Raw genomic sequence first — 53,472 nt, forward strand, 5'->3', positions numbered from 1 at the left:
AGATGGACAAGAGGAAAAGAAGTAAAGAGACTGTTTGCAGTCCCATGACCTGAATGGAAGAAGATCCCATCTCAAGCAGGAAGCTGTGCCGCGGAAGACAGGAGAACCACCAACTAAACCACACTAATGTTCCCGAGTGTCTGGACCTACCAGAAAGCTCTTGGTCCATTCCCTCTGGTGGCAGCACTGGATAAATACTCTTTGATATCTGTGTCCTGGGTATTGGTCATTGAGGAAGAAGTGCAGGGAGTAGACTACTATAATCCATTAAAGTTCATTCAAAAATTGTTTTTTTTATGCTCACCTAAAATGAGCAGGACCCTTAAAACTTGAAAATGATAAAAGCAACTTTTCATTTTATCCAATGTTCTTACTACCCCGCTCAAAACATCTTTGAAAAATCCCCTTCCCCTATCAACATTGTGAAAATGACTATATAACCCAAAGCAATCTACAGATTCAATGCAATCCCTATCAAACTACCAATGACATTTTTCACAGAACTAGAACAAAAAATTTCATAATTTGTATGGAAACATAAAAGACCCCGAACAGCCAAAGCAATCTTGAGACAGAAAAACAGAGGTGGAGGAATCAGGCTCCCTGACTTCAGACTATACTACAAAGCTACAGTATTCAATACAATATGGTACTGGCACAAAAACAGAAATATAGATCAATGGAACAGGATAGAAAGCCCAGAGATAAACCCACGCACATATGGTCACCTTATTTTTGATAAAGGAGGAAAGAATATACAATGGAGAAAAGACAGCCTCTTCAATAAGTGGTGCTGGAAAAATTAGATAGCTACATGTAAAGGAATGAAATTAGAACACTCCCTAACACCATACACAAAAATAAACTCAAAATGGATTAAAGACCTAAATGTAAGCCCAGACACTATAAAACTTAGAAGAAAACATACGCACAACACTCTATGACATAAATCACAGCAAGATCCTTTTTGACTCACCTCCTAGAGAAATGGAAATAAAAATAAAAGTAAACAAATGGGACAATGAAACTTAAAAGCTTTTGCACAGCAAAGGAAACCATAAACAAGATGAAAAGACAACCCTCAGAATGGGAGAAAATATTTGCAAATGAAGCAACTGACAAAGGATTAATCTCCAAAATATACAAGCAGCTCACAGCAGCTCAATATCAAAAAAACAAACAACCCAATCCAAAAATGGGCAGAAGACCTAAATAGACATTTTTCCAAAGAAGATATAGATTGCCAACTAACACATGAAAGGATGCTCAACATCACTAATCATTAGAGAAATGCAAATTAAAACTACAGTGAGGTATCACCTCACACTGGTCAGCATGGCCATCATCAAAAAATCTACAAACAATAAATGCTGCAGAGGGTGTGGAGAAAAGGGAACCCTCTTGCACTGTTGGTGGGAATGTAAATTGATACAGCCACTATGGAGAACAGTATGGAGGTTCCTTAAAAAACTAAAAATAGAACTACCATACGACCCAGCAATCCTACTACTGGGCATAGACCCTATGAAAACCATAATTCAAAAAGAGTCATGTACCACAATGTTCATTGCAACACTATTTACAACAGCCAGGACATGGATGCAACCTAAGTGTCCGTTGACAGATGAATGGATAAAGAAGATGTGGCACATATATACAATGGAATATTACTCAGCCATAAAAAGGAGCAAAACTGAGTTATTTGTAGTGAAGTGGATGGACCTAGAGACTGTCATACAGAGTGAAGTAAGTCAGAAAGAGAAAAACAAATACCGTATGCTAACACATATATATGGAATCTAAGAAAAAAAAATGGTTCTGAAGAACCTAGGGGTAGGACAGGAATAAAGATGCAGATGTAAAGAATGGACTTGAGGACCTGGGGAGGGGGAAGGGTAAGCTGGGACGAAGTGAGAGAGTGGCATGGACATATATACACTACCAAACATAAAATAGCTAGTGGGAAGCAGCCGCATAGCACAGGGAGAGCAGCTCAGTGCTTTGTGACCACCTAGAGGGGTGGGATAGGGAGGGTGGGAGGGAGACGCAAGAGGGAGGGGATATGGAGATATATGTATATGTATAGCTGATTCACTTTGTTATACAGCAGAAACCAACAGAACATTGTAAAGCAATTATGTTACCAAAAAAAATCCCCTTCCTCAGATTGGCGGTGGGGGGTTTGGGGGGAGCAGGGGCTAAGAAGCAAAACCAAAAAAACTGCAAACTAGAAACAAGATTAGAACACCTGGTTTATTGGGAAAAATTCATAATGAAAACTGCAACTGCTTATTTTTACAACTTACAAAATAATAATTTGATACATAAAATGAATTGGTTTTCATTACATAAGTACAAATATTTTTTTAAAATCCATATGATATATCATATTTGCCGTTCAGAGAAATCCTACATCCCTGAATTCTCCTGTTGCATGTTTTACCTCAGATATTTTTCATCTGTTTACCAAGGGACACCAGGTTTTTAACCATATTTGAGTTTTTGCTTACAGCTGCAATCTATCAGAAGCTGTGTCTACATGATTAGAGCCTGGTCAAGCCTAAGATGAAAAAGTCAAGGCATTTCTTCTCTTTAGGCTGTTTTAATGTTACTTTTGGGATGGGAATGGCCCTCCTAATGGTTTACTGAACAACCTAATCCTACCTAGATGTTAGGACGAGTTAGACCAGTCCATCTTTTAATCCAGTCTACCCTAGTCTAGAACATACAGACACCAAGCAGCGCAGAATTATTAGTAGCACTTTACCACACCCCAACCCTACAAACCACTTTAAAAGAAAAAATTTCATCTTAAGATTTCACTACTTAAGGAGGTCTTACTACTGCAACAGGTTTTGGCCATGAAAGAATACTTTCCTAGATGCCATATCAAGTTACTGGGAAGCTTAGCCCCAAATCAATTATTCATGATGTTAATTAGAAATTCTCACAAATGATATGCATTTAGGAAACGATTTTGCTTCTTTAAATAGCTGAAGGCTTCAAAAAATTTTTATTTTTTGCATTTCTTTTAGAATATTTGGTCACTGGCAATTTTTACCAACATCTTCCTCTCTCCTTAGTCCTTAATAGGCCCAGTTCATTCCATCTGGGAAAAATAGAAACCTGATCAGATTACTCAAATCTTTGAAGCCTTCTCATTTTTACCTTATAAATTATGTGGTTAGTTTCATTCTCATATTCTTTTACAAATGCAATATAAATGGCATGGCTAGATAAAAGGGAACACTGGCATATTAGTAATTTGGTCATTAGTTAAAAGAAGTAAGTCTTGTTTAACTCTACAAATCATAGATAAAAGATGAATATGAAATTCTAAAACTATTTAAGAAATATTCTCTCCCAAAGTATTTTAGCACTTTGACTATAGTTTAATGATATGAACGCTGCCCCAACCATAGGTTCAGAGTGTTCCGGGGGAAACAGTTTCTTTCTCTGGAATCCATCTCAGCAGCAGTGACGTTCTTCAGCTCATTCCCCACCTTAGGGAGATGTGTAGAAGTACCTGGGTTTGGCATTGCCCAGCAGGTCATCTACATAGTTGGGGAGGCAACAGAAGAAGAAGCTACAGCCAATCAGGATAATCGTGGCCGCCCACCCAAAGCCGTAGGCCCAGCTATAGATGTAAGTGACATCAGACTTGCTATTAAAGATAAACTCCTGGTTGTACTTCACAGGGTAAATTACCAGGCAGATGATCTGGAACACAGCTAAAAGGAAGGAAAATAAAATACAAAGTGTGAATGTATGAATTAATGAATGCATGGTAACAACAGATTATTTCTGCTTCCACAACATTTTTGCCTTAAAATAAGTATTAAATCCACCTAAATAATGCTGATAAAAGGGGCTGGGGGAGTCTAGTTAATCATAAGCCAAAAAAGATGACTGAATATTGTGTGTCAGAGATACCTGGCACTGAGTAGCATACTGAGTATATGAAATACAGACAGAAAATTAGAGATTCATGTACCTATTTAAGCATATATATACTAAATATACTAAAGTAAAACATGCTGAATTGTGGTGTGCAATAGAAAGCAAGAGGGTAGAGGAGAGCCTACTTTTTCATCTTTGCTTTTCCTGTGCCAAACATAAGTTAATATTATCAGTGTTAGCAAAATAAAACATATATGTACATATGCATATGTCTGTGTGTATGCACACACAGACACAGACAGAGGAATATTCATTCAATAAATAAATGACTAAATAAAACAATGAATCAATGATGCAAATGATCAATGGGAGAATCAGCAGAAAAGCCTGCAGAGGAAGGGAGAATCTGAAGAATAAATAGAAATGAAGAGATGGAGGGCAGGAAGAAGAGCGTTCCAGCCTGGGGGAATAGAAGTAAAAGAGGGGAATAACCACAGTGCTTTAAAAAGTGAAAGGGAAGATACGGGAAGGAAAACATGTCAAAAAAATTTCTAAACTCTTTGATATGAGTCACATTATTACAATTATGATTAATCATGTATTAACAATTTACATCGCTTAAAAAGAAAAGGAATGTATTAAATCTACTTTGTAGTCTTTTTCAATGAACATGCATAATTCTATAAAGCTCTAATGAGTATACACATGCTATGCTATGCTACGCATTTTTTACCTAGTATTTAGTATGTGCATTGCCATGACTTTGAGTAGAAGCAGATTTTAGCTCTGTGACACTCAGACGCTACTCTTCACAAAGAGGGATCAGCTGGCTGTGCTCCCATGAGTATGTCAGGGAGTGAATAGTCCTCACCACCACTTTTCTTTCACCTGAATTTTTTTCTACTAGCTCCACAGATATACCCTTAACTAGTTTTCTTTTTCTTTTTTTTTTAATTACTAGAGAGGCTGTAGATGTTTCCACATCTTGATTTGTTGCTTCTATTTCCCAACTTAAAATGTTCTTCTTTGGCAACTTATGAAGGGCAATCTTGGTGCAGATCTTAAATATTTCTCTGGTTCCTGTCTACTTTATTTATTTATTTTTAAATATTTATTTATTTATTTATTTAGGCTGCACCACGTCTTAGTTGTGGCATGCAGAATCTTTCTTTTTTTTTTCAGTTGTGGCATGCGGACTCTTAGTTGTGGCATGTGGACTTCTTAGTTGCAACATGTGAACTCTTAGTTGCGGCATGCATGTGGGATCTAGTTCCCCCACCAAGGATCAAACCCGGGCCCCCACTGGGAGTGCATAGTCTTACCCACTGGACCACGAGGGAGGTCCCGCTTTCTGTCTAGTTTAAATAACAAACTCTCACTGGTTACGTTTGTCATTTTCTGCAAACCGTTGTGTATTACACAAAAGGAACACTTCTCTGCATTTTTCTCTAATATGCCTAGTAATAAATGTTAAACATTGTTACTTACCCATTTTGGTTCATCACATAAAGTTCTTGTAATGGTTTGGATCAATTTTTACAGAATCTAAATTGTATTGGTGTTCAATTATTCAGATTTTAACCCAATAATATACATCAAGTTAAAAATAATTGTTATGAAATATATCTTAAAAATCAAGTAGGACTTATTCAACGTTATTACCACTAAAAATGTATTGAGATTTCTGGCTTTTTATTTTTCTATTAAACATTTCCCATTCCACTTGTCCAACTCTGAAGGAGAAGAGAATTAAATTGTAAAATGAGAACATGGGATTAAGCAGGACAGCTCAGCTGTTTATCTATCGAAACTGACCAGAACGAGTTTCTTTTACAATAACTCCTGCTAACCCTGTTAGCTAGAGATGGCAATTACTAGATCTTAATGTTTTAATGTTAAGGTGGACAGAAGAGTTTTACTAGGATTTCTTTTAGTTTTGGCAAAATATACTCAACATAATATTTATCATTTTAACCATTTGCTAAGTGTTCGATTCAGTGGCATTAAATACATTCACAATGATGTGTAATCATCACCACTATCCATACCTAAAACATTTTCAACATCCACAGTATGTACCCATTACCCCCTCCCCTCAGCTGCTGGTAACCTCTAATCGACTTTCTGTCTCTGTGAATTTGCCTATTCCAGGTACTTCATACAAGTGAAATCATAAAATATTCATCCTTCTGTATCTACCTTATTTCTTTCAGCATAATGTTTTCAAGGTCCATCCATGTTGTAGCTCACATCAAAATTTCATTCCTTTTTATGGCTGCATGATATTCCATTGTATGTACAGACTACATTTGTTTATATATTTGTCTGCTGATGAACACTTGGGTTGTTTCCACCTTTTGGCTATTGTGAATAATGCTGCTATGAACATGGACGTGCAAGTACCTATTCAAATCCCTGCTTTTGGTTCTTTTGGATATATACCTAGGAGTGGAATTGATGGGTCATAAAGGATTTTTCAATGAATGTTAATGTCATAGTGTTATTTATAATGGTGATTTATATAGGCCTCTACCTAGTCTTCTAAGACATGTGATAGGAAGCTACATCACATTGTTTCTTTGATAAGGTCTTGTACATTTGACCTACAAAACACCAAATAAAAGTGGAGGTGAGATTCAACAAGATTCTTCGTATGTTTTGTGATTCCTAGCCATTTCTGATTCTAAAATATTATTCCAAAAGCAAAGTTTGAAACCTGAGGAACACTCGAGTAAACTTTATTTTGAATCAAGAGACATGTTTAAATGTACAGGGGACGGTTAGACCCGCACTGGATGGTTCTTGGAGGCTACCTCCTTCCTCCCAGCCAGGGCCTTTTTGCTCCTCACTTATCCTGCCCTGGATCCTGCCATCACCTTCTTTGTACTCAGGGAACCCTGCGTACAGAGGTCCCACTCAGGCTCAGGCTTGATCCTATGGACCCCTCTAGTTACAAGGCTTCTGACTTGTTTCCAAAACCATATGCTCACTTTGTATTTATACCCCAGGTCTGTGGCTGGACTTCGGCTTTGGTTCCATGAGCCTAAATTGGTAGCTTGAGAAATGGACTATGGCCACCTCGCTTTGCCCTTATCAGCATCTTCTTCTTCTTTCCCCTCCTCAGAAAAATCCAGATTTGCATCTAAATCCAGCTCTGTGGCTGGGGTCCTGCCTACTGCCAGGTGCCCACCTAAAATTTCAAATAATTCTTGCCTCTAGATTCTTGCTCCTAGATTCCTAGTTCTTAGATTCCCTTAATAAATGTTCTCTCCGAGCCCCACCCAGCTGCATAACTAAGTTTCCCATTGCCCAACCCTGGCTCTAAGCTGCAAAGAGGCAATTCCAGATCTGGCCCTTCCCAGATCCCCCATCCCACTGCAGAAAATCTGTGACCCACCACATCCTAAGACTGCAGAATGCCTTCAACAAGTGCAATGGTTCAGGGACATTCCAGTCCCCTCAGGCATGGGGCTCATGGGAGGCCAGCCTGGGACCACTGTGGAGACACTGCACTTCCAGCCCTGGTCCCTCGGGGCAGCGGTGTCAAGGACATGGGGTCATCTAAGAGAGACAGCAGCAGGTAGAGCGGCAACCTTCCTCAGTTGGGTAGGGGGCATGGAACGCCGTCTCAGGAAGAGGATAAAAGGGATCCAGCTCTTAAAATATATCTCTCCTCTGTTACTTCTGCCTTTGGTGACACATTTCCGAGAACAGATCAGGAACTGTATTGTCAGAGATCTTCTTTGTGGCGTGGACATTATTATATTGATGTCCCCTGCAGATAGGAAGAAAGGATTGCTGGAGCACAGTCTTACCAGCCAGGGCCAGAAGGCCTCCAATCATTTTCAGGAAGACAAGCATTTGGGATCCGCAGAGGGCAAAGAAAGAGAGGATGAAACAGATCACCAGGATGATGAAGCCACAGATGAGCATGGCGGCAGCTGCCCTCCCCCACCCTGTAAGAAAGAAACAGCAATTAGTAAGACAGACAAGCCAAATTTAAAAGTTACTTATCAAAGCATCAATGGGTTTTTTTTTTTTCTTTCTACTAATTGTATTTGGGTAGAAGAACAGTTTTTCTTTAGACAATACTTAAGCATCTCCATATTTTAAGGGAAGAATAGGCAATTCATAGGTACGACATTAACATACTGATATGCAGTAATGCCTTATCCCCTCGATTTGGGGCAAATGTTTATACCTCCGAAATGAAAAGTAAACTACATTAAACTGTATCTCATTTAATAAACTGGCATATAAACAGGTATATTTAAAAGAGTCACTCAAGTTCTACTAGAACATGACCACAGTAAACAACATTTTTACTATGGAACAATCCAAATTACAATCTCTTCAGGAACTGTTTCAAATACCTTTAAAAGGATCTTTGTTCCATATTAAGGTTTGGTCCCATGCAAAAATAATTATTGAAAACTCATAGTACTTATGACTAGGCAGAGATATAAAATAAAACAATTTAATTGTAAAGTAGCTAGCTGTGCTTTGTATAACAAGTTTAGGTGCAAACAACATTTCTAAATTTTTGCCTAAATTTTAACTTGTGAAGTATTCAGAATTTATTGCACAGTAATTCTCAATGATTGACATGGGCCCTAAAAACAATAAGGATGAGGCGACATTGAGCCCTAGGCTTGAAGATCTACATGGGCGGCTCTGGCCCTGGGGCATTCTGCTCTGCCGCTGTGGGAAGAGAAGAGCCATGACTCCCAAGCTAAGGATTCCAGCCAATAATTCTTATTGTTCAAACTGCACCGATCGGTAAAATCTCTGCCCACACAACCTTCTCTCTAGAGGTAGTAACTGACAAGTGAGATTATACTGAGCCTTTGAGAGTCCAGATAACCTGCCTGTAGCCACACAGCTGGCAGCCAAGTTTGATTTCCAGACTGTCTGAATCCAGGACTCTTTTTTTTTTTTTTAAGATATAATTTACATACTAGAAAATTCATCCATTTAAAGTGTACAATGCAGTAGTTTTCACTCTATTCACAGGGTTGTGCAACCACCACCACTTACAATTCCAAAAGTTTCATCACCCCAAAAAGAAACCCCATGTCCGTTAGCAGTCCCCTCCTCCTCCCGCCTTCCTTCAGCTTCTGATCTACTTTCTGTCTCTATAAATGTGCCTATTCTGGACATTTCATATAAACGGAATTATATACTATGTGGCCTTTGTGACTGTCTTACGCTTTCACTTAGCATAATGTTTTCAAGGTTCACCCATGTTGGAGCAGCATGGATTAGGAGTGCATTCCTTTTTATGACCAGTAATTATTCTATTGTCTGGACAGCCCACGTTATGTTTACCCACTCATTCATTAATGGATGAACATGCACCCTTAACCTATTTCTCTTTATTGCATTTGAAAAGGAGAGCTGCGTGTACCTCGGCACTGGTGTTACTCCAGCTTTAACCGAGCTTGGCTGGCAAACATATCCTGACTTAATTTGGGGTCATTGGACTGGTCAATGTTAGACAAAGATAAAGACTAGCAGAAAGAACAAGGGCTTGGGAGCCAGCTTGCCCTCGTTTATACGCTGCCTCTGTTACCTATTAGCCACTCTGTTCATCTGTTAACCAAGGCTAAAATGCCTTCTTTCAAGATTACTGTGAGGAGAGCTCTTGTGTGAAAAGTCATGGAGCTATTAATTCTCCAGCCCTCTCTGTTCAAAACTGTCCTCATGTATTCCTATGCCCTTCTCCAGTACCTCCAGTTTTCACTTTATCCGACGTTCTCAAGGTTCTACGCTGTCACATGAAGACTCTTCCTCAGTTCCCCGCTGCATGTTTACATCTTCAACTGTTAGAGGCAAACCTCGGCTGAGCTCCCCCGTTCCCTTCTCTAGCCTCCATACTCCCTCCAAATCTTCATCTAGATTCAGGGATGACTGGGGTATAATAGGTAATTAAGGAAATGACACGTGCTCAATGTTTTTTACATGCTCAAATACCATGTTTTCACACAAGTTACCCCTTAGTGGCACTGGCCAGGATGGCGGCATGACAGTACCTGAGTGGGCCTAGTTTTATGTTTATAATTTTTATTACTTTCCTCCACGTCTTGCTCTTCCTGCGAGATCAGTAAGACCAAGGTAAAATAGAAATGTTTTATTTTAAAATAGACATGGATAAAGCCAAAATGTGAGATTGAGCAAGTCTCTTTTCTCTTTTGCCTTGTCCTTCGAGTAAGGTAACTTTCCAGAGAAAAGGGACCATGCTTTGGAAAGAACATTAATTGATCTGACCATCTCGAAGCCTAGCCCATAAACCACTGACTCAAAATCATCAGTGGTGCTTATAAAAAGTATGGATTCCTATGCATCCCTCCAGGCATACTGAATCAGAGTTGGAAAGGAATCTGCATTTTACTGGTATTTCTTACATTTATACTAAAGTTTGAGAACAACTAAGAGAGAAAATAGCTGCAACATTGCCAAAAAGGAGCATGTAACTTTCAGTACGTGACCCACTGTCAATTACAGTCTCATGTCTGTAGATTTTTGCATGGCTACTACCAATCATTAAATTCAATTAAATACAATCATTCAATTCCAATAAGCAGGCACTGAGTTTTCCTTTTAAGGTGAGTTCACATGTTTGAAACTGTTCAATGAAAAGTCAACACAGCTGTATAAGCATAGAGAGGAATGCAAACAGTGAAGATCAATTGTATAGCAGAATGTGAGTTTTCAATAAAAACAGGAGAAACATCCTAACAGGGAACATATTTAGAAATCAAACTTTGACCATCACAGACTAAGGTTTTTAAAGTATAGCTAAATAAATTATGCATCATGTTGCTATAAAGAGTAACATCAATCATTTTACCTGTTTGTTTGAGGAAGATTAATACAAAGTTAGATTATTGCTATTACTGCTTCTGCTGACATTACCGCTGAGGTGTAATTTACATTTAGTTTCAGGTACTTGAAAGGAATTAAATAAAAGAAATAGTAAGCCAATTCACCTAACCTAAAACCAACAGGTGAATGTAAATATAAACAGATCATTTTAAGAACTTTTCCTATGTTATGTTAAATCAACTCAATTAGCGTCTTCCTTATTTAAAATGCTGAGTCTAAAGAAAATCAAAATGGAAAGTTAAGCAACAGTCTGGAGAAAGGCTGCCTTGGAAGTAGAACGTGTAAAACCTGCTCCTTGAGAGTGGAAACACCCACATTGATTCACTTAACTATCATTTAAGATACAAATGTTGACATAGTTTTGAAGGTCCTGACTGATGGATAACAAGGAAGGCAATCTGCTGTCTCATGTCAATGGCTATTTTGTTGTAAGATGATGAGATGGATCCTACCAGGTCGGAGCAGGGTCCTCCCAGCCCAATATTCTGCCTGAGAAGGGAACCAACAGCCATGTAGACTAACAACATGGCAATTCTCCATGACGTACATTTTGAAAACTTAAGATAAATCTGTAGGCTAAGTGCCTTTGGTCTCCCTTAATCACCCAGAATGAGTCTAATATCTATAAATTTACCCAACCCTTTGGGAACTATGTATTTATATTTTTATATTATACCTTGGTCTAAATTGTACCCTATTTACCAGCCCCAATGGAAAAACATCAATTTTTAAAAACTTATCTTGAAGCTACTTCTTTCATGATTCAACATCAACAGATGGTCCTCAGTTCTTTGAACAGTCCATCTTCATCTATTCTGAAGACAAGTCTGTCCTTCATTAATATTTTATACACTAAATTTCTGCCTTTCCTAATCCGCATTTTACTGGTATTTCTTACATCCATACTAAAATCTGAGAACAACTAAGATAGATGATTAATCTCCTTATAAAAGCAGATTGCAGCACTGCCAAAAAGGAGCATGTAACTTTCAGTATGTGACCTACTGTCAATTACAGTCTCATTTCTATAGATTTTTTTCATGGTTACTGCCAATCATTAAATTCAATTAAATACTATCATTAAATTCAAATAAGCAGAATGTGTGTGTGTGTGTGTGTGTGTGTGTTTAGGGGATTGGGGAAGGATTCTCATTGTCAATTATCTTTCTCTGAATTGAGACCACAAAAGCATGCTGCACTCCAGGTAAACAGTTTCTGTGCAGGAATGTTGTTTGTTTTGTTTCCTTAAGGGAAGATAAATTTGGTGTTTCATATATATATATAAAATTTATTCTGTCCTAAGTTTATTTTCTAAGTACCACTTGAAGAAATTTATGTTATCAAAGAAACCAGCAACATTATAAATCCACTTTTAGATAAGATTCATTAAAGATCCATTTAGGTAATAAATGGCTTATCAGATTTTGCTATTGCTTGCAAAGATTCAACATTAAGTCAACAACATGGAAACCATTCACTGGTTACTAATGAAATTCTGAGTTTTTTCTAAAAAATGTTTTTAAGTTTTTTGTATTAGGGATAAATGCTATACGTTTTCCCAGAGATTATATACTAAAACATGATGTTACAAGGCAAATACAGCTGGGAAAAGACCAGTCAGATCAACTGATAAGAAAAGAGCAATAAAAGTAAAAATAAATAAATACCTTGAATATCAAGCTAGAAACCATAAATCAAAGTTAAGTTTGTGAAAAGAAAAAAATAAATAAACTTTTATTTTAAGACAAGGAAAGCACTACTGCTATATCGTGGGTGATATTTTGGAGACTGTCATTACGTTTTCACCCCAAATTAGTATTTCTTTTAATGGATTTGCTGCATTCTTCAGTAGTTTTAGCACCAAACATTGTGGGCACCAAACATTGACCAAAACAGTCTGTGGCCTAGCCCCTTACTCACTGCCCTGCAGATTCCAAATTGTCACCCAACTAGAGGATGGTTCCTTTCCAGAGCAAAGGATTCATCTATGAACAATACAGAAAGCCCTACCCAGTGAATACAAGATTTTGTCAGATTCCTTCCTATTGTTTCTATAAAGTTCTTTATGTCATACACAAGCAGAACTGAAAACTGGACAAGACCATAATTGAAAAAATGAGAAAGATGCTATCTTGCGACCACCTAGAGGGTGGAATAGGGAGGGTGGGAGAGAGATGAAAGAGGGAGGAGATATAGGGATATATGTATATGTATAGCTGATTCACTTTGTTATAAAGCAGAAACACACCATTGTAAAGCAATTATACTCCAATAAAAATATATATATATATCCTCCAGGTTCAAAAACCAAAAAAGATGCTATCTACAAATAAATATAAACATGAGTGGATGATATATTAAAAAAAACTGTTGCATATTCAATGAGGAGATCTGCAATAATACAGGCCAGTGCTTCTGAAACTTAAAAGTGCTTACGAATCATCTGGGGACCTTGTTAAAATACGGATTCCAATTCAGTAGGTGGGGCCTGAGATGCTGAGTATCCAGTAACCTCCCAGATAATGCTGATGCTGCTGGTCTGTAACACACGAGTAGCAAAACTCTGGAGGATGACTCAGAAAAGCCTCCCAAAAACTCGACACAGAAAGAATGATTCTGCAGAAGGTTTGGAAGGCAGGAAAGGAATGGCTTAAAGGAAGAATGATGCCGGGTCTCTGGGGAGAAATTCCACAGTAGGTGTGAGATTCTTTACATGCTCTACATTTTCCCCTGAAACTGAGCCAGATGATAACGCTTTCCCATTGGTTTTTATGGAACTTTACCCCTTTATGGCCTTCTTTTAAAGTCTGAGTGGGGAAACCAGCCTACACGGGAAGATGGGAAAATACAGGAAATTCTGTGTTAACTCAGACAAGATAACTAGCAGCAAATTTGGAATCTATCCTCAAATGTTTGAAAATCTGTCCGTTGGAAGAAGGCTGAAAAGAAGAATTTACAGAGAAGCACATTTCACCCTTGTCAGTGTAAGATAGGTACTTTTAAACAAATAGCATCGTGGAGAAAATTGAGTTAAGCTGCTGAACAAAGGGAAGAAGCTCAGATCAGCCACGGGCGATGCTGATAGGTGGGCTCTGGTGAAAGCTTGAGTAAGGCGCACGATTCATCTCTCCTAGTTTTAATAGTCTAGGAGTCTCTGGCCATTTACAAGGAGAAAAGACAGATCAGGAATTGAGGCTCTCTGGTAGTGCTAAGCGCAGCAAATGTGGAGTAAACTGGTCAAGATCACTGGTTCCTAGACGTCCAGATTTTATAAATCAGCATATATATTTTTTTAATTATGAAAATCAATTGAGTGTCCAACTTTTTGTTTTACTATGTACGAATGTGAACACATGCCCGCAAAGATTAATCTATCTACTAATGCCTAATTTCATAAAATAAGAGCATTTGAATACCTGACCCTGCCCCTCTGCAAAAAAGCCACAAGAACATAATCTCAAAATGAAATCCTTTAAGTTGAATTTAGGCTAATGTAAAACTATTAACTTCATACTTATTGATATTTTTCTCATTTCTTGTACATTTAAGAACCATAGGGCTAGATGATCTAAAAATATTTCCTATACTAACCTGATTCTTTGACTTATCAAAGGCTGATTTCATGTAAAAAACATTCAATGTGGTATCTGTGGTAAAAATGAGGCTCTGTGCTTCTGAGTTCAGATCCAAGGCAAAGGCTCTCCAATGCTGCCACACTGACTCCCTGCCATCATTCTTGGAGCATAAATTCATCTCAACTGTCCCTGTAATTTATGCATAAACTTATCTTTATTAGTCTCAGTCTCTACGCTGACAAGTCAGACCTTGCTTAGGACTTGAAATCGACATCTCTGATGCTGAAAATATCCTCCTGATGTACTCTTTCTTAAAACTGTAAAAGAAGGTGCCAGGACTGCAAAAATACTATCTGTGAACATGGATTCAAATTTAATTTAGCATTTTATTTTATTTATTTATTTATTTATTTATGGCTGCGTTGGTCTTCGTTGCTGTGTGCAGGCTTTCTCTCTAGATGCAGTACGCGGGCTTCGCATCGCCATGGCTTCTCTTGTTGCGGAGCATGGGCTCAAGGCACGCAGCCTTCAGTAGTCGTGACCCACGGGCTTAGTTGCTCCGCAGCATGTGGGATCTTCCCAGACCAGGGCTCGAACCCGTGTCCCTTGCATTGGCAGGTGGACTCTTAACCACTGTGCCACCAGGGAAGTCCTAACTTTGCATTTTCTTTATACATGAAATTTGAATGATCATTTCAATGTTTAAATCTAGATTTTTCTTTTCCAATTTTGAGGACTAGAAACCATGACTTTTTAAAAAATTCAAACAAGACTTTGTATTTATTTAGTTGTTGCTGTTATGTAAAAGAAAATATTCAGTGTTTAATTTGATTCATTGATGAGGAAAAATGAGGTGATATGGTAATCTGAAATTCTTTTAAAAAATGTTAATGACAGTGAAGAATATAACATTCTGCTTTTTACATAATTCTATGGAACTATTTACCTTTATTTAAAAAGTCTCTATTATTTAGTATTATTGCTGATACCTGCCAGCAAAATGAACATATTGTTATAAATGTCAGCAAATAAAAGATAGTGAAGCACTGTAATAAACAGGTATACTTTCTTAATACTGTAGTTTATAGTGGTAAATCACAAGGTTTATTTTCTAGCACATAGCAAGAATTTTTTTTAAAGTGGATATACAGGGCTTCCCTGGTGGCGCAGTGGTTGAGAGTCCGCCTGCCGATGCAGGGGACACGGGTTCATGCCCCGGTCCGGGAAGATCCCACATGCCGCGGAGCGGCTGGGTCCGTGAGCCATGGCCACTGAGCCTGCGTGTCCGGAGCCTGTGCTCCGCAACGGGAGAGGCCACAACAGTGAGAGGCCCGCGTACCGGAAAAAAAAAAAAAAAAAAAAAAAAAACTGGGTGTACACATTTAATTCTCAATATTGAGATAGCATTTTAATTAGAGCCATCAACCTTATTCCTTGTTGTGTTTGTACATACGTGGGAGTATGTGTAAACTGCTTACTGTATTTTAGATAAAATATGACCTCATGTGAATATATTGTTTTTGGCAAGGCCTAACTGACGCTATCTGAAAATCTCAAAAGTTCAGAGATGCCTAGGTAATCAACCTATGGGATAGGAATACACAATTTCTACACCTGTGAGGCAAAACTAGCCAACAGTCCATGGCAGGAGACGGAGTGGAAGTATAATAATAATCACTCCAACTCATCTTTGACTTCAATAGCCTGGGATGGACCTCTCCTGGTGAATTCATAGCTGTTTTCTTCTTCCCAAGGTCACCTAATGACAGTGGGTGCTAGATTCATGATTTGATTCTAGGGCTTGAGCAAAAGGCGTGTCTAACACATTCTTGGCACTTGATCATCTTTGCAAAGGTCACCGGAATAACCAAATTGGAATGTGAAAGCCATCGACCACTTATGAAAATCAGTCTTGCTGCATCACAAAGGCAGTACTAGATTCCTCAAGACTCACTTGGAAAACCGCACTTTTCTAAAGACCAATTTCTATATCAAATTGAAACATCAACTGTACACTGGATCCATCTTTTCTCTACAATTAAAAAAAGTTAATGCTTTAGACTCCTGTCTAATTAAAAAATTAGAAAACAGAACCAAAACCTGCTTACTCCCTTCTATATCAAAGCATTCTATCAGCCTGAGGTTAGAAGAGCCACACCCTAGGAAGGTGAGTTCATCCTGCAAATCAAGAAAAATAAAAACTGCATTGTGCGTTTTTCACAAGAGGGCTGTGGTCACAGCCAGAGCTGTGCAGGCCAGATCATGTCCCAGCAATAGTGCTGATCTAGGCTCTGCCTGCACCCTTCTCCCCGCGGCACACTAACCTTCTTAATTCATATGCCCAGGATCGCTGAATATTCTTTGGGTCTGTATTAGTCTTTGCAGTGAGATACGATTCAAAGTCTGTTTAAAAACACACCTGTTTTAAGCAAGTCTATTAAATCCCCTACAAGATACTGAACTCTGTTGCATTTTAACCAGAAGATAGAGACATATTATTTCAAAGAAATTAATTCCCTTCGAAAACCTAAAAGACTTGGGGTAATACAAACCCTGGCAGGTGTGTTGTTTGTGCTTTAAGAGAGGAAAAACACAGACTTTAAGGAAAGTAGGAATTCCAGTGAGTCTTCACGTTTTATTACCTGCTAAGGAGAACCATGCCTCCTTTGAGGGGTACATTTTTGGGAAGAACTTCCAACTAATTCCACAGTAGATAAGATAAAGCACCAAGCCCCTGATACAGGGCCCAGAAATAAACAGAGTTTGGTTTGAAGCCCTGGGCCACTTTGGAGGTGCGGGGCAAGTCAAAGATCCTGACAGAGAATAGGGAAAAAAAGCAGGGTAGCCTTCTTTCTCAGTTTGAAACTATTAAACTCAGTTGGTAAGGCTCCATTCGGTATTAGTTGGCTTTAAGCTTATGATTATTCTCATACTTAAACCCTCCTCTCCCGGACCCCCTCACACAATGCTAATCACTATAGACCCCGGCTGTTCTTCCCATCTACGAGAAAGCAGGGGGTGGTACCGGCCCAGAGCAAGCTCCTCTCCAGTACCGCGTAATAATAACAGGTAGTCCCCGAGGCTTCCTCCATGCTGGAAAAATAAAATACTCTATCTGCAATATATTAAATTGTCAACTCTGCTTCATCTCGCTGGTGCAGAAGATGTGTTTGCTTTTTAGATTTCACATCAGGTTAAAATAAAGTTTTCTAAACAGCAACGCCAGGCCTAAGCCAAAAAGACACTCCCTCTAACAAGAACTAGCTTGAAGCATTAAACACTGCAGTATCTACTGAAATCGTCACTGCTGAAACTTTGATTTAAAGGGCTTCTTTAAAGGAAGAAGAGCTGCTTTCACTTAGTTCAAGTTAAACGAATAATACAGCAACATTAGGGAAGGTACGCATTTTAAATACTTACATTTTAAAATATAAGGCATATTTCATATTTTAAAATATAAAATAGGTGGCGGAATGGGAAGAAATTTCAGTAGGTCTCCAGGAAAATATACTTTGTTCATTACATTTACACATCAAACCCTTTTCAAATGGCTGAAATCATCTTTTGCTGTACCGACAGACCCTACGAATAAACGTAGTTTGAACTAGGGCCATTTTCTTCCAGTGTCGAGCCTGGTTTTGGCCACTGAAAGCTGCTACTGCTTTATTTTGTTCGGGTCGGATGTATGAACCTAGGCTCTAAAGAGATTTTTGTTGAATCACCCATTACCCCCGACGCTGTTCAGTCCCTTCTCGACTCCGTTTAGTCCATTCTCATGGGGCGACTTCCGCACTCATAGGGCGACTTCCGCACTCCCAGGGCGCCAGCACTCGCCCAGCAGCCGCCCGGAGGACTTCGCGGAGGCGGCGGCACTCACCATAGCTCATGAGGCTCTTGCAGTTGTCCGTTGTGGTACACCGCTGCCACAGGGAGGACTCCTCGCTGCCACCGTCCACCTGCAGCCATACGCTGCCGGCCAATGCGATGATGTCAAAAATGATGGCGCTGAGCAAAAGCAGGGGCAGGATCCACCTGCAGCGCTCGCAGGCCAGGCCGCAGGCCAGCATCTTGACGGTGGTGGTGGAGAGGAGAGGAGCGCGTGGGGCTCGGACGCCGGCGGAGAGTGACCCTCGAGCGCCGGCAGCGCGACAAAAGGGAGGGGGCCGCGGAGAGGCGGCTCCTGGAGGACGCGGCTCGGGGCTGGCCGCGGGGGCGAGGCGCCCGCCCCACCTAGATTCCGGTGACTCAGAGCGCACCGCCCTGACCTGCCCGGCCCGCTCGGGAGCGCGCGGGGGAGGAGGGGCCGGGCTCGGGTTACACTGGGTGTGTGTGAGCGTACTCAGCCGGGAGAGACCTGGAGCCGCGGGGACGCACTGCCTCGTTTTCCTCTCACTTGGTCCTCTCGCATCCAGTGCTTTTCTTCTCAGTGCTTCAACGTGTACACATTTTAATCTGCGCATCACCAATTAAATATTTAACCCCTGAAGTCGGATCACGGTCTGATTTTCAACAATACGATATTTAAGTTTCGAGCCATTTGAGATGAGTGTTCACATTGGACAGGGGTCATTGCCGCGCTCTAAGCGCGTGTACCCAACCCAGGAGCCGGTCCCTGAGCCTCCCCGGCAGGGCTGGGCGATTCCTGCTGGGGTCCACCTTTGTACCTTGGACCATGGCTGCTTCAGACTTTTCACTGCTTACATCCCCACCTTCCCCACTCGGGTGCCAACTCCTTGACAGAGAGGCCATGTTTTATTAATCTGTGTATCCCTGGTGCCCAGCACTGTGTCTGGGTCTAAAGGGGGACACAATAAACATTTTATGCGTGAACACAATGAAATTAACAAATGCTCATGTCCGTCCTAGAAGCGCTTCAGCCGGCTTCTCCAGATAAATTCAGGTCTTCTTTGCCATAGTCCGAGTGTCCCTACCACAAATCTCTTACCTATTTAGAACCTGCTGCATCTACCCTTTTCATTTCCTATTTTGAGGTTTCTCCAAATAAAAACCATATGTCATGTCAGCATGCAACCAGCACCTAAAGCCCCACCTCCTGTGTCCTGGCCCTGCTTCTGTCACCACCATGACTCCTCAGGTGTGGATGGGAGGGGGAATGAGGAGAAACAAGTTCTCAGTGTCCACACGGCCATGGCCTTGGGCAAAGCATGAAGAATATCCAATGAGGGTCATATCTTACCTTGTACTTCCAAAGATTTATTCTGAATCACTTTTCCTTTTTATTTAATTGAAGATTTACAATATTCTGTTAGTTTCAGGTGTACAACATAGTGACTCAGTATTTTTATAGATTATATGCCATTTAAAATTATTATAAAATATTGGCTATATTCCCTGTGCCGTACAATATATCCTTGTAGCTTATTTATTTTATACATAGAAGTTTGTACCTCTTAATCCACTACCCGTATCTTGCCCCTCCCCCTTCCCTCTCCCCACTGGTAACCACTAGTTGGTTCTCTATATCTGTGAGTCTTTCTGTTTTGTTTTATTCATTCGTTTTAATTTTTTAGATTCCACATATAAGTTATACAGTCTTTGTCTTTCTCTGACCTATTTCACTAAGCATAATACCCTCCAAGTTCATCCCTGTTGTTACAAATGGCAAAATTTCATTCTTTTTTAATATTCATATATATACACACACACCACATCTTTATTCATTCATCTGTTGATGGACACTACGTTGCTTTCATATCTTGGATATTGTAAATAATGCTGCAATGAACATTGGGGTGCATGTATCTTTTTGAATTAGTGTTTTCCTTTTCTTCAGATATATTCCCAGGAGTGGAATTGCTGGCTCATATGATAGTTCTAGTTTTAGTTTTTTGAGGAACCTCCATACTGTTTTCCGTAGTGGCTGCACCAATTTACTTTTCCACCAACAGTGTAGGAGGGTTCCCTTTTCTGCACATCCTCACAAACATTTGTTATCTGCAGTCTTTTTGTTGATAGCCATTCTGACAGGTATAAGGAAATATCTCACTGTGAGTTTGATTTGCATTTCTCAGATGTGAATCCCTTACTTTTTCCATTAATTTAAAATGAAAGAAGTGGGAAATATTTAGCAGTGTTTAAAATTTAGTCTCCTGTATTTCAGTTTGGTATTCTCAATAGAAACAAAATACTGTATTTTGTGTTATGCAGTTCTCTGGCAATTTTTGAGGACGAATAAAATAAAATTACTGGGAAAGTTAGTTTCTAAAACCACCTGAAATAATTTCCCCAGCCTTCATTTTACATAAAGCAGCTTCACATATTTTCATTAAAGGCAAAAATTTTCACTTTCAAAAGTAGCACAGGGCTTCCCTGGTGGCGCAGTGGTTGAGAGTCCGCCTGCCGATGCAGGGGACACAGGTTCGTGCCCCGGTCCGGGAAGATCCCACATGCCGCGGAGCGGCTGGGCCCGTGAGCCATCGCCGCTGAGCCTGCGCGTCCGGAGCCTGTGCTCCGCAACGGGAGACGCCACAGCAGTGGGAGGCCCGCGTACAGAAAAAAAAAAAAAAAAAGTAGCACAAAGGGGCTTCCCTGGTGGTGTAGTGGTTAGGAATCCGCCTGCCAATGCAGGGGACACGGGTTCAATCACTGGTCCGGGAAGATCCCACATGCTGCGGACCAATTAAGCCCGTGCACCACAACTACTGAGCCTGTGCTCCAGAGCCCGTGAGCCACAACTACTGAGCTCACGTGCTGCAACTACTGAAGCCTGCGTGCCTAGAGCCCATTCTCCGCAACAAGAGAAGCCACCGCAGTGAGAAGCCCATGCACAGCAACAGAAAGTTGCCCCTGCTGCCTGCAACTAGAGAAAGCCCGCGTGCAGCAACGAAGACCCAACGCAGCCCCCAAAATTAATTAATTAATTTTTTTTTTAAAGTAGCACGAGGGGGTATTCTGTCGAGAGTTACATGCATATGGTGTAGACTGTGTGAAGAAAATGCTCTCAGTTTTCAAAAGTAATGAAAATATTTGTTTTATTAGCTGTATAATATATTTGTGATGAAAAATCATATTCTTACAAATCAAATAAAGTACTGATCACGGGCAAAGTGATTTCAAACAAATTGAGAGTTTCACTGGTGTCTTAACATCTTGAGATAATTTTGGACTAGATATGATTTCTTTGTCTTGTTTCAGTAGATTTGAGGAATAGAGCTCATTAATGCTGAAGTGAAAGCAAGGAAAGTAACTCTTCAGAATTTCTGGAAGAGACCCAAACTGACCCTGGTTGGGTTCCAACAATAACGTACCTCACACATGATTCCCAGACTGTGGAACCAGATAGCTCAGGTTCAGATCATTTCGCATACTAGCTGTGTGACGTTGGGCCACTCACCTTCTCTGTGCCTCAGTCTCCTCATCTATAGAATGGATGGTGCCCACCCCACAGCATTGTTATAAGTATCAAAAGAGCTAATGTATGTAAAATGCTCAGGATAATGCCCACACATAGTAAGCTACAACAAAAGTGTTGGTGATGATGATGATGATGATTTTCACATAGGTTTTCCATTTTAATAAGGTTGGAAATGGGGCTTTTCATGTTTGTAAGGGGCAAATTCTATATATGAATATTAACAGTAAATCACTACCATAGACAATGCAATCATTCATCCAGCCATATTCCTGAAATGATGGATTATAGTGGATAGTAGACGGTTAAATAGCGCCCCCTACTGGATAATATATGGATTGCAGAACACTCAACAACGTAAATTGTTCCTGAAAAAAGTTTCTCTTTTTAAAAATCTGGGGGTTTGGGGGGTTTTAACTTTTATAAAATATTTTTTATAAAAGATTATTATAAAAAACTTATAAAAATCTTTATAAAAATCTTGGGGTTTTAACTTTTATAAAAGCAATGAGTGTTATAAACAAAAAATACATAAATATATCTGGTTTTTTTTTTTTTTTTTTTTTTTTTTTGCGGTATGCGGGCCTCTCACTGTTGTAGCCTCTCCCGTTGCAGAGCACAGGCTCCGGACGCGCAGGCTCGGCGGCCATGGCTCACGGGCTCAGCCGCTCCGCGGCATGTGGGATCTTCCCGGACCGGGGCACGAACCCGTGTCCCCTGCATCGGCAGGCGGACTCTCAACCACTGCGCCACCAGGGAAGCCCAATATATCATTTTAAAGTGAAAAATTTTAATTGGTTTACCCTCTTGTCCCGAAAAAGTAACAGTAATAATAATAGCTACCTCACATTTGCTGGGAGTTTGCTATGTGCCAGCAAGTGTTTCACACCCACCCTATGAGGTGTGTACCACTATCGCCTGCATATAGATGAGAAGACTGGGGCACAAAGAAGTTAAGCAGCGGGCTTCCCTGGTGGCGCAGCGGTTGGGAGTCCGCCTGCCGATGCAGGGGACACGGGTTCGTGCCCCGGTCCGGGAAGATCCCACATGCCGCGGAGCGGCTGGGCCCGTGAGCCATGGCCGCTGAGCCTGCGCGTCCGGAGCCTGTGCTCCGCAACGGGAGAGGCCACAGCGGTGAGAGGCCCGCGTACCCCACCCCCCGCCAAAAAAAAAAAAAAAAAAAAAGAGTAAAAAAAAGAAGTTAAGCAGCTTGCTCAAGACCACACAGTCCCTGAGTGGCAAAGCCACACGCCACCCAGTTTGACACCAGAGACAGTACTGTTTATAACAGCCACTCATTAGAGTTTGGGAGATATTCCTCCAGAAGTTTCCTTCTTTCTCTCCTCTCCTTGCCCTCAAAAACATCCAAACCGCTGCCATTTCTCTCCCAAGCTGTAGCGAAATGACCCCCGTGTAAGCTGTCACATTCTCACTAGTAAACCAAGTCGACAGCAGTGCGGTAAAGAGGTGATAGTCAAACAAGCACTGAACAGAAAATCAGATAGTCTGAGTTCTGGTTCTTGCTGACCCTGTATTTCCCCTCTAATCCTCATCCAATCTCTTCTCGCTGGCTTATGCAACCTTTTAATTATCGCTACTTTCTCTCTCTCCATTTTCCTTCCTCAGCCAACTGTAATTTCCCTTCTACTTAGTGATGTGATGGCCAAAGTTTAACCACCAACTCTCTGAAGAAAAAAAAAAAATCATTGATATATAGTATTTGCCAATTTCTATGCGGTAGCTACTCTCCCATGGCTGATTTCCAGCTACCAATTTGATGTCACTGAACACAGTTAGGAAGAATATATATAATCATCTGTCTCAAGCTAGTAAGAGCACACCACTGCATCTACTCCCAATATCCTACTAAAACTGCTCTCCCAAAGGTCACCAGTAAGCTATTTGCCAAATTCTGTGGATATCACTGGCCTCTTGGTGGCACTAGATACTTTAATATCTCCATGAAGCTTTCTACTCTCTTGGCTTCTATAAAGATGTTGAATTCCAGTGCCAAAGACCACCAGGAATACACTGATAGACAAATAAGGTTAGATTTACTGACTCACTGCAGCTAGGGAGGTTATACACCGTGCGCATGTCTCAGTGAGAGGGTGTTGGGGGGCTAGTAATAAGATTTAGGCTTCTATTGGGTGATTTTGAAGAGGATTCAAGGCAGTGGGTGTTTTGTTCTGAGTTACATTATGTCAGGAAGAATTGCATGGTGTTTTTGGTTTTTCTGCATTCAAATCTAATTATGGAGTGGTCTTGTTTTTGTCTTGTTCTACCACAATTACAGAGTAACCTTGTCTGGTGTTAATAGTCTGTGAAATTAGTTATGCTCGGCATTGAATCGGTTGGAAATGGGGCTTTGAACCCCATTGAACCCCACTCCTTTCCTGTCTCCTTAATGTGCTAGCCTTCCTCTGCCCCCTGACTTCATCCAGGGTTGGGTTCTCTGGGCTTCTTTCCTTGCACCACTCTTCTGTTCCTTCTACACATTTGCTTTGAGTTACATCATCCACTTTCATGATTTCAACCCCTACCTGCATACTCATGACTTGAAAACACATATCTCCAGTCCACACTTTTTCTCTGTGCTTCAAACCTTTAGACCAACTTCTAGCAAGATGGTACCACCTGGATTCTCCCTCAGACAATTTAACCTCAACCCGTGTAGAGTTCAAATGGCCCTCTCTTCCCTAAATCATTAGCTTCTTTCTGTAGTAGCTCCATCACCTTGGTCACCAAACTTAAAACTCCAAGATCATCCTTGACTCTTTCTTGTATATCCAATATACATGCAGCATTGAAAGCTTGGTCACCTACTTTACCTCCCCAATATTTCTACAGGGCAGACTCTCTGCTCCATCCCTGTTCCTCCTGCTCTGTTTCATTTGTCTTTCCTGCCATGCTGCCTCCTCACTGCCCTCCCTGTTTCCAGCTCTGGACACCGCCCACCCTCCCTAATCCATCTTCCACAGGACTACCTACATGATGCAGCTAAATGTGAACCTGACCCTGACACTCCTCCAGGCTCCCTTCACTGCTCCTCTGTCACCTCTGTGATCAAGAATGAGATTTCCAAAAGGCACACACAGATTCCTCCACGGTCTGACCCCTGTGAGCCTCTCCAGCTTCATCTGTCACCTCTGCTTAGTTTACACTTTCTGCTCTTTTTAAAAATTTCTCACATACAGTATACTATCTTTGCCTTTCTTTCTGATGTTATTTCTGGAATTCCTCTCTTCCCAGTCCCCACCTGTTCACCCATTTAGTTCCTGCTGATCTTTTAAGATCAGCTTCAGACCACATGTCTTCCAACAAGATGGCCCTGAATCTTGGCATATTCCCTACCTTCCCGCCTCCGATCTAAGGTAACTATGTGTTCCTTCCCTGTGCTCCCAGAAGACTGGAAGCATATGTCATAATCACATTGTTTTATAATCATCTTTTTCTTGTCCCCATTAGGCAGTGAGTCTCTTGAGGAAAGTGACCATTCTCCTATTTGCCTTGTATCCCCAGCACCTTTTCTAATACAGGTGTTAAGTAATTGTTTGATGAATACATGAATGGATGAATGGCTATGTCAATAGCTACCTGTGAGCCTTGGTCTCTCTGAGCCTCAATAAATTCACTTATTTATTGAGATGGTTAAAAAAATGAACTGTAGGGAAACGTATAGCTCTAAAAGGCTATGAAAGTATAGATAAATGAAAAAATTCTAAGAATCAAATTGAAAAAAAAATTATTCAGAACAGTAGATGGCAGAAGGACATTGTTATTCAGTATAGCATTTGCAAGACAAAATCGACTAAATGACCAAAGAGCAACTAATAGTCACATGGTAGGATTTTCAGGATGATTCTATAATTTTAGTTAATACACTCTATCCATATTGATTCATTAAATGTAACAGGCGTACCATAGTGATGTAAAATGTTAATAACAGAGGAAATCGGTAGGGGTTTATGGGAACTCTGTACTGTTGCAATTTTTCTGTAAATCTGAAACTGTTCCAAAAATACTTTAGATTTTTCAGTGCCTCTATATTGCTTGGTAAATAATTTTCCTAATAAGAAAATGAAAATTCCAATATCAATCATTTTCCTCATATAAAATTAAATATGAAAACCCTAAAATCAATAATTTATCTTCCAATTTGAAAAATGTATTTAGGTATCCAGTGTCGACTGAAAAAAATATGCATAACCTAAAAGCTGAGAATTATGTTTTACTTGGGGCATTACTGAGGCCGTAAGCCTGAGGTACAGCCTCTAAGATAGCTCTGAGGGACTGTTACAAAGAGGTAGGGGAGGAGCCACAACAGTAAACAAAGGATGTTGCTGCCATGACCCCATCAGCCACTGAAGCCACCCTCACCCAAAGTGCACCCTGAGAGGATTCAAGATAGAGAAAAACGGGATAGTGGCCCTAGATAGTTAAGGTGAACATCAGAGGAATGATTTCATTAGGCCTAGACTCTCCCCATACACAGAAAAGCACTAAATTCATTAACTTGAGATGTCTGGTTTTCCTTTAATTAGCAGTAATCTTTTGATGTTTAATTACCTGATTGTTTGGTTTTTCTGTTTGTTTGCTTGATTAAAAATTAAAAAATTAAAAAGAAAATAAATAAATTAAAAAGCAAAAAGATTGCTCGGCAGCTTGCTGTTAGAGCTAGGACAAGGCCAGACCAACCTTCTTAGTCTAAGACACCTCAGTACCACTGTGTAAATAATAATAATAGAATCTAACCCTTCTCTAGCACTTACTATGTGCCAGTCCCCGTTTTAAAGACCCATTCATTTCTCTTATCCTCACAATATCATGAGCAATGTACAACTATCACTTCTTCTACAGATGAGGAAACTGAGGCACAGAGAGGTTAATGACTTTCCCCAGATAACACAGTAAGTGGCAGAGCTGGGCATCAAGCCCAGACATTTCGCCGCAGAGCCTGCACAATTAACTCCTGAAACGCAGTTTTCGTGTGCATAGGCATACATTTGAAATCTGTAGAGCTTAGCCAGTTGTCAGTATATTTTTTAAGACTCTAGTTATCTCTCCAAACCAATTCGACTGTATGCTTGCTCTCACGCTCTCTCTCTCTCTCTCCCTCCCTCCCTCCTTCTCCCTCCCCCCGCTTCCCCCACCCCCCCAGTACAAAGGAGATTATTGTGCTCCTGGGAGATCACTAAAATGCAGGTCAGTCTGGAAATTTTCCAATAAATATTCAGCTAAGACCTAAATGTGTAATACATGCTCTCAAAATGCACTTTTAAAAAATACACTTGCAAGATAGGGAAGAGGATGAGAAAGCACAGACCTAGGCTGAGTAAGGTTTTATTAAAAATCACACAGACTTGCTTCTTTAGCAAACTGAAGGCATATCAGAGTTGTATTAAAAATTACACAAACTTGTTACTTTAACAAATTGAAGGGACCGTCAATGTTTAGAAGACTTTTTATATTTAAAATTTCCACATTTCACTCTGTTTCTGAAACGGACATTTTGTTTTATTTGGAGTTTTCTGTGAGTTCTTTCCTGCTTTCGTTTGACCCACTATGTGAGGTCACCTCAGCCCAGCCCATAATGACTTTTCAGAGCCCCCTTTTTCTTGGTTGCTGCCTCTACACAGGTGTCCATGTCATCTCCCAAACTGACCTTAAAAACCTCCAAGGGAAGGTTTATACTGTTCTGTATTCCTACAATGACAACTTAATCTACCAGCCTCCATTATTCTCTTTTTTCCTCTAGTTGTGGCGAGGGGGTGTTATTCTTCCTTGCAGTGCACAGACTTCTCACTGTGGTGGCTTCTCTTGTTGCAGAGCACAGGCTCTAGGTGCGTGGGCTTCCACAGTTGTGGCATGTGGCCTCAGTAGTTGTGGCACACAGGCTTAGTTGCTCCGCGGCATGTGGCATCTTCCCAGACCAGGGCTCGAACCCGTGTCCCCTGCATTCGCAGGTGGATTCTTAACCACTGCACCACCAGGGGAGTCCTCCATCACTCTTAATTTCAGGAAATATAACCACCAAATAAATTGGATCATCATATGGTTAGAGATAAAAATAGGAAGTGGTGTGACATGTTCATAAAGCTTGGCTTGTGCCACAATTTTTTCGATACTTGCAGACACTGTTTTACCTTATTCACTTTTCATTATGCATCATAATTCTGTGGTGTAAAGTAACCAAAGTTAAGTCAACCATTCTCCTATTGATGGGTATTTAGGTTGTTACCAGCTTTCTGCCACAGCAAACATCCCCTTGTGTATTTCTGCAATATTTCCTTGGGCTAAATCTCTCTCAGTGGAAATAATGGATCAAAGATGACATTGCAAACTGACTGATATTAACAAATTGTCCTCCCAAATGGTGGCACCCATTTTTATTTCCACTAAAAGCACACGGAGTTCTGACAAATGCTTGCCAACCTCATGTTTTATAAATACCATTTTTGCCAGTCTGATAAGGGAAAAAAAATAGGCATCTCCTCGATTTGATTTTCAGCTTATTTTAAGTGAGTTGGTACATGTATATTGGACATTTGTATTTCTCAGTGATTTAAAATTAAGATTATGCATAGCACTGAAATTAGGGTAACTGCTACTCAGAGCAGAAGACATGGAGAAGGAGTAACCTCTCCCTTATCTGAATTCGTATTCGGTGCCCAAAGACCCCTGCCCTTCCAGTGTTGTTTGCTGGTTGTTTCTTGTAAGATTTACAGCCGTCCCTCATTATCCACGGAGACTTCGTTCCAGGAACCCCACAGATACCAAACAAGTCCCTTATGTAAAGTGGTGCAGTGAAATCAGCCCCCCGTATCTGCAGATGTAGAACCCAGGGATACACAGGGGTGGCTGTAAAAGAGGCTGCAACCTGACTGAGCCCCTTCATAAAATGACTTCACATGCCTCAAGTTACTGATGTAGTTAAAAATAAAAATAAGGGCTTCCCTGGTGGCGCAGTGGTTGAGAGTCCGCCTGCCGATGCAGGGGACGCGGGTTCGTGCCCCGGTCCGGGAGGATCCCACGTGCCGCGGAGCGGCTGGGCCCGTGAGCCATGGCCGCTGAGCCTGCGCGTCCAGAGCCTGTGCTCTGCAACGGGAGAGGCCACAACAGTGAGAGGCCCGCGTACCGCAAAAATAAATAAATAAAATAAAATAAAATAAAAATAAAAAAGCAACAGGACTGGGTGTAACCTCACCCAGTCAAGACTCATTTGCTTCCAACAAAATCCAAACTCCTTTCGGAGACCTAAAAGCCTTGCATGATCTGGCCCTTGGTACTCTTTTACCAACCCCATCTGCTGTCACGTTGCCTCTGCCCCCCAGGCTCTTGGAGTCCTTACTGTCCCTCCAACATGCCCAGCACTTCACTGTCCCAAAGCCTTTGCAGTTACTCTTCCTCTGCCTGGAGCACACCTCCTTAAGCTCTTCCCATGCTCACCAGCCTCTTACCCCTCAGGCTTTAATTCATTTCCCATCTTAACTAGGCACCCCATGCCCACACCATTAATCTAACACATCACCCTGTTTATTGCATCTAATATGGTTTGTGTGTAGAGGGCTCCCGAGACCAGGCTCAGACTCAGTGATTCACTACAAGGAATCACAGGGCTCAGAATAGCTATTCTACTCAAGGTTGTGGTTGATTAAAGTGAAAGGATGCAGAACAAAATCAGCCAAGGAAAAAGGTGCATGGGTGAAGTCCAGGAGAAACTGGATGCATGTTTCCAGCTCCGCTTCCAGCAGAGTCACGTGAAGATGCGCTTCATTCTCCCAGTAACAATGTGTGACAACACGGGTACACTATTGCCAATTACGGAAGTGCTCCTGAGCCTTCGTGTCCAGGGTTTTTATTGAGTGTCAGTCACATAGACTTGCAGTGCCCACGTGGCTGACTTACTACTCAGTTTCCAGCTCACCTCTCTGCAGAGGTCAAACTGACACAGCATGGCCAAGGCCTCAGGCATCTGAAAACACTCTTATCAGGCAGGACATTTTGAGGACTCAGAGGTTACCTCCCAGGAGATGGTCAAAGGCCACTCCCCCTGAAAACAGGACTTTCTTTAGAACATGCAGGGTTTGAACAAGCTGGGCCTGTTAAGCTAACCTCTTACCGTGCCGTCTGAAATGTCCTTGTTCATTTATTCATTGCTTGTTGACTATCTTCCCCATTAGAAGATGGTTCCATGAAGGCAGAAAGACCTTGTCTGTGTCCTCCTACGCTGCACAGCCCAGCATCTGGCACAGACAGACACTCAATAGATACTTGCTGAATGAATAAATAAATGAGTAAATGGAACATTTGAATAAGTATTTACAAGTTCCTCTTACCTCAGCTTCTTATAGGAATTTTGTCACACTTATACACATTGAGAGCTTGGAAGAAAGTCATAAAACACAACATTTTCACAAAGAAAAACAAGCCTCTAAAGTTAAGTCCTCATTAGCATAAAATTCCAAGCATTCCTTCAAGCAATGTTTTAATTTCATAATTATTTGACTTGGCGTGAAAATTCTATCTAACTATGTCAGGGGTTTAAAAAATAATTTTGGCTTTGTAATGAATCTCACTTTATTGCAGAACCTGCCTTTCTCAAATTACAGTAATAATTCTACTGTAATGTTTTCTGAAACATTTATGAATTCCTTTAACTTACATTTCAGTAACATCTTAATCTTTTGAACTTCCCGATGTGGAAATATCTTTTTATCTAATGTATTAATTTCTTGCAATGTATTCCAGCAGAGTAAAAAAAAATCCTTCAATAAATAAGTTTCCAATTTAGAACATTTCTGCTTTAGGGGGAGTGGTGTTTTATGATTACATCCCCTGATGCATAGTTTTTGCTGTCTGCTCTGCCCACTAATCATAAATGATGGGAGAAGTCACAAACATGTAACAGATAAAAATGATTTAAAATCCCTGTATCTGTTTCTTTCATTTAAAAATGCTGCTCAAGGGCTTCCCTGGTGGCGCAGTGGTTGAGAGTCCGCCTGCCGATGCAGGGGACGCGGGTTCGTGCCCCGGTCCGGGAAGATCCCACATGCCGCGGAGCGGCTGGGCCCGTGAGCCATGGCCGCTGGGCCTGCACGTCTGGAGCCTGTGCTCCGCAACGGGAGAGGCCACAACAGTGAGAAGCCTACGTACCACACACACACACACAAAAATGCTGCTAAGAAGACATTTATGATTATTCAGGATTCAGGCATGAACCATGGAGTGAACTGGTCATACATGACAGGACAATTTGTTTCCTGGACTAATGATTTCCTAAAGCTAATGTGATGCTGGAGTATGACTATAATGAAAAGTTCATAGCTTCTTAAGCATTAAGGCACAACAGAAAGTGAATTATTTAAGGGATGATGCTTATGGTAGGGTAATGACACAGAGATAAATAATTTCAACTGTATTCATCTTGTGGGAATCTGTGTTTTGAGATGAAAGGGATTATTAGAGAAATAGGAAACAAGACGTGAGGATATATCTATACCTGTATCTATATGCTCTGCAGATTTGCACAATCCGAATAATAATAAATCCTGCTGTAGTAGAATAAAACCTGCTGCAAACAATAAATTTAAGCTCTAACTGAAGCCACAGTCTCACGATATTCACATTGCTCCTATTTAGGCAAGTGTGGGCCCCTTGTTTTTTGAAAAATTATTACTCTGCCCTGGTAAGCCAAATACTGATACAGTAGATTCTAAACTAACCACAGACTTTGGTAATAATAAGAATCAGTTGGGTACTTATTAAAATCACAACTTTCTAGGCTTCATGCCTATAGAAAACGTTTCTGTAGTAAGGGAAAGGTGTGTCAAATTTATCTTCCAAATGTTATGCTGGGCCAACAGGAAATGGCCTTGGCAAGCCAGACCATATGGTCACTAACAGTGGGTCTGGGTGTATACTTACCAAGAATTCCTTGTGATTCTTGTGGAGAGATAATGGGAATGCCCCTGAGGGAATTAATCGGCTCCCTCCGTCTCCGGGGACCTAGAGCACTTCTAGGAAGAGTTTCTACCTGGAGGGAACCATCTGCTCTGTCACAAGGAAGGGCGTCTTACAGGCAGAGGGTGCAAACATCCTGGCTTACCTGGATCCCCAGGGTAAGCGGACTTCAAAACCAAGTCCTGGGCAAATGGGGACCTTATCGCCTACCCTGGAGAACCAGGCAAAGTAGCTTTTCCAGAGACTTCGGAATGGGAGAAGCCAATAGAAGGAAAAGTGTGTGAAATATTAGGTCCAGCCTCCTGCTGGTCTCCCTATTCAAGGTTGTTTTAATAGAAGAGGGGCTTCAGTTCTCATGAATTCATTTCATCCCAAGGCTTCCTCAGAGGTCAGCTGGGATTAGTTACTATCTGCTTGGGCACTTTATCTCACTTAGAAGGAGAAAGCCCTCACAGCCTAATACAGAGCGGAAGAGAAAGAGAGCCTGAGGTTCAAGGGATCTCATACAATTGGAAGTCCTTATTGAGGGAGGTAGGGAAAATCGCCTCTTTAATAGGGGCCCCTGGAAGACCGGGGTCCAGGGACGTGTTGGGGGAAATACATACCCAGACCACTGATGGGGATTCAGAGAGAAGTGAGAGGGACCAAGTGTGTGACCAAAGAGGTGCGAAGATGGGGTGTAGGGGCTAAGGAGGGGAGAGGTCACTGGAGAAAGAATTGAGAGGGAGATGCAGGACCACAATAAGGCAAGTTAAAGAGCCAGCGCTAGGGGGCGTCTGCACTGCGTGCATGCGCCTGAGAAAGGGGCTGTCAAAAGTACAGCTGGGGAGCAAGGAGCCGCGCAGCTCCTGGTAAGAGTTCCTTTGCTCTAAGATGGGGTGGCAGCTCTCAGCTGCTACAGACTGCAGAAGCAGGGATTTCCACCCTTGCCTGGCTCCCAAGGGGCAAGAAGAGTAGCAGTCACCATCTGAAATAGTACAATAATTTTGTACTCAACAGCGTGTGTCTTTACAGAACGTTGCACTTTGCACAGCTTACTGAATGAAGTAGAGTGTACTTTCCTTCAACCTTTGAAATGGTTTCTCTGTATTTTATCCCAGATTGCAAAAGATATTTTCTTTAATGTACGGAATGAAAGCATTCACAAAATCACAGTCGATTTAACTTCTTGTAAGGTCATTGTAATAGCTTATCCTAACACATTTTTATGTGACTCCAGGAAAAATAGATCAAGTTTGAGGAACTTCCAATCATTTTTTTCTATATATGGACTAAGTCCTGGTTTTCAGAATTGAGTTTGTAGAGGATTATGTTAAGACAGTTTCAAAGATACCTAAGAAAAAAGACACCATACCATGTCATTTCATAAGGCCTTTCCTGTTTTGTTATGTATGGCTATAATTTCTTCTCCAAAATTTTTTGAAGGAAACACAGCTGCGCACAGGTGAAGTTATATAAATAAATTTGAATCCCAAGCATATATTAATATTTGAGAGATGACAATAACAGAGCTTCCCAGGGTAAAAGCTTTGATTCAAAAAGTCAGGATTCCTGGGTTCTCACTCAGACTCTCCAGTAACTAACCATGTAAACTAAAACTTCTCTAACATCATTGTGCCTTAGAAGTCTTTTCTGTAAAATAAGTTTATTCAACAAAGTTAGTCATTTTCAAACTATGCCTCCTTGCCCCCAAACCCCAGCTGAATTTTTCTTCTGACTTTTCTCACTCGTTCTAGCTGGAAATTGCAAAAGACCAATAAACAACACAACTTTTATCCCTTTCTGAGTTTGGAAGTAAGTGAGTGATCAATGCTGGAATCAGATAGATGGAAAGCAAAATATGGGTTTGATTACTGATAGAAGATGGACTAGTGAAGGTAACTTGCAAGTGCTATAACAATGGGCCTCCTTGTATATCTGTCACTTAAGTCAGTGGCCCACCTGGGTCACCTCAGGCCTTGCCACACAGGTGCACTGAGAATGTATGTGTTCTGCAGAGGGACTGGGTCCAAAGGGAACAGAAGCCCAGAAGAGACTAAGCCAAAACATTCAGTCCCTTTTTTAAAATGTACCAACCACTTAGGTCATCCTCTTGCCAAGGGGAGGAGGGAGAAAGTAGAGAAGAGCTCAGCAGTTCCATCCATATTTCTGCCTCCTAGACAGTGGAATAAACATTTAAAAAATGATTATAGTTGACAAGTGCATAACTCTGAATAAATGAAAAATCAATAAATTTTACACATTAAATGAGTGAAGTGCATGATACATGAATCTTGATAAAACTGTTACAAAAAATCAATGATATAAAGAATATAATCGGGCTTCCCTGGTGGCGCAGTGGTTGAGAATCCGCCTGCCGATGCAGGGGACACGGGTTCGTGCCCCGGTCTGGGAAGATCCCACATGCCGCGGAGCGGCTGGGCCCGTGAGCCATGGCCGCTGAGCCTGCGCGTCTGGAGCCTGTGCTCCACAACAGGAGAGGCCACAACAGTGAGGCCCACATACCACAAAAAAAAAAAAAAAAAAAAAAAAAAAAAAAGAATATAATCAATTTATATGAATTGATTTAAATGGAATTCATTGCAAAACATAAGTTCACTCAAGAAGAAGTCATCTGAATAGCCCCCGTACTTATTAAAGAAATTATAGTTACAAATTCTCCCACAAAAAGAAGACCAGGCCCAGAAAAAGTTAACGGTGAATTCAACCAAAGAAGAACGAATACCAATTCTATATAAACTTTTCTAGAAATAAGGAATGCTTTCCAACTCATTTTATGAGGCCAGCATTACTCTGATACCAAAGCCGGAGAAGACATTATAAGAAGAGAAAACTACAGACTAATATCCTTTAGGTATAGAGACACAAAAACCTTAAACAAAATATTAACAAATTGAATTGGACAATACATAAATAGGATGATACATCATGATCAAATCAGGTTTATCCCAAGAATGCAAGTTTGGATTAACATTTGAAGAGTAGTCAATGTAATTTCCCATTTAAAAGCTAAAAATAAAAACTATATATATGATTATTTCATTAAATGAAAAAAGAATTGGAAAAAAGTAGAATCATCATTTATGATAAAACCTTTAAGAATATTAGGAACAGAAGGGAACTTCCTGAACCCAACAAAGGGCATCTACAAAAACTCTTCACCTAACATCATAAGTAATGGTAAAAGACTGAATGTATTACCCTTAAGAGGAAGAAAAAGTCAAGGACGTCAGGTCTTACCATTTTATGTGTTCATTTATGAATATGTATGTAGCTGGAATACCTTTTCATAGGTTTATTGGTCATTTGTATTTCATCTTATATGACCTCCTGTTGCCCAATTTTCTCTAATGTTACTCTTACCATATAACACCCCCTTACTAGGGATATTAAATCTTTCTCATACACATTGAAAATATTTTTCTCAATTCATCATACTATCTTTGGTCATTTTAATTTTGTTTATTATTTTCTATAGAAATTAACATTTTTATGAAGTCTAAACATTATCAATCTGTTTATTGCCTTTTAATTTTTGAAATTAAGCTATGGACATCACAGAAGATTTCATTGTAATTACCAGTCAATCAGATCTTCATCTCAGGAATCCATATTTTTAAAATCTTCTCTGTTAAGGTGGAAAAAAAGAGCTGACTTCAGTGCAGATATGGATAACTTTGTATAAGAAGGTCAAGAAATTGAATTTTCATGACAAATGTCAACTTTGTCATTTTTTTCATGTATTCAATACACATGGATCACTTTCCAATAAACAATCTAGGGCTCTCCCATTTTTCCAGATCAAGTATTTACCAAAGTCCTTAGAGTCAAATTATCTGCTCTACAACACCTATCAAATGCTAAAATTGTAGGGAAGTGGTATATATACCACAGATGGTTTTGAAGATCACCCATGCCTTTTTATCTTTGCATCTGTAGACTTAATATAGTACTTGTTGAATGAATTAACATTTTCAATTAGAATAACTAGAATGAAATGTCTAGAAACTGTTATATGTACAAATATCCCCTGACTTATAAACACTCGACTCAATAATGCAACTGAATGACCACTGCCACGTGCCCACAATTCCTCTCCTATCACTGATATCCTCTTTTCCAAGAACCTTCCCCTGTTGGTGATACCTGATTCATGGAGCCCTTTCCTCCCGTTTCTGTGGAGACCAGTAGGAGCCCTTGTTTGGGGCCTCTCCGGCCAGTGGCACCTCCACCCATTCTTCCCATTGACAGAATCATCAGGGCTTCAGGGTCTCAAGACTCAACAGTGTTAGGGCTTAGAATTTAGAGTGTAAGGTGGTGGTCCAGTTTCTTTTTCTGGGAATACTAAGAACTACGCCCAGGAATATGTGATCCCCATGATGGATTAAATAAGATTTTGTGAGTTTGGCTAAGAATGTAGCCACCATTTATAATCATAGACTTAACAAAATAATATTCAGGTTATATACCTTTCATAAGTTGGGATTACCTGTAAGAGGAACATTAAAAGTTCATCTTTTAAAATGATAAAATATTATTTAAATGATAAAATATTAAATCAAATGCACATTTTATCTTTAATATTAAAGCCCAGTCCAACTGTAAAGATAAAAAGGGAAGTGCTCCTTTCTGTACATGCCTGCAGCTAACTGTAAGGATCTACCAGCCATAAAGGCAAGCAGAATTTCTTTCCCCTTCAAATACATGGCTTGTCAATTCCCTTCTACATTTGGTTGTGTGTCAAAACCTCTAAGCTTGGGCTTCCCTGGTGGCGCAGTGGTTGAGAATCCACCTGCTGATGCAGGAGACACGGGTTCATGCCCCGGTCCAGGAAGGTCCCACATGCCGCGGAGCAACTAAGCCCGTGAGCCATGGCCGCTGAGCCTGCGCGTCCGGAGCCTGTGCTCCGCAACGGGAGAAGCCACAACAGTGAGAGGCCCACAAAAAAAAAAAACCCTAAGCTTCTGAGGGGGGCATGATCTGTGCTTGTGAAACATATACATATTGTTCCCCCTAAATCAAAAATAAATAAATAACCTGAATTGCGGAGAAGAAGCATTCAGCCTTCCTCACTTCTGAATTTCTTCAAAAATCTCTTCAGGGTTTGTTAAAACAGAACATTTTGGGGAATTCCCTGGTGGTCTAATGGTTAGGACTCGGCGCTTTCACTGCCATGGGCCAGGTTCCATCCCTGGTCCGGGAACTAAGATCCCGCAAGCCGTGTGGAGCAGCCACAAAAGAAAGAAAGGAAAAAAAAAAAAGAACATTTTTGCAGTATAAACTTCCAGCTGTGACAAAGGCAGATCACAGTAGAGCTCTAGAGAAGATCCCTGTGAAGTTTTACTGCCCCAAAGGCAATTTTCATGTCTTTCTACTTCTGGGACCAAAAGTTTCTTCTCCAAAAAAGCAGGCCCAGGATGAGGGTTCTTCACTTTCAGCATCTATCCTACCCCGCCAGCCAGACAGCTCCACCAGCCACCATCTCCCTGTGTGTCCTGGACTCCTAGACTCTAAACCACACTCCACAGAGTGGTAGCCAAGGAGTAGAACACTGGAGTAGAACACAAGGAGTAGAACCCCAAGCTCCCACAGGCCAGATATATCTGGTTGATTCTAATGCTCTTTCCCAGTTCCCCTGACTTCTTTACCCAGCCATAGATGAGACCACTTGAGATTAGAGCGGTGAAGTCCATTTTGTTTGGTTCTTGAATCCACTCCTAAGTCCCAAGAGAAAATTACTTCTCTTCCAACCACTAAATTATTGACTTGGTGAGTCTCTCAGAGCTTGCTAACAAAATGCAATCCTTTATCTAAAAAGTATACCTACTTCCAAAAAGATTTGAAATAGTTTATTTGTTCCCTTAGTAAATGGGCAGTTAAGGTTTAAATGTAAGACAGAAGGTCGAATAGAAGCATAAGGATAGGTGTTTCCAGACACCTGGAGTAATGTAAGTAAAATTGTTCACTCAAACATTCATGTCTTGTTATTGAATAACAGCTGTGTGCCAGGCACCAAGTTAGGCGTTGGCATTCAACAGTGAGCAAAACAGGCATGGTTACTTCCTTCTTGGCTCTTAAACTACTCGCGCTTGGAAGAGATGGCTGAGCTGGAGCGTGATCAGCACAGTGATGGTGTCAAAAGCTCCAAGAGTGGGTGTGAGAGCTGTGGAGGCTGGGAGGGAGAGAGAGAGAGAAAGAACCATGAGGAAAAGAGAGCTAGGATTGAGAACTGGTTCTCTCTAATGAGAACCAGTAGGGAAAACAGAGGTATAGTTAGAAAGTGCAATTAGAATAATAAAAAGACAACAAGGGAAATGTGGTTTCATAGAATCCAGCAAAGGAGTGTGTTTCAAGGACAAAGTAATCAATGATATCAAATAAAGAGACACAATAAAATGGAGCTTGCCTAAAGTATTTAAAGAGACCTGGGGGCTTCCCTGGTGGTGCAGTGGTTGAGAGTCTGCCTGCCGATGCAGGGGACACGGGTTCGTGCCCCGGTCCGCGAAGATCCCACGTGCCGCGGAGCGGCTGGGCCCGTGAGCCATGGCCAATGCGCCTGCGCGTCCGGAGCCTGTGCTCCGCAACGGGAGAGGCCACAGCGGTGAGAGGCCAGCGTACCGCAAAAAGAAAAAAAAAAAAAAAAAAGAGAGACCTGGCAGGAGCCATCACTAAAACAAACCACTTGGAAGAGGAGGCGTTGGGAGAGGCAGAACATGAGGAACCTGGAACCCTTGATCTCCCCTCTGGTCACTTGGTTCTCTTCTACTCACGTTTAGGTCAAAGCTTAGATCGTGCTACTTGTGGGAAGGCTCCCAACCCCAAGTCTTGATTAGGTGCCCCTGCTATATGCTTTTGGAAGCACTGTTTACTTCCCATATGGCAATGACCATATTTCTTCCTTGACTGTCAACAGCAACAAACAACTCTCATAAACTTAAGCAGAAAGACAGTTTTTTGGTTTTTTTTTTTTTGCGGTATGCGGGCCTCTCACTGTTGTGGCCTCTCCCGTTGCGGAGCACAGGCTCCGGACGCGCAGGCTCAGCGGCCATGGCTCACGGGCTTAGTCGCTCCGCGGCATGTGGGATCTTCCCGGACCAGGGCACGAACCCGTGTCTCCTGCATCGGCAGGCGGATTCTCAACCACTGCGCCACCAGGGAAGCCCAGAAAGACAGTTTTTTGAAAAGATATTTGGTAGTTCCCCGAATTTTCAGGGAAAGGCTACAGAATGAAGCTTAGAAAACAGGACAGCTCTAAAGGAGACCAAGCAATGTGGGATACAGTGGCAAGGTCAAGTCTCCAGGCTGGGGGTAGGTTAGCCAGCTACCCCCTTCCTGGTTCCATCGCCACTATTGCCACCAGATGCTCCTTGCCACTGCCATCATATCACTGCAGGAATGAATTCCAAACTGTTCTCTGCATCTTCACTTTATTAAGAGGGGGAACTTACATATAAAAGAGGGAATATAACATACAGTTCAAAGACTAATAGCATGAACACTTCTGTAGCTATTGCTGAGTCATGATTTTGAAGCCTCTTGAGCACTCTTCTGAGATTTCCCCCTCATCTCTTTTTTTTTTAAAATAAAATTTATTTATTTATTTATTTATTTTTGGATGCATTGGGTCTTTGTTGCTGCGCGCGGGCTTTCTCTAATTGCTGCAAGCGTGGGCTACTCTTCGTTGCGGTGGGCGGGCTTCTCATTGCGGTGGCTTCTCTTGTTGCAGAGCACCAGCTCTAGGCATGCGGGCTTCAGTAACTGTGGCCCCCGGGGTCAGTAATTGTGGCCCGCAGGCTCAGTAGTTGTTGCTCGTGGACTCTGGAGTGTAGGCTCAGTAGTTGTGGTGCACGGGCTTAGTTGCTCTGTAGCATGTGGGATCTTCCCAGACAGGGCTCTAACCTGTGTCCCCTGCATTGGCAGGTGGATTCTTAACCATTGTGCCACCAGGGAAGCCTACCCCCCCTGCCATTTCTTATAACTGGATAAGTCTTGATTTCTGGTAAGTCATGTCCCCTCCTTATTTCTTCTTCCCCAACAATGGTTTAGCTCTTCTTGACCTATGCTTTTTCAAATGAATTTTATTTTACTTTATTATTTTTTATGCACAACCAATTTTTTAAAAGAAATATTTGTAAAAACTCCTAATACCTAGGAGTTGCTCAATACATTTTTGGTCTTTCTTCTCTCATCTTCCACTAAAGTTAAACTGTGATTCTTGAATAAACAACTTAGAGTCTCAGAAAATAAGAGTTTTGCTTATTTTACTTAAAAACTCTTACTTAAAAAATAAGAGTTTTAAGTTTTGCTATGAGGTGAGAATAACTTTCCAGTGGAACATTTAAAGTCTCTTTTGCCTGCACATTTACCAAAGCTCCCTTTAACTCCAGGGGTCTTTTCTACATTCATCACAAATAACAACAGAATCAGGCTAAGAGAATGGTAGCAACATAAAGGGGAAACAAGAATCATCAAAAGTGTTACGGGTTTTAAGACTAATTTCTTTTCTTTTTTTTTTGAATGAATGAAAATTATTTATAAAATCTTGTAACACAAACACAGAATTATATTAAATATTCATGGAGTTACCATAAATTTTTGGCTGTTCTTTTTTATTGGAGATAGATGTAAGATTTTAAAAAAAAGATCCCACCAAAAGGAAATCACTAAAAAAGACCCAGAGGTAGCATGTGTATTGACATTATGTTTCAACCGATGATGCCTTGTGGTTAGCTATGTGATTTCAATAAAGTCCCTTGTTTTGAGTCTCATTTTTCCTCATCTGATAAATGGGCTCCAAAAACCCCTGATGTCCCAGAAGTTCTAAGGAGGTGTCTGGAGGTCTGCAGCAGGGTAAATGGCTGCTTTCTTCTTTCTGAGTTATAATCTGAGTTTATTTGTAGAGAAGGTTTTGTGCTTAAAAAATATATATTTTAAACAACTGAATGCTATGTCTCCCAGTAGTGCCAATATTCCAGTTTCTTTAATTAACTGCAGTATAATTAATAATAAGGTGATTCTCCTTTATATGAAATGCAGCCATATCATGAAAATGAAGAGATTAGGAAAAAGTGATTTGTGTTTTCAATATCATTTACATTTCTTTCTTTTCAGAAACTATAATAGCTTGTAAATTTTTAGGGCATGAACTGTATCATAAGGGAAGGAAAGAGAAACTAGAAATTATAAATTAGATCTCTCTCTGTTTGTCTTTATATTAGTGTACAAATATTAGTTTCCATTTTAAAAAACGTGTTTGCTAATAAGTTTCTTTGTACAATGCCTTTCTCACATGTACACAGAATTTTAAGAGTATGGCTTTGTCAGGAAACATTTTCTTCTGAATCCTCACTAATCATTTCAATTATTAGTAACTTATTTTTCAGAGCATTGACACCCATGTTTAAAATACAAATGTGAAAAATATAGTAACTTAACACAATTATCCCTTTTGTGTATGGACACTTGTATATACCCTTGTCATCAAAAAGGATGTCAAATTGTTATTACTCAGCTCTTAAGACAGCAGTTTTAAATTCTATCACTGTAGCTACAAAAGCTTTACATTATATGAGAGAAAATGGGCCTAAAAATGAACTTGAGCACATGTTTTTTTTTAACACATGATAAAGAATATACTTTGTTGGATAATCATTATATACTCGATATACAAGTGTTCATCTAGGACTTGTGTCCACATATTAAAAAATCTAAATTTATCAAAACTTACCAAAATAACATAAGCTTATGTTGTTCATCATGTATATAAGGCTTTAAAAATAAATTCTGGTAACTAAAACTCAAAATAAATTTTTGTATAAAGAAATATAAAAGATAAACATATACAAGGCACTTCCAGCTTGGACAAAATGGCTTTGACCAATTTTTCCCTACTTCTCTGTGCTAAGCACAACTACAAACTATGAAAATAATGAGACACCAAAGGAGAACTCTTAAAGGTGGTAAAAAGAAAGAAAACTAGTTTGGGACCCTAGGATTGGAGGAACAATGCAGCAGGAGGGTATCTTGTGTTCCTTCATCAACAGAAGGAAGACACTCAGATCCAGTGTTTCCTGACTCCTCACCTAGAAACAGAAGACATCTCAGGTAAGGTCATTTCTCAGAATTCCAGAAGAAAAGGAGAAAGTGGAGCTGAAAGAGTATTTTAAGAAATAATATCTAAAAACTTTTCAAACTTGGTGGAAGATATGAATCTACAGGTTCAAGAAGCTGAGCTAACCCCAAAAAGAGTAAACCCAAAGAAATCCATTCCAAGACACAACCCAATTAAACTCTTGAAAATAAAAGACAAGGGAAAATATATTGAAAACAGCCAGAATAACACATTACCTAAGAAAGAACAACAATTTGAATAACTGGATTAATCATCTGAAACCATGGAGACCAGAAAGAAGTGGCACAATATTCTTCAAGTGTTAAAAGAACTGTCAACTGAAAATTCTATATACAGAAAAACTACCCTTTAGGAAAAAAAGGAAAATAAAAACATTTTCAGATAAGGAAAACTAAAAGAATCTGTTACCAACAACCCTCATCTTAACGACTAGCTAAAGGAAGCTCTTCAAACAGAAAGGAAATGATAGAAGAAAGAACTTTGGAACATCAGAAGGAAGAATGTAGTATACAAAGAGCAGAAATATGGGAAATTACAATGGACTATGTTTTTTCATATAAATTTTCTAAATTATATTTGATGATTAAAGCAAAGATTATAACACCAACTGATAATCAAGGCCATGATATTTAAAAGCAGAAAGGTAAAGTGGCCCAAACAGAAGTGGTAATTCCACATTATACACCAAGACAAGGAAATCCACTCCTACCACTCTTATTTAGCATCATACTAGGAGGTCTAGCCACTGCAACAAGGCAAGAAAAATCAATAAAAGGTATATATATTAGAAAAATAAAATAAAATTATATTTGCAGATAACATGGTTGTCTACACAGAAAATTCAAGAGATCTACTAAAAAAAAAAAACTAGTACAAATGAATGTGTCAGCAAAGGCACAGGACAAAATCAACACAGAAAAATCAATCTCATTTCTATACACTAACAATGAACAAGTGAAAACTGACAATAAAAACATAATACCATTTATAATTGCTTCAGAGAAAATTTTTAAATTTACATGTTCAAGATCTATATCCTAAAAAACTATAAAATGCTGATGAAAGAAATCAATAAATGAAAAGATACACTGTGTTAATGGATGGAAAGACTCAATATAATAAAGGTGTCAATTCTCTCTAAACTGATCTACAGGTTTAATACAATGTCTATCAAAATCCCAGAATACTTTTGTGTAGATATATTATTTTTTTGAATTTTATTTTATTTATTTTTTTATACAGCAAGTCCTTATTAGTCATCAATTTTATACACATCAGTGTATACATGTCAATCCCAATCACCCAATTCATCACACCACCACCCCCACACCCCCGCCACTTTCCCCCCTTGGTGTCCATACTTTTGTTCTCTACATCTGTGTCTCTATTTCTGCCCTGCAAACTGGTTCAACTGTACCATTTTTCTAGGTTCCACATATATGCGTTAATATACGATATTTGTTTTTCCCTTTCTGACTTACTTCACTCTGTATGACAGTCTCTAGGTCCATCCACGTCTCTACAAATAACCCAATTTCATTCCTTTTTATGGCTGAGTAATATTCCATTGTATATATGTACCACATCTTCTTTATCCATTCATCAGTTGATGGGCATTTAGGTTGCTTCCATGACCTGGCTATTGTAAATAGTGCTGCAATGAACATTCAGGTGCTTGTGTCTTTTTGAATTATGGTTTTCTCTGGGTATATGCCCAGTAGTGAGATTGCTGGATCATATGGTAATTCTATTTTTAGTTTTTTAAGGAACCACCATACTGTTCCACATAGTGGCTGTATCAATTTACATTCCCACCAAGAGTGCAAGGGGGTTCCCTTTTCTCTACACCCTCTGCAGCAATTGTTGTTTGTAGATTTTCTGATGATGCCCATTCTAACTGGTCTGAGGTGATATCTCATTGTAGTTTTGATTTGCATTTCTCTAATAATTAGTGATGTTGAGCAGCTTTTCATGTGCGTCTTGGCCATCTATATGTCTTCTTTGGAGAAATGTCTATTTAGGCCTTCTGCCCATTTTTGGATTGGGTTGTTTGTTTTTTTAATATTGAGCTGCATGAGCTATTTATATCTTTTGGAGATTAATCCTTTGTCCGTTGATTCATTTTCAAATATTTTCTCCCATTCTGAGGGTTGTCTTTTCGTCTTGTTTATGGTTTCCTTTGTTGGGCAAAAGCTTTCACGTTTCATTAGGTCCCATTTGTTTATTTTTGTTTTTATTTCCATTCCTCTAGTTACCATAGCTTTGTAGTATAGTCTGAAGACAGGGCGTCTGATTCCTCCAGCTCTGTTTTTTTCCCTCAAGACTGCTTTGGCTATTCGAGGTCTTTTGTGTCTCCATACAAATTTTAAGATTCTTTTGTTCTAGTTCTGTAAAAAACGCCATTGGTAATTTTTTTTTTTTTTTTTTTTTTTTTTGTGGTACACGGGCCTCTCACTGTTGTGGCCTCTCCCGTTGCGGAGCACAGGCTCCAGACGTGCAGGCTCAGCGGCCATGGCTCACGGGCCCAGCCGCTCCACGGCATATGGGATCTTCCCAGACTGGGGCACGAACCCGTGTCCCCTGCATCGGCAGGCGGATTCTCAACCACTGCGCCACCAGGGAAGCCCGCCATTGGTAATTTGATAAGGATTGCATTGAATCTGTAGATTGAGTTGGGTAGTACAGTCATTTTCACAATATTGATTCTTCCAATCCAAGACCATGGTATATCTTTCCATCTGTTGGTATCATCTTTAATTTCTTTCATCAGTGTCTTATAGTTTTCTGCATACAGGTCTTCTGTCTCCCTAGGTAGGTTTATTCCTAGGTGTTTTATTCTTTTTGTTGCAATGGTAAATGGGAGTGTTTCCTTAATTCCTCTTTCTGATTCTTCATTGTTGGTGTATAGGAATGCAAGAGATTTCTGTGCATTAATTTTGTATCCTGCAAATTTACCAAATTCATTGATTAGCTCTAGTAGTTTTCTGGTGGCATCTTTAGGATTCTCTATGTATAGTATCATGTCATCTGCAAACAGTGACAGTTTTACTTCTTCTTTTCCAATTTGTATTCCTTTAATTTCTTTCTCTTCTCTGATTGCCATGGCAAGGACCTCCAAAACTATGTTGAATAATATTGGTGAGAGTGGACATCCTTGTCTTGTTCCTGATCTTAGAGGAAATTATTTCAGGTTTTCACCATTGAGAATGATGTTTGCTGTGGGTTTGTCGTATATGGCCTTTATTATGTTGAGGTAGCTTCCCTCTATGCCCACTTTCTGGAGAGTTTTTATCATAAATGTGTGTTGAATTTTGTCAAAAGCTTTTTCTGCCTCTATTGAGATGATCATATGTTTTTTTTCCCAATTTGTTAATATGGCTTATCACATTGATTGATTTACATATATTGAAGAATTCTTGCATCCCTCGAATAAAGCCCACGTGATCATGGTGTATGATCCTTTTAATATGTTGTTGGATTCTGTTTGCTAGTATTTTGTTGAGGATTTTTGCATCTATATTCATCAGTGATATTGGTCTGTACTTTTCTTTTTTTGTAGTATCTTTGTCTGGTTTTGGTATCAGGGTGATGGTGGCCTCATAGAATGAGTCTGGGAGTGTTCCTCCCTCTGCAATTTTTTGGAAGAGTTTGAGAAGGATGGGTGTTAGCTCTTCTCTAAATGTTTGAAAGAATTCACCTATGAAGCCATCTGGTCCTGGACTTTTGTTTGTTGGAATATTTTAAGTCACAGTTTCAATTTCATTACTTTTGATTGGTCTGTTCATATTTTCTGTTTCTTCTTGGTTCAGTCTTAGAAGGTTATACCTTTCTAAGAATTTGTCCATTTCTTCCAGGTTGTCCATTTTATTGGCATAGAGTTGCTTGTAGTGGTCTCTTAGGATGCTTTGTATTTCTGTGGTGTCTGTTGTAACTTCTCCATTTTCATTTCTAATTTTATTGATTTGAGTCCTCTCCCTCTTTCTCTTGATAAGTCTGGCTAATGGTTTATCAATTTTGTTTATCTTCTCAAAGAACCAGCTTTTAGTTTTATTGACCTTTGCTATTGTTTTCTTTGTTTCTATTTCATTTATTTCTTCTCTGATCTTTATGATGTCTTTCCTTCTGCTAACTTTGGGTTTTGTTTGGTCTTCTTTCTCTAGTTCTTTTAGGTGTAGGGCTAGATTGTTTACTTGAGATTTTTCTTGTTTCTTGAGGTAGGCTTGTATAGCTATAAACTTCCCTCTTAGAACTACTTTTGCTGCATCTCATAGGTTTTGGATCATCTTGTTTTCATTGTCACTTGTCTCTAGGTATTTTTTATTTCCTCTTTGATTTCTTTTTTTTTTTTTTTTTTTTTTTTTTTTTGCGGTATGCGGGCCTCTCACTGTTGTGGCCTCTCCCGTTGCGGAGCACAGGCTCCGGACGCGCAGGCCTAGCGGCCATGGCTCACGGGCTTAGTTGCTCCGCGGCATGTGGGATCTTCCCAGACCAGGGCACGAACCCGTGTCTCCTGCATCGGCAGGCGGATTCTCAACCACTGCGCCACCAGGGAAGCCCTCCTCTTTGATTTCTTCAATGATCTCTTGGTTATTTAGTAACATATTGTCTACCCTCCATGTGTTTGTGTTTTTTTTTCCCCCTGTAATTCATTTCTAATCTCATAGCGTTGTGGTCAGAGAAGATGCTTGATATGATTTCAATTTTCTTAAATTTACTGAGCCTTGATTTCTGACCCAGCATGTGATCTATCCTGGAGAATGTTCCATGTGCACTTGAGAAGAAACTGTAATCTGCTGTTTTTTGATGGAATGTCCTATAAATATCAATTAAATCTATCTGGTCTATTGTGTCATTTAAAGCATCTGCTTCCTCATTTATTTTCATTTTGGATGATCTGTCCATTGGTGTAAGTGAACTGTTAAAGTCCCCCACTACTATTGTGTTACTGTGGATTTCCTCTGTTATAGCTGTTAGCAGTTGCCTTATGTATTGAGTTGCTCCTATGTTGGGTGCATATATATTTATAATTTTTTTATCTTCTTCTTGGATTGATCCTTTGATCATTATATAGTGTCCTTCCTTGTTTCTTGTAACATTCTTTATTTTAAAGTCTATTTTATCTGATATGAGTATTGCTAATCAAGGTTTCTTTTGATTTCCATTTGCATGGAATATCTTTTTCCATCCCCTCACTTTCAGTCTGAATGTGTCCCTAGGTCTGAAGTGGGTCTCTTGTAGACAGCATATATATGGGTCTTGTTTTTGTATCCATTCAGCAAGCCTGTGTCTTTTGGTTGCAGCATTTAATCCATTCACTTTTAAGGTAATTATCAATATATATGTTCCTATGACCATTTTCTTAATTGTTTTGGGTTTGTTTTTGCAGGTCCTTTTCTTCTCTTGTGTTTCCTGCCTAGAGAAGTTCCTTTAGCATTTGCTGTAAAGCTGGTTTGGTGGTGCTGAATTCTCTTAGCTTTTGCTTGTCTGTAAAGTTTTTGATTTCTCCATGGAGTCTGAATGAGACCTTGCTGGGTAGAGTAATCTTGGTTGTAGTTTCCTCCTTTTCATTACTTTAAGTATATCATGCCACTCCCTTCTGGTCTGTAGAGTTTCTACTGAGAAATCAGCTGTTAACCTTAGGGGAGTTCCCTTGTATGTTATCTGTCATTTTTCCCTTGCTGCTCTCAATAATTTTTCTTTGTCTTTAATTTTTGCCAGTTTCATTACTATGTGTCTCGGTGTGTTTCTCCTTGGGTTTATCCTGTTTGGGACTCGCTGCACTTCCTGGACTTGGGTGGCTATTTCCTTTTCCATGTTAGGGAAGTTTTCGATGATAATCTCTTCAAATATTTTCTCTTGTCCTTTCTCTCTCTCTTCCCCTTCTGGGACCCCTATAATGCGAATGTTGTTGTGTTTAATGTTGTCTCAGAGGCCTCTTAGGCTGTCTTCATTTCTTTTCATTCTTTTTTCTTTATTCTGTTCCACAGCAGTGAATTCCACCATTCTGTCTTCCAGGTCATTTATCCGTTCTTCTTCCTCAGTTATTCTGCTATTGATTCCTTCTAGTGTAGTTTTCATTTCAATTATTGTATTGTTCATCTCTGTTTGTTTGTTCTTTGATTCTTCTAGGTCTTTGTTAAACATTTCTTGTATCTTCTCGAGCTTTGCCTCCATTCTTTTCCTGAGGTCCTGGATCATCTTCACTATCCTTATTCTGAATTCTTTTTCTGGAAGGTAGCCTATCTCCATTTCATTCAGTTGTTTTTCTGGGGTTTTATCTTGTTCCTTCATCTGATACATAGCCCTCTGCCTTTTCATCTTGTCTATCTTTCTGTGAATGTGGTTTTTGTTCCACAGGCTGCAGGATTGTAGTTCTTCTCTTCTGCTGTCTGCCCTCTGGATGAGGCTATCTAAGAGGCTTGTACAAGTTTCCTGATGGGAGGGACTGGTGGTGGGTAGAGCTCACTGTTGCTCTGGTGGGCAGAGCTCAGTAAAACTTTAATTGGCTTGACTGCTGATGGGTGGGGCTGGGTTCCCTCCCTGTTGGTTATTTGGCCTGAGGCAAGCCAACACTGAAGCCTACCTGGCCTCTTTGGTGGGGCTCTGGGAGGTCTCATGCCAAGGAGTACTACCCAGAACTTCTGCTGCCAGTGTCCTTGTCCCCATGGTGAGCCATAGCCCCCCCCCGCCTCTACAGGAGACCCTCCAACACTAGCAGGTAGGTCTGGTTCAGTCTCCCCTGGGGTCACTACTCCTTTCCCTGGGCCCTGATGCACACATTACTTTGTGTGTGCCTTCCAAGAGTGGAGACTGTATCCCCCAGTCCTGTCAAAGTCCTGCAATCAAATTCCACTAGCCTTCAAGTCTGATTCTCTGGGAATTCCTCCTCTCATTGCTGGACCCCTAGATTAGGAAACTGATGTGGGGCTCAGAACCTTCACTCCAGTGGGTGGACTTCTGTTTTTTAAGTGTTCTCCAGTTTGTGAGTCACCCACCCAACAGTTATGGGATTTGATTTTACTGTGATTGTGCCCCTGCTACTGTCTCACTGTGGCTTCTCCTTTGTCTTTGGATGTGGGGTGTCTTTTTTTGGTGAGTTCCAATGTCTTCCTGTTGATGATTGTCCAGCAGCTAGTTGTGATTCTGGTGTTCTTGCAAGAGGGAGTGAGAGCAGATCCTTCTACTCCACCATCTTGGTTCCTAAGCTCAAGACTGATTTCTTTTTGATATTGGTTTTTATAGCAATATGCATAGCTAATTAATCTTAAAACCTTTTCCTTTAATTTGATCATAAGATCTTACAAAGTCCCTTTACTTTCTTTTTTAAACTTATTTTTATTTTTAAAAAATTTTCACACATGGGCTTCCCTGGTGGCACAATGGCTGAGAGTCCGCCTGCTGATGCAGGGGACACGGGTCCATGCCCCAGTCCGGGAGGATCCCACATGCCGTGGAGCAGCTGGGCCCGTGGGCCATGGCCCCTGAGCCTGCGTATCTGGAGCCTGTGCTCTGCAATGGAAGAGGCCACAGCAGTGAGAGGCCCACATACCGCAAAAAAAAAAAAAATTTTCCACACATTTCTCCCACCCCACCTCCATCCCCCACCTCTGGCAACCACCAATCTATTCTCTATATCTATGAGCTTGGTGGTTTTTGTTTTGGGGTTTTATTTATTTATTTATTTATTTATTTATTTTTTAATTTTTTTTTTTTTGCGGTATGCGGGCCTCTCACTGTTGTGGCCTCTCCCGTTGCGGAGCACAGGCTCCGGACGCGCAGGCCTAGCGGCCATGGCTCACGGGCTTAGTTGCTCCGCGGCATGTGGGATCTTCCCGGACCAGGGCACGAACCCGTGTCTCCTGCGTCGGCAGGCGGATTCTCAACCACTGCGCCACCAAGGAAGCCCTGGGGTTTTTTTTAGATTGCACATATAAGTGAGTGAGATCATATGGTATTTGTCTTTCTCTGTCTGACTTATTTTACTTAGTGTAATGCCCTTGAGGTCCATCCATATTGTCACAGATGGCAAGTTTCATTCTTTTTTATGGCTGAATAATATTCCATTGTGTATATATACCACATCTTCTTTATCCATTCACCCACTAGTGGACACTTAGGTTATTTCCATATCTTGCCTATTGTAAATAATGCTGCAGTGAACATGGTGGTTCATATGTCTTTTTGAGTTAGTGTTTTTATTTTCTTCAGACAACTACCAAGATGTGGAATTGCTGCATTGTATGGTAGTTTTATTTTTTAATTTTTGAGGAATGTCCAAAACGTTTTCCACAGTGACTGCACCAACTTACATTCCCACCAACAGTGCATAAGCGTTCCCTTTTCTCCACATCCTCGTCAACACATTATTCCTTGACTTTTTGATAATAGCCATTCTAAAATGTGTAAAGTGATAATCTCATTGTGGTTTTGATCTGTGTTCTCCTGATGATCAGTGATGTTCAGCATCTTTTCATGTACCTGTTAGCCATCTGTGTGTTTTCTTTGGAAAATCGTTTATTCAGATATTCTGCCAACTTTTTTTTTTTTTTTCCATACGTGGACCTCTCACTGTTGTGGCCTCTCCCGTTGCGGAGCACAGACTCCATTCTCTATGTCTGTGTCCTGTCCTGCCCCTAGGTTCTTCAGAACCTTTTTTTTTTTTTTTTTTTTTTTTAGATTCCATATATATGTGTTAGCATACAGTATTTGTTTTTCTCTTTCTGGCTTACTTCACTCTGTATGACAGTCTCTAGGTCCATCCACCTCACTACAAATAACTCAATTTTGTTTCTTTTTATGGCTGAGTAACATTTCATTGTATATATGTGTCACATCTTCTTTAGCCATTCATCTGTCGATGGACACCTAAGTTGCTTCCATGTCCTGGCTATTGTAAATAGAGCTGCAATGAACATTGTGGTACATGACTCTTAATGAATTATGGTTTTCTCAGGGTATATGCCCTGTAGTGGGATTGCTGGGTCGTATCGTAGTTCTATTTTTAATTTTTTAAAGGAACGTCCATACTGTTCTCCATAGTGGCTGTCTCAATTTACATCCCCACCAAAAGTGCAAGAGGGTTCCCTTTTCTCCATACCCTCTCCAGCATTTATTGTTTGTAGATTTTTTGATGATGGCCATTCTGACTGGTGTGAGGTGATACCTCATTGTAGTTTGGCATTTCTCTAATAAAAAATCATTTACTTTTTTAAATGCTAAAGATCACAAATGATTTTATAAACCATCTTCAAATTAAATGCTATTTTCCTAGGCTGAATTTAATACAAAATTGAACTTAACCCCCAAATAAGGTTATTTTACTTTTAGATTATACCGGTGCATATTTGGGTTAAATGATGTTGCAAACAAGTCTCATTCATATACTGTGAGTTAGGCATCAGAGTAATTGAAAAGATCAATGATTTGAATATCAGGTAAAATAAGTTTGGAAGGGAGATTGGAGCTGGAAATATGGATTTAGCACCATCAACCTTTGTGATCAGCATTTGAGGCAATAGCAAATTCACTAGGTATTACCAGATTTGGAAATTTTGCTGAATTGGGACTGCTTCCTAAATGTTCATACACAGGGAGCTACTAAGGCTCTCAATACTTCAAGGAAGTCTTCTATGCATTCTTAGTCATCTCTCTTTCCCTTTTCCAAACTTTTGGTTCTCTGTCTATTCACTTCTCCTCCTACACTCAATAAATGTCTTCCTAATTCACAAGAAAAGCAGAAGCTATCAGGTGTAGCTCCCACAAATTCCTGTCCCCACATCAACAAACTAAACACTATCAAAACTCAGTCTCCTGGCTTTCCCTCCTTGTCTGAAGATTGCCCTTCATCTCCTAACTGGACCAACGACTCTGTCTGTACTCTAAATACCATCTTCCCTATATTCTTAGAATACTTGTTTCACCCATTAGGCTGGCTACATCCGACCTCTTCAACTTCTGCCTTTATATCTTTTTTCTGTATAATATGCTTTCCATCAAATCTCCTGCTGGTCTGGTGTTTTTCAAATTTCAGTTCTATACACATTAGTGGATTGTGAAATCAATTAGTCTGTTTCATCAGATAATATTCTTTTCAGAAGTAAAGTAATGTGGCACCTTCAGTATCAGAATGCCATGTGTATATATATTTTAAGTGATGCTGTCCACATTGCAGCGAGTACTGGGGAAACCTGAGTTGAGTGACAGCTGGTGGAGGGGATGTAATGACTATATGCATTGGCTAGGAGTCAGCCGGCCATTCACTATTCTGTTCACTGGTATCTCATTTGATTTTCTGGATTTGACCATAATGGTATCAGGAAGTCAATGTTTTATAGTTTAATGTGTGTCAGTGTAATTTACAGTTAATCATGAAATGAAGTTTAGAAGAATTTATCCACTATTGGCAAGACTTCCCATCAAGTTTTGGTTATGCGTTTTTTTGGATTAGGTGTAATTGTTAGGCATTTTTTTGGCTTTGCAATAATTGTACATTTAATCAGACCTGTATAAGCTATTCTTAAAATCGATTATTTTATTATTAGAAGAAATGAGAATGATGATGTAAAAAGCACAGAAGGATGTTCTGGTTGAACTGCCAGATCTGGACCTACAAATAGTGAAAACATTGGGAAAAATGTTTCTTTTAATCAATAAATTTAAAAATTTGAGCTTAATCAGAAAATTAAATTCAAGCCTTCTTAATAAAGATTAAATATAGTTTGTCAAGTGCTCAACACCACTGAAACTTTATTATTTGTAACATTTTTGCAAATGAAAGCTTAAATTTGTACACACACATATAAACTTAGAAATACAAGCCAAACTGGTTGGTAAGGCCCTCAAATATTTTCAAAGAAAGAAAAAAAGACATAAATTTGTCAACACTATTTCAGGTCAGTTAATGAAAAAATATTACTATCATATTTAGTTGCATATGTGTGGTGAGAGAGAAAATTACTCACAGTTACTGAAAAAACTATTCTCGGCATACATGGACATGGTGAATATGATTCTTGATGATAAATCAGCTGATAAATTTTAAAATATACTTCTAAGTGATCAGACATTCTCTTAAACACATTTGTGGTTCTATAGAACATACAGAATAGAATTAATACTTATTAGGCCAATGTGAGCAGACATAGGTTATATGACTCTACTTAATGAGAGCACTAATATACTTTCAGTTTACACCAAATGTATATGACAAGACAATTTTTACAAAGGATTTATCATGTTGTTTAAATTTAACCTAACCCATAACTGGTTTAAGTAACCTGATAAAATTAGAAAAATATATTATTTGGAAAACATAAATTAAACTGGTAATTTGTAACAGAATTGCAAGTGATTTTGAAGTAAATATGACCAGGAAACATAACAAAGAAATTTAAAATATTATTAGAAATTACCATCTACTTTACTATTTGGAATTACTGTTTCACACATTGTAAAGATTTGGCATCTTAAGAATTCTACTGAGTCTCTACTGAATCTCTTGAAAACAAATCATAGTTGTTTGATTTCCTTAAGAGAAAGCACTTTTTGATGTGCTTTGTTCAGAAATTCAAGGTTTGGCTGAGATTAGCTGTCACCCACCAAATCCTCCTCTCTCTGCCACAGGAACAGAGCTGTGGCAGGGGTCC

The 53,472-nt window shown here is 40.0% G+C and overlaps 1 protein-coding gene across 1 annotated transcript; it reads right to left on the reverse strand.

The window, feature by feature from the left end:
• Positions 1-2,234: 2,234 nt before the first annotated feature.
• Positions 2,235-18,776, reverse strand: PERP (p53 apoptosis effector related to PMP22). Its single transcript, XM_059083420.2, has 3 exons — positions 18,238-18,776; positions 7,716-7,856; positions 2,235-3,731 (listed from the first exon to the last, which is right to left on the reverse strand). Exons 1-3 carry the CDS (start codon positions 18,425-18,427, stop codon positions 3,505-3,507), a joined length of 558 nt encoding a protein of 185 aa, XP_058939403.1. The 5' UTR covers positions 18,428-18,776; the 3' UTR covers positions 2,235-3,504.
• Between the last annotated feature and the right edge of the window lie 34,696 nt (positions 18,777-53,472).

This window comes from Kogia breviceps, chromosome 13 (genome assembly GCF_026419965.1).
Source record: "Kogia breviceps isolate mKogBre1 chromosome 13, mKogBre1 haplotype 1, whole genome shotgun sequence".
NCBI lineage: Eukaryota > Metazoa > Chordata > Mammalia > Artiodactyla > Physeteridae > Kogia > Kogia breviceps.

Excerpts from the sequence above, each read along its gene's own strand:
- PERP (XM_059083420.2), bottom strand. The coding sequence starts at position 18,427 with ATGCTGGCCTGCGGCCTGGCCTGCGAGCGCTGCAGGTGGATCCTGCCC. Across the intron at positions 7,857-18,237 it reads CAAGAGCCTCATGAGCTATG|GGTGGGGGAGGGCAGCTGCC; the intron begins GTGAGTGCCGCC and ends TCTTTCTTACAG. Across the intron at positions 3,732-7,715 it reads AGGCCTTCTGGCCCTGGCTG|CTGTGTTCCAGATCATCTGC; the intron begins GTAAGACTGTGC and ends CCTTCCTTTTAG.